The sequence below is a fragment of the Salmo salar genome, chromosome 04 (assembly GCF_965601325.2).
Source record: "Salmo salar chromosome 04, fSalSal1, whole genome shotgun sequence".
NCBI lineage: Eukaryota > Metazoa > Chordata > Actinopteri > Salmoniformes > Salmonidae > Salmo > Salmo salar.
In genome coordinates, this window is record NC_138294.1 from 72,052,346 (window position 1) to 72,124,434 (window position 72,089).

The 72,089-nt window shown below is 42.6% G+C and overlaps 2 protein-coding genes across 2 annotated transcripts; one reads left to right on the forward strand and one right to left on the reverse strand.

Moving 5' to 3' along the window:
- Positions 1–17,156: 17,156 nt before the first annotated feature.
- On the forward strand, positions 17,157–18,968 carry LOC106603680 (brain-specific homeobox protein homolog). The gene is made up of 3 exons (XM_014197646.3): positions 17,157–17,632; positions 18,160–18,350; positions 18,447–18,968. The coding sequence occupies exons 1-3, from the start codon at positions 17,380–17,382 to the stop codon at positions 18,684–18,686; spliced, it is 684 nt and encodes a 227-aa protein (XP_014053121.2). The 5' UTR covers positions 17,157–17,379; the 3' UTR covers positions 18,687–18,968.
- Positions 18,969–22,316: 3,348 nt separating this feature from the next.
- Positions 22,317–55,809, reverse strand: jhy (junctional cadherin complex regulator). Its single transcript, XM_082974689.1, has 7 exons — positions 55,457–55,809; positions 50,225–50,984; positions 37,267–37,377; positions 35,290–36,198; positions 25,287–25,373; positions 24,261–24,401; positions 22,317–23,455 (listed from the first exon to the last, which is right to left on the reverse strand). The coding sequence occupies exons 1-7, from the start codon at positions 55,798–55,800 to the stop codon at positions 23,234–23,236; spliced, it is 2,574 nt and encodes an 857-aa protein (XP_082830815.1). The 5' UTR covers positions 55,801–55,809; the 3' UTR covers positions 22,317–23,233.
- Between the last annotated feature and the right edge of the window lie 16,280 nt (positions 55,810–72,089).

The window sequence follows — 72,089 nt, forward strand, 5'->3', positions numbered from 1 at the left end:
GTGTGTGTGTGTGTGTGTGTGTGTGTGTGTGTGTGTGTGTGTGTGTGTGTGTGTGTGTGTGTGTGTGTGTGTGTGTGTGTGTGTGTGTGTGTGTGTGTGTGTAAGCTGTCATGATGGTGAATGATACAGAGGAAATGTGCTTTGATGGTTGTATATTTTCCATGCAGAGAGTTATAGGAAGATTTACTGATTCTCACTTTGGGATAGCTTTAGTAGTTGAGGAGAGTAATGTCGCATTCTGATGCTATTTCTCTTCTTTTAAGAGTACAATTTAAAAGAGAACTGCATTAAAGTAAGTCAAATTAAAACCGAATCGTGTTTTTTATTATACAGTCACAGATATTCATAACATTTGAGTGCTCAAATTTCTTCAAATGTGCATTTTTGTTTCTACGGGTAACATTATTTATTGGAAATACACTTTTATCTTTAATCTGCTGTAGACATTCTATAGAAGATAAATCGATGTTGGGTGCCAAATTATTGTTGAATTTCCAGAAAAGGGGACATAGTTCTCTGACATATTGGTCCACTTTGGACATATTCTGCACCATTTCAGTTAAGCATATCTTGACATTTTAGTGCTATATCTGGTTGTCAAAAGTATCAACCTGTCCTCAGGGCAATTCGTAGGATTTGGTACTTACATTTGTTCCCCTCCATTTAGTATGATATACGTTAGCTTACGTTATGAATGGAATAGTGGTTGGACAATATATGACTTACCCAATCTTACAATGTCATATGAGTTGGATGACATAACTTTATCGTAAGTCTTGGAGGACATATGCTACCGTTCAAAAGTTTGGAGTCACTTAAAAATGTCCTTGTTTTTGAAAGAAAAGCCAATTTTTTTGTCCATTAAAATAACATGAAATTGATCAGAAATACAGCTGGCAGCTTCATTAAATAGTACCCACAAAACACCAGTCTCAACGTCAACAGTGAAGAGGCGACTCCGGGATGCTGGCCTTCTAGGCAGAGTTGCAAAGAAAAAGCCATATCTCAAACTGGCCAATAAAAAGAAAAGATTAAGATGGGCAAAAGAACACAGACACTGGACAGAGGAACTCTGCCTAGAAGGCCAGCATCCCAGGGGTCGCCTCTTCACTGTTGACGTTGAGACTGTTTTTGCAGGTACTATTTAATGAAGCTGCCAGTTGAGGACTTGTGAGACATCTATTTCTATTTCTTATTCTGGTTAGAGACCGTTTGCGCTGTTCTGTGAAGGGAGTAGTACACAGAGTTGTATGAGAGTTTCAGTTTCTTGGCAATTTCTCGCATGGAATAGCCTTCATTTCTCAGAACAAGAATAGACTGACGAGTTTCAGAAGAAAGGTCTTTGTTTCTGGCCATTTTGAGCCTGTAATGGAACGCACAAATGCTCCAGATACTCAACTAGTCTAAAGAAGGACAGTTTTATTGCTTCTTTAATCAGAACAACAGTTTTCAGCTGTGTTAACATAATTGCAAAAGGGTTTTCTAATGATCAATTAGCCTTTTAAAATTATAAACTTGGATTAGCTAACACAATGTGCCATTGAAACACAGGAGTGATGTTTGCTGATAATGGGCCTCTGTATGCCTATGTAGATATTCCATTAGAAATCAGCTGTTTCCAGCTAAAATAGTCATTTACAACATTAACAATGCCTACACTGTATTTCTGATCAATTTGAAGTTATTTTAATGGACAAAAAATGTTGCTTTTCTTTCAAAAACAAGGACATTTCTAAGTGACCCCAAACTTTTGAATGATAGTGTACATTTAAAAACATGAACATGTACTGTGCGTGTGTGCGCATCTATCAGTTAAATGTCAGTACATACAAACAAGTAGGTCAGATGGGGGAGAGGCGTTGTGCCGTGAGGTGTTGCTTTGTTTTTTGAAACCAGGTATTCCATAAAAAAATATTTTTCCAGCTACAATAGTCATTTACAACATTAACAATGTCAACACTGTATTTCTGATCAATTTGATGTAATTTTAATGGATAAAAAAAATGAGCTTTTCTTTAAAAAACAAGGACATTTGTAAGTGACCCCAAACTTTAACGGTAGTGTATATTATACATCTTTCTCTGAGACCAGGCTGCTTGTTGCGTTGTTACAAAGGAGAATTAGAAGAAGAATTGACATTGCTGGTTAGGAGAACTAACTTACTAGGGTGGCAGGTAGCCTAGCGCTTAGATTGTTAAACCAGTAACCGAAAGATCACTGGCTCAAATAGCCAAGCCGACAAGGTGAAAAATCTGTCTGTGCCCCTTGAGAATGGCACTTAACCCTAATTTGCTCCAAGCGTGCCATACGAGGGCTGACCCTGTAAAACAACACATTTCATTGCACATAGAATCTATATTTTTTTTTATTAACACCAAATTCTATGACAATTTAGATTTTATTTATTTGTTATTTTATTTCACCTTTATTTAAAACCAGGTTGTAACGGTTGTCGTCTGGAATGGAGGACCAAAACGCAGCAGGAATGTGGATGCTCATCTTGTATTTATTTTAAACCAAGAAAACACCAAAATAAAAGAAGAACTCACGAACAACAAAACAGTCTTGTCAGGCTCACACACGCAAAACAAGAAACAATCTCCCACAAACACTAAACCAAACACATACCCATATATAGGACTCTCAATCAGAGGCAACGAGAAAACACCTGCCTCCAATTGAGAGTCCAACCCCAATAAACCAGACATAGAAATACAAAAGACCAGAGACCACAGAAATACAAACATAGAACATTACCCAAAAACAATAAATCAAACGCCCTACTAAATAAACCACCACCCCGAACCACAAAACAAACACATCCTGACCGAAATACAATAACAAATAACCCTTATACTGGTCAGGACGTGACAGTACCCCCCCCCAAAGGTGCAGACCCCGGATGCACCTCATAAATAAAAAAATACAAATAAAAAAAACAACAAAAAATCCCCCTAAACTAAAGGGAGGGAAGGGAGGGTGGCTGCCGTCACCGACGGCACTTGTGCTACACCCCCCCTCCCCAACCCACCTATACAGGAGGTGGTTCTGGCTCCGGCCTACTGTCCTCCAGAATGCAGACAGATTTGATTAGTTTCGGGCCGTAGGCAGACTCCCCTTGTTCCGGATCGTAGGCAGACCTCTTCCTTTCCACACTGTAGGCAGACTCATTAAATACATAGTTAATCATTTTTAGTTCCGGATCGTCAAATGACTTACTTAGTTCCGGGTTGCTGATAGACTCCCTTGGTTCCGGGTCATAGACAGACTCACCCGGTTCCGGGACGCAGGCAGACTCACCCGGTTCCGGGACGCAGGCAGACTCACCCGGTTCCGGGTCGCAGGCAGACTCACCCGGTTCCGGGTCGCAGGCAGTCTCCCTCGGTTCCAGACTAGACACCGTTGCCGGATACTCTGGACTGCACACCGTTGCCGGATACTCTGGACTGCACACTATTGCCGAACTCTCGAGGCTGGGCTGACGCACTGGAAGCCTGATGCGTGGTACTGGATGTGCCAGTCTGGGGACACGCACCTCAGGGCTAGTGCGGGGAGCGGGAACAGGTCGAGTCAGACTGGGTTGACGTACTGGAAGCCTGATGCGTGGTGCTGGTACTGGAGGTATCAGCCTGGGAACATACACCTCAGGGCTAGTGCGGAGAGCGGGAACAGGCCGAGTCGGACTGGGCTGATGCACTGGAAGCCTGATGCGTGGTGCTGGTACTGGAGGTATCAGCCTGGGGACACGCATCTCAGGGCTAGTGTGGGGAGCGGGAACAGGCCGAGTCAGACTGGGCTGACGCACTGGAAGCCTGATGCGTGGTGCTGGTACTGGAGGTATCAGCCTGGGGACACGCACCTCAGGGCTAGTGCGGGGAGCGGGAACAGGCCGAGTCGGACTGGGTTGACGCACTGGACCGTAGAGGCGTACTGGCGGTCTCGAGCGAAGAACTGGCATCGCTCTTACTGGCTGATGCCCACTTCCCCCTGGCAAATGCTGGTATTGCGCGTACCGGCCTAAAAATACTTGGCCTCGCCACAGTACCCATTACCCCGAAGCACGGGACCTGTCCATTCACTGGTTGCCCAGAAAAGGTATGGGGATTTGGCCTGGGGCTCACTCCTCGCCCAGCCAAACTACCCGTGTGCCCCCCCCAAAAAATTTTTTATTGGGGCTGCCTCTCGGGCTTCAACGCCAGTCGTGTTCCCCGGTAGCGTGCCCGGTCCTCACTAGACTTCCTCCATGGGCCCTCTCCGGCCAGAATCTTCTCCCACGTCCATTTCTCCCGCCAGTCCATATTAAATTCCCCTTGCTCCTTACTCTGCTGCTTGGTCCACTTGTGGTGGGAGATTCTGTAACGGTTGTCGTCTGGAATGGAGGACCAAAACGGAGCAGGAATGTGGATGCTCATCTTGTATTTATTTTAAACCAAGAAAACACCAAAATAACAAAAGAAGAACTCACGAACAACAAAACAGTCTTGTCATGCTCACACACGCAAAACAAGAAACAATCTCCCACAAACACTAAACCAAACACATACCCATATATAGGACTCCCAATCAGAGGCAACGAGAAAACACCTGCCTCCAATTGAGAGTCCAACCCCAATAAACCAGACATAGAAATACAAAAGACCAGAGACCACATAGAAATACAAACATTACCCAAAAACCCAGAAATAATAAATCATACGCCCTACTAAATAAACCACCACCCCGAACCACATAAAACAAATACCCTCTGCCACGTCCTGACCAAACTACAATAACAAATAACCCTTATACTGGTCAGGACGTGACACAGGTAGGCCAGTTGAGAACAAGTTCTCATTTACAACTGCGACCTGGCCAAGATAAAGCAAAGCAGTGCGACAAAAACAACAACACAGAGTTACACATAAACAAACGTACAGTCAATAACACAAAAGAAAAGAAAAACTGAAAAATCTATGTACACTGTGTGCAAATGTAGAACAGTAGGGAGGTAGGCAATAAATAGCCCATAGAGGCAAAAAGAATGACAATTTAGCATTAATACTGGAGTGATAGATGTGCAGATGATGATGTGCAAGTAGAGATGCTGGGGTGCAAAAGAGCAAGAGGGTAAGTAATAATATGGGGATGAGGTAGTTGGGCGTGCTATTTACAGATTGGCTGTGTACAGGTACAGTGATCGGTAAGCTGCTCTGACAGCTGATGCTTAAAGTTAGAGAGGGAGATATAAGCCTCCAGCTTCAGAGATTTTTGCAATTCGTTCCAGTCAGTGGCAGCAGAGAACTGGAAGGAAAGGCGGCCAAAGGAAGTGTTGGCTTTGGGGATGACCAGTGCAATATACCTGCTGGAGCGCATGCTACGGGTGGGTGTTGCTATGGTGACCAGTGAGCTGAGATAAGGCGGGGCTTTACCTATCAAAGACTCATAGATGACCTGGAGCCAGTGGGTTTGGCGACGGATATTTAGTGAGGGTCAGCCAACGAGAGCATGCAGGTCACAGTGGTGGGTAGTATTTTTTCTTCTTATTATTTTATTAAGCCTTTATTTAACCAGGAAGGGCTCATTGAGATTTAAAATCTCTTTTTCAAGAGCGTCCTGGCCAAGATAGGCAGCACCAAGTCAATACAAAAATTACAGATAAACAACATGAAAACTACAAGTAAGTAGTATATGGGGCTTTGGTGATAAAATGGATGTCACTGTGATAGACTACATCCAGTTTGCTGAGTAGAGTGTTGGGGGCTATTTTGTAAATGACATCGCCGAAGTCAAGGATCGGTAGGATAGTCAGTTTTATGAGGGTATGTTTGGCAGCATGAGTGAAGGAGGCTTTGTTGCGAAATAGGAAGCCGATTCTAGATTTAATTTTGGATTGGAGATGCTTAATGTCAGTCTGGAAGGAGAGTTTACAGTCTAACCAGACACCTAGGTATTTGTAGTTGTCCACATATTCTAGGTCAGAACCATCCAGAGTAGTAATGCTAGTCGGGAGGGAGGGTGTGGGCAGCAATCGGTTGAAGAGCATGCACTTAGTTTTACTAGCATTTGGAGGAGCAGTTGGAGGCCACAGAAGGAGTGTTGTATGGCGTTGAAGCTCGTTTGGAGGTTTGTTAGCACAGTGTCCAAAGAAGGGCCAGATGTATACAGAATGGTGTCATCTGCGTAGAGGTGGATCAGAGAATCACCAGCAGCAAGAGCGACATCATTGATATATACAGAGAAAAGAGTTGGCCAGAGAATTGAACCCTGTGGCACCCCCATAGAGACTGCCAGAGGTCCGGACAACAGGCCCTCCGATTTGACACACTGAACTCTATCTGAGAAGTAGTTGGTGAACCAGGCGAAGCAGTCATTTGAGAAGCCAAGGCTATTGAGTCTGCCGATAAGAATGCAGTGATTGACTGAGTCGAAAGCCTTAACCAGGTCGATGAATACGGCTGCACTGTACTGTCTTTTATCGATGGCGGTTATGATATCGTTTAGGACCTTGAGCGTGGCTGAGGTGCACCCATGATCAGCTCGGAAACCAGATTGCATAGTAGAGAAGGTACGGTGGGATTCGAAATGGTCGGTGATCTGTTTATTAACTTGGCTTTCGAAGATTTTAGAAAGGCAGGGCAGGATGGATATAGGTCAATAACAGTTTGGGGCTAGAGTGTCTCCCCCTATGAAGAGGGGGAGGGCCGCGGCAGCTTTCCAATCTTTGGGGATCTCAGACGATAGGAAAGAGAGGTTGAATAGGCTAGTAATAGGGGTTGCAACTAATTTTAGAAAGAGAGGGTCCAGATTGTCTAGCCCAGCTGATTTGTAGGGATCCAGATTTTGTTTTTTGGGGGGGCCCCCCAAAGCAAGTTGCTGCAGGGGGTGCTGAGATGTTGGCCGGGGTAGGGGTAGCCAGCCGTGGAAAAATGCTTATTGAAATGATCGATTATCGCAGATTTATTGGTGGTGACAGTGTTTCCTATCCTCAGTGCAGTGGGCAGCTGGGAGGAGGTGCTCTTATTCTCCATGGACTTTACAGTGTCCCAAAACGTTTTGGAATTAAATTTCTGTTTTAAAAAGCTAGCCTTAGCTTTCTTAACTGACTGAGTATATTGGTTCCTAACTTCCCTGGAAAGTTGCGTATCGTGGGGGATATTCAATGCTAATGCAGAACGCCACAGGATGTTTTTGTGCTGGTCAAGGGCAGTCAAGTCTGGGGTGAACCAAGGGCTATATCTGTTCTTAGTTCTACATTTTTTGAATGGGGCATGCTTATTTAAGATGGTGAGGAAGGCACTTTTGAAGATCAACCAGGCATCCTCTACTGACGGGATGAGGTCAATATCCTTCCAGGATACCTGGGCCAGGTCAATTAGAAAGGCCTGCTTGCTGAAGTGTTTTAGGGAGCGGTAAAAGATTAGAAGAACTAACAACAAAGGTTAGGAGAATTTACGTAGCATGTTAGGTGAATTAGGTTAAGGTTAGCAAAAGCGTTAGGATTAACAACATTTTTACAGTTGTCCCCGATGCGACTCGAACCCGCAACCTTTGGATTTCTAGACGGTCACAGTATACGCCTATCCATTCTCCCCGACCAACCTTGCTTTTGTTTCAGTTATTCAGCATTTGTAACATAACATAACATATCGTATTTAATGGATGTGCAAACATTTCAGTCCAGTCTTAAGGTATTAGGGGTGCAATTTTGTGGACTATGTAGGACCATCATGGGAAACTCTCATATAGAGTATGTCTGGAAATTGTGGGTATGCCTCACAAAAGGATTCCAGTAGTTCTTACAGCTTGCATTTACAGAATAAACATATACTATTGAATCGAAAGTGGGTCAAGGAAAATAATAATTAGGAGAATATTTGCTAAATGTACTTTTGTTTTGGAAATGTAAATAATCAGTACTGGTTGAGGCAGAGCCTCTGATTTAACGCCTGGCCTGCTCTCCACTATAGCTGCTTCAGCCCTTCACTTTCAGTCAAAACCATCCAGTCATCAGTATTACTTCAACCTGACAACTTTAGACAATTCAGTTTTTTCAGCAGATTCCCAAACGACAAAACTAGTAGTGCTGATTGGTTAGCTCTCTGCCTGTCCCTTTGTCTGCCCTCTCCGTTTATTCTATCCCCCATTTCCCTTTTCACCGATTCAAACGATAGCACTATTAGCCTGCTGGAAATCTGCTTGTCTTGGCATTATACGGGCCTTGTTGTATTTTGTCAGGAAACCCAACTTTAATACAGAGTCACTTAGTCTTCATAAAAGGGGTCTATTAAGGTAAGCTTGTCAGCGTGTGGTTGAATTTATGCAATAGTGTCATCCATCTTGAAAATAATGAATTATATTTTAGTGTGTTTGTGTGTGACAGTCAATCTCTGATTCTTTCCAGTATATGAAAAAAAAAGAGTCAGTCATTCAGGGTAAAAATGAGGGTCAGTCAATGCTGATGTTAAATATTGGTATAGTGCTCCAAAACATTTCATTTTTAAATGTAGACTTATATCCTAAATGTTTAAATGAATGACTATACTGCATATGGTCAAGTTTATGAGTATATATAAGTTTACAGGTTGATATCACCAACTTGCATTGATAAAATAGGCACATGCTATCTGCTGTATTAAGAAATAAACAATAAATAATTTGTGTTTGGGAATAATCTGGTTATTGAACCACTGAGAGAAATTTACCAAATGTGTAGCATATAGAATCAGTTTTCAATAAACTATTGTAAAATCTCTACCAAATTATAACCAACAATTTTGTTCGTATAAATAGAATATGGATGGAAATGTAAGGTATGGTGACATATAGGTGACACCGAAAACAACTAGGTTGCCCTCTTCTGGCCAGTGTAAAACTGATAGATAATTGATGGGAGTGTCTATGGCTAATTAGTTTCTGCTCTCACAGTAAGAAGAAAAGTACAGTTGTTTTTGAAAGGGATGACAGATTTAATGTGATTTCATTTTTTTTTAAATCTGATATATTGGCACTCAATGCTGGCAATGAAATACTAGCATTAGTACATCTTTCAGTATTTGGGACAGTTTTACAGTAGTTATTTCTGGAATAGCAACAGATGTGATCACAAATGAACATACTCTTGAGAAGAGTATTGAGAAGCTGCTATAAGAACAGTAATACATAGAGCCATATAAAAACCCACATAAAATGTGGATATACTATATTTGCAATGGTTATTAAAATGATGTTCTGGATTTTACCAGACATAACCTGCCATGTAAATATTTTGAAGTTCAAATAAATGTGAAATTGAAATGAGAACGACCAGGGTTTGGTCAGAAGATATTGTATCAAATATCAAAGTTATCCTGGGCAGATGCCCTGAGTGAAGCTCTATAATATAAGAGGTGCCTATGAGGGCCCATCCTTTCCCACTGATCTCCCAGAGAACAAAGTGGACCTCAGGGGAGACACATACCTGCAACCCCTTGGCTCAATCCAGTGGAAATTATGTGATAATTACAATGCAATTACCAACACTTAGGGCCTCTCTCCCTGAAGTGTGTGTGTGTGTGTGTTGACAGGGGGCCGCGGCTGACCCCTGTATTCTAAGTGACCTCACGCTCATCATTGTGTGTGCGTGTTTGTGTGTCAGTTTGCAGGTGCAGGATGTACAGCTTCATGGGCGGAGGGCTGTTCTGTGCAGACGTGGGGAACATCCTCCTGATTGTTTCTACGGCAACCGATTATTGGATGCAGTACCGGCACTCCAACAACTACATGCATCAGGGCCTGTGGCGGTACTGCATGCCGGGGAAATGCTTCACACACAATGACAGCATTGGTGAGGACTACAGCCAGTGCACACAATGCTGTCATAACACTGTCATAACACCCAAAACATGTCATAGCAAGCCATAAATGGTATATGAGTGGTGCTATTTCCATGTTATGTGCCATGTCAGTGGTACGGCTTATGAATCACAATATGATGTGATGGGAGCTATACCAATCACACCACAGCTTGTTGATTTTGGCACGAAATAGTCATTATCCTAGTCACAGCATGAGCATCAAGGCTTGCTTTCCATAGCAAGATTCATATTTGCCAAGCACAGTTCAAACATGTCATCAATATGGTTAGTTTCAGGTCAGAACAGGCCAGGGTCAGCCTCTCTTGTACCCTGACAATTCCTGTTAACCTTTGACCCCCTGCAGCCCACTTGGATGCCACCCGAGCATTATCAGCATCATGGCCTTCATCCACTCCTCGTTCTTCAACAGGTTTGACAAAACCTTTGCTGCAGGCATATTGTTCTTCATCTCATGTAAGTTGGGTTCATTTACTTCTTTTCACTTATTTTACACATTTTACATAGGGCGTTTTCACATATGAAATTATGTACCCTGGTTCGGTTTCATGGAGCGTTTGTGGGAATTCTACAGAACACATTTTGCTTTCACAATACCTGAAATAACCGTTTCAGGGTGCGATTAGAAAAACGCACATTCTACATGACATTAGCGAGCTAGCTTGTTTACAATGCGCAAAAAAGTTCCATGTGACCCCCTCCACAATACCTGGTGCTCTGGTCCTGGATCTTGGACCCACTAATCACGCAGGTCCAGGATTTGTGTCAGCCAGGGTTCGTTTGCGTTTCACACAAGCTTTATAGCGCGGATCAGGGTACCGAAAGCTCCGGGATCCTGATCATAAGCGGATATGTGAAAGCGCCCATACTGTGTGGTTTTCTTTCCATGTCAACTGTATGATAAGTGATATAAGGCTGATATCTATATTTGTTGGATGCTGAATACAACTTTTAGTTCAAATTCAAAGGTTCTGTCGGTCGAATGGTGTCTAATTGTTTTTATGAACCACGTGGTTTTTGAAGAATAAAACTTATATACACCATGCAAAATGTGGCATGGGATAGCATAATGATATAATTGCAGTGACAAACAGAGCTTTGGGACACAACATCAGGTGTCTGTGTATTAGTTTGTCTTTCTGAGTTGTGCATCGTCCTGGTGGTTGGCGACAGAACATATGTATAATCTCTTGGAACTCTATTTACCAGACGTAAAAAGAAATGTGTCCCTCACTATCAAATAAAAGTCCAAATTACATTTTTGTCGGAACCGCACCATAAGACTTCCGAGTTAGACAGCGGGTTGCCATTAGACCACGCACTTCGCGCGAGACGTCCTGCCACGGAATCTACCACTGTTTTACACAGCAGGAAGGAATATGGTGCGGTTTGGACAAAAGTAGGATTCTGACATTTAATTGATAGCAAGGAACAGCTTTCATTTTACGTTTGGTAAGTAGAGTTCCTACAGATTATACATATGCTTTTGTTGACAGGAAACGTTTTTTTGGTGAAGCCGGCTATATTGTGGTATGGTTATTTTCCGTCGCCAACCACCAGAACGATGCACAACTCAGGGAGTCCAACCAATACACAGACTCCCGATGTTGTGTCACAAAGCTATGGCGAATCGTGACTATGGGACCTACGCCTTCAGAGGGAACAAAAATCTTCCAATACATTGTATCAAACTCAAAAATCAAGAAAACATAGCATCACTTAATGCGCCCAACATTATATGTTCTGTAGTCGGAAATGTATAGTTCTCAGTACCACCAGTAGTTCTCAGTATCACCAGTACCGACAACAACAGTGTCACATCAAAAGTGACAGGCTCATTGTGCTAAAAGGACAGCGACCGTAATACCTGTGCACTCCATGGTGCTGAAGGAGTGACAGTTTTGGTCAAACTCATAGACACGGCTGATAGACAGGCGATAGCAGTCACACAGCATCAAATAATGTTAAAGAATAAGCATCACATTCAGTCCAGTAGGCCCCATGAAATCATAACAATACAAAAGCACAACCATTTAATTCCGAAAGGAAATTAACAAACCAGCTATTACTTCCCATTGCAAATATATTTTAGCACGTTCATCACACTAACTGGTGAGCTAACATTTAAATGCAACAATGTTTCACAGTCATTATTTTCAATGAGATAGCTAACAGCAAGCAAGCTGCAAAAAAATAGAACAGTGTAATTCACCAGATGATCATTTGAAAAAAAGGTTTGAAAGTTGTTCTTGAAAAGGGTGATACTAACAGTTTAGTAATAACATCCAAATTGAGGCCTTCTGTCCACCTTCTGAAGGCCTAGCCAATGGCTGACTGAGCTAGCTAGATTTCTCTACCCAGAGACCACCAAAGAAAAATTCTGATTGGATATTTTTTTCTCTTCAGTATTAACCCTTCTCTATCCAACACAAAATCAAGAGGTGAAAGCAGAAGACCACTACAATTATTGTAAAGATGAAAAAGAAATTAAAACAACATTTTAAATAAAATAAAAACATTTTAAATAAATCCTTAGGCCTTCCCTGAAGGCCCTCACAGTTCCCCACTGTATAATTGTCTGGATGAAATCTGGTTCTGGTTGAAGCAAGGTCAGATACTCAAATTATAACTATAACTAGCTAGGTTTCCATCCAATTGTTGACAGATTTTTATGCAAATTTCTAAAATATGTATAAAGACAATATGCTCATTTTCCCATCAGAGATGTGTTTCCATCAAATTGGCTTGTTGTGGATAAAAGGCTGTGCATGATGACATTGTAAACATAAAAATGACTTTTGCACTTAAATTCCCATGTACCAAATAAAAAATACAAGTTAAATGGGTTTCCATCACATTTTTCTACTGATGGTTTTGGCAACAGCTTACAGATACAGTGCGGGTATAGCCTATACATGATAAGATTATTATGGACAAAAGAGCAAGATCATTTTTATTTGTCAAATGGCAGCCAAGCATTATCATCATGTCACCAGAATAAGACCCTCATATTTATTGGATAGGAGCATCAAGCTCATCACCATGAAGTTTCACCGCCCTGTGAAGTTCATCATAACTTATTTCATATGTAGCCTAATAAACTGCATCCTTTCCCGAGTCATAGTGGGAGAACCACACAACATATCATCGCATGACTCCAAGTTTACTTCGACATATGTTGGTTATTAGGCCTATATCAATATTTGTGCATAAATCATTTCCACCACCATTTCTCACATAATTAATTTGACCAACAAAAAGATCCCACCCTGTGTAGCATATTTTGTTTGTCAACATTTTGGAAAGTTTACAGACAAATGTGCTTTTTCCATCAGGCCTGTCATGACATTTTTTATCCGACATGTAGTCTACTTTACTCGCATAAAAAGTTTGTATGTATAAAATGTAAAAAGATGTATAAAAAAAAAAATGTAATTCTGTGTTTGAATGTATTTGCAGGGACTTTAAATATTGCAATATTGTTTACATTTTTGCATGTGTCTGCCCTTGTGTTTGGCACTTTCAACATTAACCTGAAACAATACTAGAAAATAAGATCTTAGTTCCATCTTATTATTGACTAAATCTAGCCTATTGTTTACTAATTAGACATACAAAAGGAAATCAGACACTTCCCAACAGCAAACTGTTCACTAAATAAGTGTGCATAATTGTGTATCAGTGTTGAAATTGATCAGTATCCACTGATGTCACAATTTGACATATTTCCATGTTAAAACCTAAAGCATAAAACTCTTAAGACTTTTAAGAATCAAAGAAATGCAAAAACATGGATGCCATCGTTAAATAATGTGATGTTGCAGTAAGTAGTTTGCTCTCTTTTTCTCTCCAGGCTTTTTCGTGTTGCTAGCAATGGCAGTGTACACTGGCGTGACGATTAATTACTATGGTAAACGCTATGGCAACTGGAGGTTCTCCTGGTCCTTCATCATCGGCTGGGTGTCAGTGGTGCTAAACTTCTTTTATTTATTTAACCATTATTCAGCCAGGTAAGTCGTGAGAACAAATGTGTACCAATTCAATTATGAATATGTACAGCTCCTAACTACTTGAACAAGCAACAATCTCCTTACAGACAATCTCCTTTGTTGGAATATAGAATTTTGGATGGTAGCTGAATTGTGTTTTATATCGTTTTGGACTACATGCACTTCAGTGTGTGTGTGTGTGTGTGTGTGTGTGGTGTGTGTGTGTGTGTGTGTGTGTGTGTGTGTGTGTGTGTGTGTGTGTGTGTGTGTGTGTGTGTGTGTGTGTGTGTGTGTGCGTGTGTGCGTACGTGCATGATCCAAGTACTTCAAATAAAATGTGACAGATGTGACAGATGCATAAATATACTGTTTCCTGTATGTAGGTATAGCTATTAACAATCTAACTACGCTTTAGCAGAGTTGGGCAGGCTTCAAGAAATTATAGAACACAACTGCCCAGCGTCAGGCTACAGAAGAATAGCAGTTGTTTTCAAGTGTGTATCTTTTGGAAAATGTTAGTAATAGTTTTATAGCATGTATGGGGATGCACAATAAGCTGCTATGTTGAACACATATGCTATTATTATATAGGCTATCATAAAAAAATGTATATTTTTGGATCATACAACAATGTTTTGGTCCTGTGGCAGGCATTCTTGTACAACATGATGAATGATATGATTGTCCAGACTAACTGGATTGGTTAAGTGGAAGACCGCGATAAACCTATTGCATGCAAGATGATACACTGGTGCAGGGTAAACATATTTGCCAAACACATTGTGTGTGGAATTTGTGTCATGATTTCACTTCGATAGGTTAAACATTGACTGAAGTTAATTGATGGTAGTCAGAAATGTTTAGGCCACCATTTCCCAAACTCTGGGGACCACAAGGGGCGGACATTTTGTTTTTTGCCCTAGCACTACACAGCTGTATCAAATAATCAAATCTAGATGAGTTGAATAATTGAACCAGCTGTGCAGTGCTAGGGAAAAAAACGAAATGCGCACCCCTTGTGGTCCCCAGGACAGAGTTTGGGAAACTCTGGTTTAGGCCTATAGGACAATGTTTTGCGATAAAGGTGTTGGAAAAATGTATGCATATTTCAATTCAATCATGATGTTACATATCAATTGATGCCAAAAGGTCAGTGAAGACAAAGGATCTAATAAAACATGTTCTTCACGTGCCCGCGCAACTGGTACATGATGGGAAGCCCCGACGCAAAACAAAGACGAATGTCAAAACAATATAAAGCATTTTTCGACTTAATTTGATTTATCTTGTTACCAGATCAATAAATATAGTAACACTGCAAACCCCCAAAAAAGAATGACCAGACGACATCTCTGAAGCTAAACTATATATTACCAAATAGAATGCTGCAAACCTCTTATCGAAGGAAATGTGACACTTAAAGGCGCTGCATGGTCAATCCACTATCTGCATTGGCCGTGTAGCATTTACAGTGATACGGCCTCTGCAGAAGTCAGGTCATTCATACTTATTGGGCTTTGTGGAGCAGCGCATAGCTGTTGTGAAGGAAGTTGTCAAGGAAGTGAGTTTGTGTTTATACAGGACCTCCCGGCCCCACCTACCATCAACCAATCACACGGAGCCCTCCGCATTGTTACAGCATTTGGGAGGCGCACAGCAATGTGGTAGGGAGCTCAATTTGGCCTCTGCGTGGCTCCGGAGGCTCCGCAATTCCGTCACACATCCATACAGCGCCTCCATACAGCGCCTCCGACAACATTTTCAGATCAAGCGTAAATTGGCTTTTAGAATTGACGCTCTGGTGCCCAGGCATCACATTTTACTTGATGAAATGGCTGTTAAAAGCCGATTAACCCCACCTTAAGAACGGAACGGATCTTATTGACTATCCGTGCAAAGACGATTTCATCACCATTGTTTATTTACCCTACTTTCAAATTTTCCTCTAAAACCAACTAGTTACCCTGATGTTCTTTTAAGAAGGACTGGGGAGGCGCACGTGCATGTCAGAGGTCTTCTCAACTTAGTTCATGGTTTAGCTGGAAAGACTCAAAATACTACTATGCTTTGCAAGTGTTTGTTTTTTTCAGCAAGATAATTTGTTCTATAGGCCATTTATCTTCAACAAATGTTTATACAAGTAGCCTTCTACAAATATGTCAAAAGGGGCCTCAAGAGGATTACCAAAGTGAACTAAGACCTGCAAGTCATGTCATATCACTTCATTCGATCAACTGTCGAATTGTGCAGTTGCCATAAAAGCCTATGATTTTTGGACTCAGCTCAGAGAGAGAAACAAACGAAAACAGTGCCTCAAGCTGTCACATTTCCAAGTTCATTAAACTGGTGCTACATTCCATTTGGAGTCATTTGCAAGGTGCACATTCATTTTCCTTATACAAGCTCATGCATATGGAGGACATGTTTAAGATTTGGCGCAGTAATGCAATTTCGTGAGTAATTGAATCCAGTAATTAATTTGTTCTGCCTACCTGATCAAATGGAAATACTGTCCTCGCGCCCAAGGATTACTACTTCCGCTCTAACATCTCCCCTAATTGCCTAATAGCATTGCAGCGAAAATTCTGCCTGCATTAAGACACTTTCACATTAGCCAGCGTGATTGGAAATGTGATGACAACACGATATCAACAAATTAAGGCTTCAGTCGCCTAAATGTCGCAGGAGCACCACTTGTACTCTCACAGATTTTAATACCAACAATTACAGCCAATTTAGGGCGGAATTAGCAGCTCAAAATGACTAACTAAGAAAAGATAGTATAGGAAACTGACTAGCCTAGGGATTACTACAACAGGCTACTGTTGCACAAAACAATAAGTAATGCCATTTAGAGTTGTAAATGTTAGTGTTCTGTCGTCTATTTGGGAATGCCACCAGCAGTCCCACAGATCTTAGGAGTAATTCAACAAGTCTAAGATAGGCTATATGTAGAAAGTGAAACGTTATCATTTGTTAATCATTGGTGTTGCCTAGTAATGGCGTATACCTTGTTATAAACAGTTTATGTTTATAAATAGGCTATAAATTGCACCACAGGTTATGTGACATATATAGTAGTCTAATGGTTTAAAATAGTAGGATATATGTTTATACTCAAATTTGACTGTAAAAGGGGCGAATGGAAGCAATTTTGACTGAGGCGCGGGAACAACTGCAGGACTTCCGTGGGAAGGCTTTTTCAGCACCATGGCGAGCGACCCTCCCTCTTCGTCATCATCATGCTTAATCCATACAAAACTAATTCCATGCTCCGCCCCACTGGCGTCCTATTGGCTGATTACAAATCAATTTCACAATTTACCACAGTCGCTCCCCTTGGATAAATAGTAGGCTAATTTACCTCCCACTGGCACTGAATAAATAGTAGGCTAATCTGCCTGGCACCACTCACTGGCTGCCACACAGACGACAATTCTAGCGTTTGAGACTGACGAGACGGGCAAGAAGTTTAGTGCTACCCTTCCCTGGTTTGTTAGGGTGCGCTTGGCATCAACACCACACTGACTCAATTTTGAAAGTGTTTTCAGAGATTTAAGATGAATCTGAACTACACATCCCCCATGCCTCAGATGCCAGCCCAAAGGTCAACGTCGTTCTTCATCGAAGATATTTTATTACACAAACCCAAGCCTCTGAGAGAGGTCTTCCACTCGCCGTTCTCAAGCTCTCTGGCTTCCCGAATGCCTCTCCTAGAATATGGATACCCACTGATGCCCACTCCGATACTAGCGCATCACCCGCACCATCCTCTACACAAGCTGGACCATCACCAGTATTTCTTTACGTCTGGTAAGTCAACGAAGGCACTGGACTGGTAAATGCATTCACGATGCTAAGGCAGTCAGAGAGCGCAATGACAGTTAAGACGTTAACGTTGACATTCCGTTAGGCCGATAAAGATTTAATTCCAAATGGGTCTTTTATAATGTTGGCGCATGCATCATTTCAATTTTAGTATCCCATTAAACCCAATAGCCTGACAAAACGATGGAATTGTCTCCGGCGTTTTACAACAGGTGCATCGGCCTTTTCGCGCTTAAACATTGGTGCAAAAAATAAATAAAATCAACTCAATCAGAACAAAAACAATTTATACTCAATTATATAATGATTGGCTAACTATAACGAGGCCTAAAGTAATAGTGTGAAGAAATTGCATGGAGTAAAACGCTTTAAAGCCTGATTTAAATAGGCCTTTTGATTTTCCCACATGCCTAGAGTTTGACATCTCATTTAACTTAACAAATGTATATGTTAACATAATTTTATTAAATATTGTGTTGTATTAAATTTTGAATGCAATATTTATTTCACAGGGATGCAAATGCCGGCTTTATTTCAGCATCATCCAGAGTTACCGGGCAAGCATTGCAGACGCAGGAAGGCGAGAACGGTTTTCTCGGATTCTCAACTATCTGGTCTGGAAAAGAGATTTGAGATACAACGGTACCTATCCACGCCAGAACGAGTGGAGTTGGCAACAGCGTTAAGTCTCTCGGAAACCCAGGTAAGAAAACTAACATCACACAATCAACATAGCCTTCGGGATGGTCGCACTGTGCTGAGAAGCAAGTTTATTAAATATTCCACCTTTGTCACACAGGTGAAAACATGGTTTCAAAACAGAAGGATGAAGCATAAAAAGCAGCTGAGGAAAACACAAGATGACCAGAAAAATCTGAATGACTTAGATAGATCCATGGATAACGCAAGTGAGAGTGAACTCAACGGAAAAAATACAGATGATGTTAACAGTGGAATCGAGCCGAACTCGTACATTTTGGAAAATGAGGACGATGTTGATATCGAGGATGACATTTGCTCGCCAGAACCTTCACTATAGAGCAAGTGGCAAGTTGTTTTAAAAACATAATAACCATGACCCATTGTAAATGTAAATATTGAATTGTGTCTTTTCCATATGAAATTATATATAGCTTTTTTAAACAAATCAATGATAATGCAAAGTAGTATTTATTCAAGGGTATGCGTAATATGTCACTACACATTCATTGTAGGCTCTGTCTATATTTATGTTTTCCGTGGCTGTAAAAAGCATCATATCAAACAACTGTACATACAAAATATAATTTGAAGCAATGTTCATTATTAGGATGTTATTAATAATATTATTATTAGTATGACTATTATCTTTGAATCAAAAGTCAAACAAAAACCAGACATCTTAATTCTAAGATTTTTGGGGGGGAATGTTTAAAACCACAAGTTGATTATTTTGCGAGAAAATCTTTGAAAAACATTTGTATATAACTACTTTGATAAACAAAATCGACATCTCAATTGCAGCATGTCACATTTTTAACCTATCTTTTTGCACTTTCGTTCAGCCTAATGAAAGATGTTGCAGCATATGCCCTTTGAAGTGTTATTGCTTTACTATTAAAACGTGCATGATAACCAGAGCTAATTGTTTATTTAGCCTGTACCATTTATCGTTTACATTAGTTGGTTTTATTATTAGGCTAAGGGATTAAAGTTTCATTTTCCTCTAAACTTGGATGAATTGACCAATGTTTCAATTCAATGCCAGTTAATACTTTATTCGTTCGTTATTAATAAATAATTATATCTTTATAGGACACTGGAGATTTAACTAGAACATATATTTTTAATTTAAATAGTTTTATAGTAATACTCATACTTCTGAAAAGCAATTTTAGCCAATGATTATGTCAGTCCGGTTCTACGACCTCTTTTGTACTTCAATAATAATAGCATCTTCATTATAATTAATTATGGTTATAATAATATTTTTAAGTAGCCTATTATTTTGCATAGGCCTATCCACATGAATATCTTTAGAAAATGCACCGTCCGTATCTATAGAAGAGATCAGTTGTAATAGCTTTTTACTAACGTAACCCACCTATTAAAGAACCAGGAGCCATTTAGCTGTGGAGGTAATGTGAATCCGAGGCTGCCTGTTTAAGTTGCTCATGCGGTTGTAAACCTTGGTAGGTGGGACCCCGCTGAGTGAGGAATACAATAAAGACTTCCTCACACCAGAACAAATAGTTGTTACATGCAACTTGGAGGAAGCTATTCATAAACATTCTCATGACTTTTATTCAACTTGAGTTATTCTGCCACTGGATCACCAAATGTCTTAGGAAGAGCAGAAAGAGAAGACGTGCACCACTGACTCAAGCAGTCGACTCAAAACAACATGGGCCCCTCACAAATTGCGTTCAATGCTAAGCTAAATGGGGATATTTGGACAGATATTTAAGTCAAATAATGTGTGCATAATGTTGTTGACATTAAAAGTAAACCAACCCATCGTTGGTCTTTGCCTCTCCGTGGTAGAATATTACTCGAAAGTTGTTCCCAAAAGGAATGAATCGCTGGCGTAGTAAAATAGGCTACCAGCTCCAACCAAACTAAATTTAACACTCAAGTCAACTGATTTGTTCAGAGAATTTAAAAATGTAACGAATGTTGTAAAACTGAAAAATATTCTGGAAGTATGGAAAGAATGCAGGATAAAGTAATTCAGTATAGCCTAGAAATTCAGTCACCTCTTGCAACACAACTGCCACACCTGAAAATAATATGCATTGATTATTTCAATATTCTCCACCTGTATCAATCAGCCATCACTTAATTGCTTGGCCAATCAACAGAGACACTAACAGAAAACGATTTGGACAAATAACAGCAAAGGGAATTGAGAGCCCTTCATTGTATAGTGAATGATACATGGAGATGTTAGTAATAATAGCATGCTTTAATTTAAACACAACAGTAAATGTTGGGGGTTTAAATTACAACATTGAAAACAGCATCCATGACTTGGTGAAAGTAACTCCATAACATACCCATTTTTAATTTTCTCTGAATATGATCAAAATCAGTTAGTACACATTGTTAAAATATACTCACGTTAGATAATACTCATCAGTAGCATGCTAACACACAAATTTGACATTTGAGAAACATTGATGAATGTCTAATTCTGATGTGAGACTGAGAGCTGGAAGCAGCACTACCCTTTAGGCCTACAGGTGAGCAAGTAGCTAATTTCTTCTGCAATGGCAATGAGTGCAAAAACAAGGGCAGATTTTTATTTAAGTATCATCTCTAGTAGAAAAATACTTTCTTATTTTCCTTTCAGATAATGAGAATTCACTATTTGCTTTTAGCTCAACCCCCCGAGAAACAAACACCCACCCACCAAGGAGTTGGAAGCCAGGGTCTGCCATGGTGCACCCCTGGAGTAGATTATAGGTTAAGTCCCTTACTCAAGGGTACAATGGCAGGAGCTGGTACGCCACTTGCCACCAGATTTTCCTATCAGAATTGGGATTCGATCCGGCAACCCTCTGGTTCCTGGCCCACCTCTCTAACCTCTAGGCGATCTGACACTTTCCATGTGGGCCACTTCATCTGGAATGCCCTTTAAAAGCATGCACGCATGCACTGACACACACATGCACACACCGTACGCACGCACGCACACACGCACAGGCCAAAATCATCAATACCAGCTATTGTTGAACTTATTGAGTCATTTAAATGTGCACCACAAGGCAGCTCTCCATTCATTTGGAAGGTTTAAATTAACAGGCACATCCAAACAGGATATGCAGCACTCTCCCACCCTTTGAAAAGCAATTCATGTCGTTTTCAAAACATAATGCGGATTGACTGAGAAAATAAAAAGCGTTGAAGAGAATAGGCCGTGCGGAAGGTGATCAATTAAAAGATTAAGCGTTTTGCAACACATGGATGCATCTGCATTTGGACCTAATAGTGGGGCCATCAGCTCATTTTCAGGAGCCTGCCGCCTACTCACATCAAAGCATGCACGTCTGCCCCGGTTATTCCAATCGGCAGAAAGGGATGCTAATTTAGCCCCCTTCATGTGTGGTGGTGAGAGACTCCTTCAATTAACTAGATTTCTATGGCAAAAGAGGGGTGGGGGGAAAGATGCAAAGAGAGTTGGTCTGGATAGGCAGTGTTTCTCATTAGGTCTGGTATTTATTATTACCCCCACACATCTGAGGCTTTAACACTAAAAACACAGTGCATCAAAGACGCCATGATGGGTTAAATGGAGACTATAATCTAATTAAAATATTACATAGGAGTAAATAGCTCTTTGATAATGATCTGACGGTTCTATTAAATAAATGGGGGGCGCTTGAGATTTTGTTTTATTGGGGGGGAATTATCACTTTAAAGTACAGAGAACAAGTTTACAGACCCTAATCAGGTGTCCTTCAAAGGGTCATCTTTGTTTGACCCATTTGTATCTGTGAAGTAGAGACTGGGGGATACAGGGAGAAACTAATCAGGCATGGAACAAAAAGAGCAGATTATTTCAGATTAACAGCAGCAACCAGGTGCGTGAGAGGGTGAAAGGGGACAAATTGGAAATGTGGATAAAATGCCAAAGAGTGAATTACCAACTCGTTCCCCCAAAAATGAGACAATATAGCAGAGTACCGGAAGCTTTTTGATTTAATGACGTATTGTTGAATTTACAGAGGATGTTTCAATGTCAAGTGCTATAAAAACAACAGAGAAAAACAGATGGAGTACACAGTACTATTTACAAAAGAATTGACCATTAGGTCTTTACCAATGGTCTACCGACAGTATTTTTACTCAGTTGCCTACTCCTTGTCATCAAACAACCTACACAAAGCTTTAGGTGTACATGTTCTCTCAGATTGTAATATTGCACTATTATGTGTGGTATTGTACTAATATGTGTAATATTGTACTACAACAACAAACCATATGTGTTATGCCTGAATTGACTTGAGCAGCTGTACTGTATTAGACATTTTCAGGTCATGTGCACTCAGGTCATGACTCATGAGCAATTGTAAGGTTAAGAATTTTAGCAGAGAGATATTCAAGTAATTGAGGAATCATCAATAGCCAGAGCATGATTTATCTGAAATGTGTACAAACCATTTGCATATTATTCAAACATCAATATATTACCTTATTATCAACTGCAAGCTAAAAAATCCACTTGGTTTGGGATTACAGTACTATGTTTGCCTATAGTGTAAGTCACGGTATGGTACTGAATAAGTACCATGTTTACCTATGGTTTAAGTGCATCAAATCATATGAAGAAACACGCAAGCTATGTTTAACAGCATCACTAGTTGTAAAAAAACGTTCATATAGTAAATGCTTATGTCATCAACCACAAACAGACAGGCTACGCTGTAACACCTCAAACTGCAGTTATAGACACAAGCATTAATGAATGATTGCTGCACTAATCACCTGCTTATTCCTGCATATTGTCTATATAGTCCATATGCTGAGTTTCTTCAAAAGTCGAACGGCCATGTCAGCTTTAAGGGTGACTCCAGTGTGCTGTAAAGTGAATGGGCCGGTGCTGTGTCAGATGGAATGCACCACATTGAAGCGGGCCACAGTCTGTTTCTCCTGCTCGTGCCGTTTCCTCAGGGCCTCCACTGTGGCCAGCTGGGATAGGTCGAGGCCCTCCCGGAGGCGAGTGTTGCCCCTAAGGGCCCCCTGGGCTCTCTCTGGCTCTCTGGTCTTGGGCTGCTGGGCTTGGGGCACTACCTTGGGCCTCAGGATGCTCCTGGCGTACTCCAGGGCCTTAAATCCAATGGAAATAAAAGGTAACATTTTATTTAACACTGACAGGTATAATGAGATTAATATAATACCGTAAGGCTTTCTATGAACATGTATGATGTTCTTATAATTCCCCATATCATCCCTCCTAACTAAATCACTGCCACCTTGAGTCAATAAAACATTTGCTATAAACATATAAGATGACATAAAGACTCACGCTTACAAGTAATAAACAAGTAATAAAGCATTAGGCTTTAAGTAAAGTTTTACAGAAATATAGTTTGGAGATGGAGGGTCAGGTACAACTGCAAGAACTGGGAAAAAAAACTATGCTTTCAAATGGCCGATTGAACTTGGGGATCCAACTTTGTGACAGAATGTTGATGTGTCTTTAATTGATCTCAGTCTCGCAATCAAGTGACATTTCAGTGCACGGGGATTCATTTGTTTTCTGTAAATAACAAAATGGCAACTGGAAGTGCAATACAGACAATTTTCCTAAATGAGCCTATTGTTTCCCAGAGGATGCAGTAAGCTCATACATTGTTTCGAATTGTCTCCTATTATCTGAGACAAAGATACCACATTGTGTGATGGAGCTGACAGATAATGATGATGGACAAATTGACTGAGGAAACCGGGGGAAATGGATGCACTTGAAGCGATGTACTCTCTCTGGCTTTTTTTTTCTCTCTTTCCTTCTTTCTCTCTCTCTTGTCACCGTCTTTCCACCTCTGACTCTCCCTCCCCCTCCCCCTCTCTCTCTCCCTCTGATTTTCTCTCTGATTTGCTTTCTGTTTCTCTCTGTCTCTTTCTCTGTTACCTTCCTCCTAGGAACCATGTTGTCCTTGTTGTTGCTGCCCACTGGGTTCCTGGCGGCTGGCAGAAAGGGAATCCTACTTATCTTCTTGTTCTGCTCGCGGATCACATTTGAATACAGCTTCTGTCGTCTCATTTTCTCGGCCTGAGCCACGTTGTGAATGAACAGAGAAAGAAAGAGAGGGAGTAGAGGGGGAGATTACAAAAGAGTGGGTTTAATTAACTGAGCCATTTCTCCCTTAAGGCCCTATTCTCTTTGTGTATACCTCGGCGGAGCCTCTCCACACCGCCCGACAAAACCAAATACAACAAACCATTCAGCAGGCCTATCAACATTTACACATATCATTCACTAATAGGGCCGACCCTAGAGACAGAGACGGCCTCAATCTAGTGCAAATTGGCCATACATGCTCACTTTTTACTCTCAGGGATTAACAAAAGATACATCAGACCCCAAATACCATTCAACCTTCCATGGCTACTCTCATTTGCTTTGTGAATCCAATTGAATCTGTTCAGAACGAGACAAGTCTTTAATGAGAAACAGGGACAGAGGGGCGGGATATAATGGAAGCACAAAGAGGCCATTGAAGATCATCAGCTGAATAAAATGAACCGGGTAAATGGATTTATGAAGCATCTAATCATTACTGTTGTCTGTTTGAGACCTACATTCCTTTTTTTTAACAAACACTTTAAAAAAAAGTTACAATTTAAGATTGCTGAATAAAAAATGCTCCCGAGTGGCGCAGCGGTCTAAGGCACTGCATCTCAGTACAAGAGGTGTCATTAAAGTCCCTGGTTCGAATCCAGGCTGTATCACATCTGGCCGTGATTGGGAGTCCCATAGGGCGGTGCACAATTGGCCCAGCGTCGTCCATGTTGGGTCATTGTAAATAAGAATTTGGTCTTAACTGACTTGCCTAGTTAAATAAAGTAAAGCATAGGGTACAGAATTGCTGGAAGCCATAGGAACATATTATAATTTGGTATGACAATTGGTTTTAAGGTAGGCAGAGGCACTTACTGTAATTTCTGTGATGGTGTAATCAGGCCCAAGGCCTCCAAGATAAACGTCCTGCTTCAGCTGCTTATAGTCCTTCAGGGTGTAGGCCTAGGACAATACACACACAAACATTCTACATATTACTAGATAATACTTATTATTAAGGCATGGAATGACATACACACACATTAAACTTTATACGGAAATGATGCCTAAGTACAGAAATATCTATATTTTGCCTTTAAACAGGTTGTTGATAAGTGCCTGTATGTTTGGGTCTTTTGGTATTAAGGGGTGTTTGTATTGCACCCTGGGGAGTGGAGTCCCAGGGACAGGTTGACAGAGAGATTCTCTCTTCTAGGCAGAGAGACGAGGAAGCACCTTAATCCGCAATGTATTTCTGAGGTGCACTCGAGCAGCAATCCACAAACTGCCCCGGACAATAGGGGACTAATCATTCCAGATCAGACTGGCTCCTTTTAGGGGCTCAGGCCACTTTGGAATTAGCCATTGGTCATGGAGATGGCTTCCTGTTGAGTTTTTTTCCATTCTATTCAACCCCCTCCCATCTGCTTTCACAATTTTTGATACCCTCCACATTGGGGTGTTTACAAATCTACCCTGTAATCTTGTCAGACATGATGGCAAACATGGCAAAGTGGGGATATAGGAGAGGAAAGGGACAGGGGGAGAGACTAGTGAGGATACAGAGAGAGGAAAAGGGCAGGGGAAAGGCTAGTGGGGATACAGGGGAAGGAAAGGGCAGGGGAGAGGCTAGTGGGGATACAGAGAGAGGAAAGGGGCAGAGTATTTGGTATTTTGGGTATTTCATCCCCTTGGAATGAGCGCAACCAAAACAAAACTCATCTCCAAAATGGAAAAATGTGCAGTCAAAATAAATTGTGAGCCAGGGCAACACATTGGCTAAAGGCAAAACACAAAACTCACTGACCGCCCACCCTTGAGAGACAATCAGCAACCAAGTTGTCCTTCCCACGGACATGTCTGGTTTCCAGGTGAAATGCCTGCAATATCCGTAGTAACTTTCCTTTCATTAGGAAAGTTACCACCTCACTGCGGAGCTTCTCTCTCTTTTAAGGGTTCACTCGGTAGGCATGTTGTTAGATTTTTTTCACTATGGGGTAAGGGCCTGAAAAGCGAGCCTGCAACGGTGACCCCAGAACGGGCAACAAAACCAGAACTTAGTCCCCCACATCGAAAGTGCAGTTTTGGGCATTCCGATTGTACCAAACTTTCATTTTTGTTTGTACCCTCTCCAGATTCTCACTGGCAAACTCACAGGCGAGATGCAATCTGTATCAAAAAGCGCTAACGTGCTCAAACAGATTTGTTTTTGTTTTTAACGTGTCGCCCTGCAACAACCTCTCTTTCAGCAAACTCAAAAGACCTCTGACATGATGTCCAAACAGCACAAGAGGGACCCCTTCATCCCAGTCTTCCTCAAACTCAAAGCAGTAAGCTCTCAACATAGACTTCAAGGACTGATGAATTCTCTCAAGAGCACCTTGAGACTCTGGGTGGTAGGCACTAGAGGGGCAATGGGTTACACCCAACTGTTGTAGCATTTGCTGGAATACCTTTGACATGAAATTCGAACCTTGGTTCGACTTCACTGCGGAAGTCCAAACGTTGAATTTTTTTTGCCAGGTCCTTAACAATACTGGGAACTGTGATTTTCCTCAATGGAATGGCCTCAGGGAAATGAGCGGCAGCACACATTATGGTTAAGAGAAACTGGTTACCACTCTTGGCTTTGGGCAAAGGACCAACACAGAGTACCAGAATCCTGCTGAAAGGTTTGTCAAAAGCAGGAAGAGGCTGCAAAGGTGCAACCGGTACAGCATGGTTCCGTTTACCCGTCCCCTGGCAAACACGACAGGATTTACAGTAAGCCAGATGGCCTGCCATACTACCATCGTGAGCCAGCCTCAGTATCTCTTGTCGAAGCGTAACTGGAACGACAATTTGAGATACACTGGACCAATCGTTTTGCCCGAAGTGGCGCAAGAACACCATTTCCTCATTAAAACACCATCTCTGACAAAGCAACCCTCACAAACTTAATCAAACTCCTCCATTGGATGTATCTCAGCAAAAAGATGGGAGAGGGAAACATCTTTAATCTGTTCTGCAATCTGCTGTTTCCTAGACAACCCTCTCTTCCTTCAGCGATCCTACAAACTCACTTACCTTTGGGGTTTTCAAAGGAGAGGTCAATTCAGGAGGTTTAGCTAAATCAACCATGGTAGGATCGCTGACATCCTCCTCCACACTAGACTTGCTCCCGGTGACTTTCTTAGACATATCACATGTAACAGCAGGGATCACTCTAGGGTAAGTCCATGGATTTTTTTATTAGCCTGTGTGTTTATGCATCTTTCAAAAATGATTCCACCAATCTTATAACCCCTCTAGGTGGATGTCAGTGACAGAAACGCTACCACAAAAGTGTATTTTGAACACTCAAATATTTGGGCACAGCAGAGCTTCAGAGAGGTGACTAGAGCGACCACCATACTAATGGGAAACAAAAGTCCATTACGTTCCACTGCAAAAATGTGTCACAATGTCCACAGGTGGCGCCTCTCCCCGTTCAGGCGGCACTCGGCGGTTGTCGTCGCCGGCCTACTAGCTGCCACCGATTTCCTTTTCTGTTTCGTTTGGTAATGTCTGGTTAGGGTAGAACCTGTTTTGTGTTAGTAATTAGTGGGGTATTTAGTCTGTCTGTTTTGTGTTTGGGGTTGTGCGGGATTGTTTCGTGTCTGTTATCGTAGGTTGGGGGGGGATTTCTTTTCTGGTCCTTTTATATTTAGCGTTTTGGCTTTAGGGTTGCTGGGCTCCATCCCGTTATATTCCCAAGACTGTGTTAGTCTTCCTTTGTTGGAATATTTTTTCCCTTGCCTTGTAGGCTTGATATTTTGGACTTGTTTTTCTTCATTAAAGTAACTACGTGTTTCACGTACCTGAGTCTCCTGCGCCTGACTTCACCCCTCCTGCAGAACTATTATTTGACAGAATCCCGCACCACAATGGAGTCAGCAGGAGCTGAAGCACCAGCCCCGTCCGTGGAGGAACAGGTTAGCCAACACGCCAACGTCCTTCATCGCTTGGGGGCTGCGATGGATCAGATGTTAGCACGCCTGGAGAATTGGGAGAGACGTGCTCTTCCACCTGACCCAGCTACTGTCCACCACCCTGTTCCCCCCTCAGCAGCGACGGAGTCCAGCCCGAGTGGGATTAAGCTCGCGCTCCCGAGGGAGTTTGATGGGACGGCCGCTGGGTGTAAGGGGTTCCTACTCCAACTGGAGCTGTACCTGGCGATTGTTCGCCCCACTTCCTCGGGAGAGGAGAGGGTGAGTGACCTCGTCTCTTGTCTCACGGGTAGAGCCCTGGTCCAACGCCGTCTGGGAGGGCCCAGATTCAGCCAGGGACGACTACCCGGAGTTCACCCGGGTAGTCGGGCTGTATTCGATCATCCCCCTGTGGTCGCAGAGGGCACACTGCCGACCGGTGCTGGAGAGGCTCACCCGGGAGTTCAGAGGGCAGGAAGAGTACCACGTCGACACCCCAGGTGAGTCAGCACCATTCTCACCCAGAGCCCCCTGTGGCCACATGCATGTCTTAGTGTCTTTTCCTGAGTTTTCCCCGCACTCCCAGTATAAGGTGCTAGTCGATTCAGGCGCGGCTGGGATTTTTGTGGACCGTGGGGTCACCCATAAGTTAGGGATTCCCCTTATCCAGTTGGACCAACCCTTCCCCGTGCACACCCTAGACAGTCGGCCACTTGGGTCGGGCCTGGTTAGGGAGGTTACTGCGCCACTGGTTATGGTGATGCGGGGGGGGGGGGGGTCATGAGGAGCGTATCAGCCTCTTCCTCATTGACTCCCCAGCATTTCCGGTGGTACTGGGTATTCCCTGGCTAGCCACTCACAATCCCAAAATTTCGTGGAGACAGAGGGCTCTTAAAACCTGTTGAAGCACCCGTCCCGCATGTGGGATCAACATCCAGCGTAAAATCATTTCGCCATATTCATAACCGAACAATAGAAACATTATATATATATTATTTTTCAAATATAGGACTATTTTATATCGTTTTATAGATACACCTCTCCTGAATCGAACCACGTTGTCCGATTTCAAAAAGGCTTTACAGCAAAAGCAAAACATTAGATAATGTTAGAGAAGTATATCGTCAAAGTATTCACATAGCCATTTTCCGACCAACCACATGCATCACAAATAACCAAAAAACAGCTAAATGCAGCACTAACCTTTGACAATCTTCATCAGATGACACTCCTAGGACATCATGTTACACAATACATGCATTATTTTGTTCGAAAAAGTTCATATTTATATATAAAAACAGCATTTTACATCGGCGCGTGACGTTGACTAACTATTTTCCCTCAAATGCATCTGGTGAATCAGCGCTACAATTTACTAAATTACTATTCGAAAATGTTTTAAAATGTAATATTGTCATTCAAAGAATTATAGATTTACATCTCGTGAAAGCACCTGCATTGCCAGATTTAAAAATAACTTTACTGGGAAATCACACTTTGCAATAAACGACGTGGTATGCTCAGAAAAATAGGCTAGCAATACAGGTCTGCGCCATCTTGGAACAATCGAATATCAAATCTACTCTTGTATACTATTGTAATTATTCCCTTAACTTTGATTATCTTCATCAGAAGGCACTTCCAGGAATCCCAGGTCCCCAACAAATGTAGTTTTGTTCGAAAAAGTTCATAATTTATGTCCCAATAGCTTCTTCTTGTTAGCGCGTTCCGAAGGCACCTCAAAATGTTCCGTCGTGCGCGGGACTTCTCCTCATGAAAGCCCCCCCCAAAAATATTTAAGTTCGTTCAAACATCTCAAACGTTGTATAACATAAATCTTTAGGGCCTTTTTCAACCAGAGCTTCAATAATATTCCATGGGGACGGTTGCATTGTCTTTCAAAACGTTTCGAAAGGGGAGGGTAGCCAGGGGCGCCCGCATCATAATGGTGATGGCCCTCCCCATGTGACCAAGATCAACAGCCTCTCTTTCAGTCAGTTTTCACAGTAGAAGACTCAAACCACTTTGTAAAGACTGGGGACATCTAGTGGAAGCCATAGGAAGTGCTCAATGAACCATAGCTCACGGTGTGATTTATAGGCAAAGTGCTGAAGTTGAGTCCGCAATTCAGAATTCCACATCCTGTTAGAAACTGTCTCGGGGTTTTGACTGCTATATGAGTTCTGTTATACTCACAGACACCATTCAAACAGTTTTAGAAACTTTAGGGTGTTTTCTATCCACATCTATTAATTATATGCATATCCTAGCTTCTGAGTTTGAGTAGGAGGCCGTTTAAAATGGGCACGTATTTTTATTTTTTTTATCGCTGTAGCGCCCCCTATCCTGGGCGTGCGTCAAGAGGTTTTAAGGGGTGGTCGAGGGAGTGCTCGGGCAGCTGTATAGGGGTTTCCATCGGTGCTACTACGGTGGAGAGTCCAGACCAAGTCTCTACCGTGCACATTCCCTCAGAGTATGCCGATTTGGCTATCGCCTTCAGTAAAACGAAGGCGACTCAATTACCACCTCATCGACAAGGAGATTGTGCGATAAACCTCCAGGTTAACGCTGCATATCCCAGGAGTCACGTGTATCCTCTGTCTCAGGAGGAGACAGTGGCTATGGAGACATACGTCACTGAGTCCTTGAGGCAGGGATACATTCGGCCATCCAAATCACCTGTCTCCTCGAGCTTCTTTTTTGTGAAGAAGAAGGATGGAGGTTTGCGTCCGTGCATTGATTATAGAGGTCTAAATGCCATCACGGTGGGTTTCAGTTACCCATTACCTCTCATGGCTACGGCGGTGGAGTCATTTCACGGGGCGCGCTTCTTCACAAAGTTGGATCTCAGGAGCACGTACAATTTGGTGTGTATCCGAGATGGGGACGAGTGGAAAACCGCATTTAGTACTACATCTGGCCATTATGAGTACCTCGTCATGCCATATGGGTTAAAGAATGCTCCAGCCGTCTTCCAATCCTTTGTGGATGAGATTCTCCGGGATCTGCTCGGTCAGGGTGTGGTGGTGTACATCAACGACATTCTGATTTACTCCGCCACACGCGCCGAACATGTGTCCCTGGTGCGTAAAGTGCTTGGGCGACTGGTGGAGCATGACTTGTATGTCAAGGCTGAGAAGAGTTCTCCAAACGAGCTGTCTCATTTCTGGGGTATCGCATTTCCAGATCCGGGGTGGTGATGGAATGTGATCGCATTTCGGCCGTGCGTAATTGGCCGACTCCGACCACGGTTAAGGAGGTGCAGCAGTTCTTAGGGTTTGCCAATTACTACCGGAGGTTTATCCGGGGTTTTGGTCAGGTGGCGGCTCCCATTACCTCACTGATGAAGGGGGGCCCGGTGCAGCTGCAGTGGTAGGCGGAGGCGAACAGAGCTTTTTGTCGGCTTAAGGCCCTGTTTACCGACGCTCTGGTGCTGGCTCACCCGGACCCCTCTTTACCATTCATAGTGGTGGACGCGTCCGAGGCAGGGGTTGGAGCTGTCTTGTTGCAGCGTTCGGGCTCGCCCCCCAAGCTTCGCCCCTGTGCTTTCTTTTCTAAGAAGCTGAGTCCGGCGGAGCGTAACTATGATGTGGGGGACAGGGAGTTGCTAGCTGTGGTTAGAGCCCTGAAGGTGTGGCGACATTGGTTAGAGGGGGCGCAACACCCTTTCCTCATCTGGACTGATCACCGTAATCTGGAGTACATCCGGGCGGCGAGGAGACTGAACCCACGCCAAGCCAGGTGGGCTATGTTTTTTACGAAATTCCAGTTTACTATCTCGTACATCCCAGGTTCCCGGAACACCAAGGCTGACGCACTGTCTTGCCTCTATGACGCCGAGGACCGGTCCATCAACCCCACTCCCATACTTCCAGCCTCCTGTCTGGTGGCACCGGTAGTCTGGGAGGTGGATGCGGACATCGAGCGGGCATTGCGGTCGAAACCCCTCCCCCTCAATGTCCTGCAGGGCGGAAGTACGTCCCGCTCGGTGTTCGCGATCGCCTGATTCGGTGGGCACATACGCTACCCTCCTCGGGTCATCCTGGGGTTGAACGGACAGTGTGAGGTCTTAGAGGGAAGTACTGGTGGCCCACTTTGGTGAAGGACATGAGGCTCTGTCTCCTCCTGTTCAGTGTGCGCCCAGTGTAAGGCGCCTAGACACCTGCCTAGGGGGAAATTACAGCCCCTCCCCGTTCCACAGCGGCCATGGTCCCACCTGTCCGTGGATTTCCTCACGGATCTCCCGCCGTCTCAGGGGAACACCACGATCCTGGTCGTTGTGGATCGGTTCTCTAAGTCCTGCCGTCTACTCCCATTGCCCGGTCTTCCTACGGCCCTACAGACCGCGGAGGCCCTGTTTACGCATGTCTTCCGGCACTACGGGGTGCCTGAGGACATCGTCTCTGATCGAGGTCCCCAGTTCACGTCCCGAGTGTGGAGGGCGTTTATGGAGTGACTGGGGGTTTCGGTTAGTTTGACCTTGGGTTTTCACCCCGAAAGTAATGGGCAGGTGGAGAGAATTAACCAGGATGTGGGCAGGTTTCTACGGTCCTATTGCCAGGACCGGCCGGGAGAGTGGGCGAGGTTTGTACCATGGGCCGAGTTGGCGCAGAACTTTTTTCGCCACTCCTCCACTAACCTGTCGCCCTTTCAGGTGGTGTTGGGTTACCAGCCGGTCCAGGTTGCCCTTGCATCAGAGCCAGACTGAAGCTCCTGCGGTTGAGGACTGGGTACAGCGCTCTAAGGAGACCTGTAGTGCCATCCAGGAATCCCTTAAGCGGGCTGGGGGGCGGCACAAGGAGAGTGCTGACCGCCGCCGCAGTGAGGCCCCCATGTTTACTCCGGGGGACAGGGTCTGGCTCTCGACTCGGAACCGGCCCCTCCGCCTGCCCAGCCGGAAGTTGGGTCCGCGATTTGTGGGGCCGTTCGAAGTCCTGAGGAGAATAAACAAGGTGTGTTACAGGTTGCAGCTTCCTTTGTATTACCGTATTAACTCCTCGTTTCATGTGTCTCTCCTCAGGCCGGTGGTAGCTGGTCCAATGCAGGACGCTGAGGTGCGGGAGGTCCCTCCGCCCCCCCCCCCCCCTGGACATCGGAGGGGCCCCGGCGTACACAGTCCGGTCCATCTTGGACTCCAGGCGTCGGGTAGGTGGTCTGCAGTACCTCGTGGACTGGGAGGGGTACGGTCCGGAGGAGAGGTGCTGGGTACCGGTGGAGGACATCTTGGATCCTGCAATGTTGCAGGAGTTCCACAGCCTCCATCCGGATCGCCCTGCGCCTCGCCCTCTGGGTTGTCCTCGAGGCCGGCGTCGGTGCACTGCGGGAGCCGCGCGTCAGGGGGGGGGGGGGGTACTGTCACAACATCCACAGGTGGCGCCTCTCCCCGTTCGGGCGGCACTCGTCGTCGCCGGCCTACTAGCTGCCACCGATTTCCTTTTCTGTTTCGTTTGGTAATGTCTGGTTAGGGTAGCACCTGTTTTGTGTTTAGTAATTAGTGGGGTATTTAGTCTGTCTGTTTTGTGTTTGGGGTTGTGCGGGATTGTTTCGTGTCTGTTATCGTAGGTTGGGGGGGATTTCTTTTCTGGTCCTTTTATATTTAGCGTTTTGGCTTTAGGGTTGCTGGGCTGCGTCCCGTTATATTCCCAAGACTGTGTTAGTCTTCCTTTGTTGGAATATTTTTTCCCTTGCCTTGTAGACTTGATATTTTGGACTTGTTTTTCTTCATTAAAGTAACTATGTGTTTCACGTACCTGAGTCTCCTGCGCCTGACTTCACTCCTCCTGCAGAACTATTATTTGACAAAATGTCTCTCAAACAGAAGGTGGAACTAACAAAGAGTCACTGACCAACAAACAAAACGAAACCGGTGGGGTTTTAGGAAGGGTTCTGAAAGACACTCATGGAGGTGTCCACTGAAAGTTGACTAGCAACAACAACTGGAACTTAAAAGACACCCACCATGGGGCCCACTAAATTTGCCCAAAAAGAGGCAAACAAAAGAAAAACTTACACCAAACGTAAAGACAGGAAGCAAACCAAAAAATGGCATAAAACGAAATCAGGGAAATCAGATAAAGAATTGTTCGTCTAGAAATCGAAATTGGGAAATCCATTTAAAGATGTCAACCCTCCGTATCTATCAAGAGAACTGGAGCTCTGGGCCAGCCACTCTTAAATAGCACCAGGGCCAGCACAGGTGCAACACCTTCCCACCTTTCCACTAAAGTCCAACCTCAAAACATAAATGGAAAAGCCAAAGCCTGTAACAGTAATAACGTGATAAAAGTCATTTTCTCAGATTAATTGGTACCTTAACAATAATCAGTAGAATATCTATTTAAGTTACCTACTAACATTAACTGAGTGTTTTGTCTTAGAAAGCGAATGTCTACTACTGTATGTGGATGTCTCTAGTCTGTGCTATACTACCTTATGGGAGCAGGGCTGACTTTCTTTGGACACACCTGCAGGGCTCAAGATGGCCAACGACAGAGGCCGTCATTGCATGTAAATGGATATCTTTAGCCGCCCCTTGCCTCCCTCTCTCTTTTATTCACCTTATTCTCTTACATGTCTCAAAATGGTTGTTTTACCTCATCATCTCATTGCTATTAAGTGCATCTTACAGGCATTAGACAATTAACCTGATGTTTTGCGTTCGTTGCCACTAAGGGGCACCTCCTTTAATCGTTCCGTTTGTAAAGGAGAACGTGAGAATGTTATCTCTGCTGTCAAAGAACATTGTTTGTGCGACTTGTGCGATGCTGATTATGCCCTTTGAGATTAGGTAAATGGTTGTAATGTAATTAGCCCGTTAACTGTATTGAGAAAGGTAACCATGCCCTGGCTTGTTAGTGTGGCAATTAAAGATTAACACACACACATAGTGTGCTAAAGTTAACACACACAGGTGCACACACACACACACACACCTTGTAAATGACTCTCTCTTTCAGTTGTTTCTCTCTCCTCATCTGTGCCAGGTAGGCCTCAGAGCTGCTTCTCTGCATGAAGGTGAATCTCTGTGCAGCTATGTCACGGCCTAGCTCAGGGTCTCCCGTCGTTGTTTTACCTATAGGGGGCAGCACTGTGTAGGAGCTGGAGGAGTATTTTGTCTCGGCGGTGTAAGTAGACCTGTGACTATCCTCATCATCATACTGCAGGACAACGTGGTTTTCACGCTGCAATGGGGCGTTCTCCTGGTGCCAGAGATGCGGTGGTTCTCTGCTGCCCTGGCAGAGAGGGGGCATCCCTGGGAAGCCCTGACTGCTGCGAGAGCCCCGACCTGGGCTCAGTGGAGACACATCAGCCTGTGGAACCAAAGCCAGCTGTAATGAACCGTGGTCTTGGGGACAGGGGTGAGGACCTGGGTGGGAGTAAGGGTTTACCAGGATGGTGTTCCTAAGCGGTACATTGGCGTTAGGGCTGTACCCGTCTATAGACTGTGGCTTCCTTTGGGGGCTGGGGCCGCTACAGGGCTTGGGTATGGTGAGAACGGTGTCCTGGTGACTGCAGTGCATAAAAGCGAGGAGCTTGGATGAGGTGTTGATGTTGAGGTGGACGGTGGGGGACTGTGTTAAGGGGATGTGTTGGGGCTGCTGTGGCTGGGTGTCCAGTATGCTAGACTGGGAATCTGTGTCACTGAGTGCCTGGAGGTGGGGTGAGTGGTGGGGGTGGGAGTGAGCCTGGGTCCTGGCTGCAGGTCTGGTGGTGTCAGTGGGGGGGCTCAGGTAGCAGTCTCTTGGCCTGGCTTTGACCCCCTGAGCCAGGAGTCTCTTCTCACTGGGGGGTTTGGGATTCACTCTCTGCTGAGCTTGCTTTTCTTTGGAGATCTGAGTTACCTGTGAGTAGGGGTTGGAAATAACACAACTCACATTTGGAATAACAGCAACCAATAGGCTAACAGCAATATGATCAACTCAACACTGACAATAAGGAAAGCAAAAGATACAAGTTCAATATCAATGATGTAGGTAATGGAGGTCAAACAAGTTGTGAAAATCAGGACTTCCTGCATTGGTTAAAATATATGAACACTTGATTGAGTCCCATGTAATACATCTAACAAGGACCCTATTTAACAAAGGAAAATAGGGTAATAACCAAATATTTAAGAGCAGGAGGATGCCAATGTACTGGAAATGTTCTTTCATTGACAAGATATCACATGAAATACGCTTTGGAAAAAGACATCAGAATGTATTTCCCATGATTGAGAAACACCAAAAAAATACACTTAAAATGTTTATTATAAAACATAAAATTCTCAATTTGTGAACAACCTAAGTGTGATCTGTTCCTTAACTCAACGTATCAGTGGGACGATGGCTGGAAGATTTTACCCACAATGTGGAAAAAATACCCTTCTTTCCTTATGTAACTGATGCTTTGTGGCTATTGTCATGGCCAGAGAGGGCCTTTCATGTTCTGTTGGAGATTCTCGTAGCATGGCCCTCCCAAATTATTCTGCCGGGCTCTGAGGCAATGTGCCTCAGCATTTATTGCCTCTGATTTAGCAAACACCAACTTTCCCTCATTCTAATGGGAAAATATTTACACTCCTCTCCTCTACCAAGGCAACAACATTAGGGTGACCGCTCAAGTGCTCAAAATAATGATGTCTCTCCATTGCACTCACTTTTTCCTGTCTGTAGAGGCTCCGTTTCAGGACAGTTTTTGGGCGAAGGCCCCATTATGCCTCGACAACTCTATCAGACATAGATTGGGTCCGTTGCGGGGGTAAAATTAAAATCCCAGGTGACAGTAGTGAACCCAATGTGCAGGCATTTTCATCTTGAGCAGAAAGCCCCTCGCTAGCAGTTATGCGTTATAAGGCAAAAACACACAGGAGAAAGCACAGGAGAAAGTGAATGAGATCATAACATGAAAAGGAGTGGAGAGGGTCCCACCTTGAGTTGCTGGGTTTTCTGGAGCCACCTCAACTCCGGGTCTGAATTGTCCCCTTGGCTTTCCTCCTCCTGGTTCCCACCAATGGTAATCTCCTCTGTAGTATCGCAAACCTTTGGATAGAAAAAGAGAAAACAAATAAAAGGAGAGTGGAGCAAAAAGTGTCATTCAAAATGAAAGAGCTGCTCATCGAACAGATTGAAAGACTTCAGGAAAATGTTGCTAAAAGCTGAGTCTGCTGTCTAACACTTGTATGAAAGCCTACATCATTTGTATAAGAGGAAAGCAAATTGGAGGTAAATATTTCACAGCACAATTAACTGAGTTAAACAATGACAGTCCAGTCAGGTGCACAATACTCAAAACTGCCCAATATATACAGTGCCTTCAGAAAGTATTCAGACCCCTTGAGTTTTTCCACATTTTGTTATTCTAAAATTGATTAAATTGTTTTTTCCCCCCCACTCATCAATCTACACACAATACCCCATAATGACAAAGCAAAAAACGTTTTTTTTTGTTGCTAATTTATTAAAAATAAAAAACGTAAATATTACATTTACATAAGTATTCAGACCCTTTACTCAGTACTTTGTTGAAGCACTTTTGACAGCGATTACAGCACCGAGTCTTCTTGCGTATGATGCTACAAGCTTGGCACACCTGTATTTGGGGAGTTTCTCCCATTCTTCTCTGCAGATCCTCTCCAGCTGTCAAGTTGGATGGGGAGCATTGCTGCACAGCAATTTTCAGGTTTCTCCAGAGATGTTCGATCAGGTTTAAGTACGGGCTCTGACTGGGCCACTCAAGGACATTCAAAGACTTGTCCCGAAGCCACTCCTGCGTTGTCTTGGCTGTGAGCTTAGGGTCGTTCTCCTGTTGGAAGGTGAACCTTCGCCCCAGTCTGAGGTCCTGAGCGCTCTGGAGCAGGTTTTCATCAAGGATCTCTATGTACTTTGCTCCGTTCATCTTTGCCTTGATCCTGACTTTATATAGACAGGTGTGTGCCTTTACAAATCATGTCCAATTAATTGAATTTACAATCAAGTTGTAGAAACATCTCAAGGATGATCAATGGAAACAGGATGCACCTGAGCTCAATTTCGAGTCTCATAACAAAGGGTCTGAAAACGTATGTAACTAAGATATTTATGCTTTTATTTGTAATACATTTGCAAATATTTCAAAAAACCTGTTTTCAATTTGTCATTATAGGGTATTGTGTGTAGATTGCTTTATTTAATCAATTTTAGAATAAGGCTGTAACGTAACAAAATGTGGACAAAGTCAAGGAGTCTGAATACTTTCCAAAGGCACTGTACCTTATTTTCCCCAAATAATGACAACAGTCAAAATAAAAAATATTATTTTGAGAGGAGGCATTTTGAGGACACTAAACTGCAGGCTTAAAAAAAGATAGTACTGATGTTTCCCCTAACCACCAAAACTACTCTGCTCTGTCAAATCTGTAGCATAGGTGTAACCTATATTTTTTTCAAGTAGCCTGCCTAACAATCAATTCCCTCACGTTTTGGCCTAAGCTCCACAAACCCTCACATCCATTCTCTTTCATTTTGTACTGTAATGTACCATTTTCGAGAGAGAAATGTATTCAGCTAATGTCGTAATGAAAATCATTTAGTTAACTTGGGTCCCTCACTCTGCGTCCTGAGGACAATCTGAGAGGATCGATGGTATTGACAGGCTGAGGAGTTCCTCGTTAAATGCCACTAATTCTGGGAGAGTGAATAGGCGAAGGTCAGAGAGAGTGAGTGGATGGAGTTGTAATATATCCATCAATAAGTGTGGCGTCAAACTGTTCTGTCTATCTGCTGAAAGGCCAGGTATGCGGGGAGCTGGGCTGATAACCCGATGCAGTGTCCTCCCTATCTGGGCAAGAAGGCACACAGATGATAGCTAAGCGGCGGCAAAAGCAGAGCCGGTGTTGCAGTAAAAAGCTAATGAAAGAAGTAACTGAATGATATACTATTTTGGTAAGAAGACTGACATTTTAGAATTACTATCATGGTGGGATTTGGTGCATGTGATGTTATGGCATATTCAGCAAAAAAAATGGCTGCCAGAAAATTGAAATACGTTTTATGAGTAGTAGCCTAACTTCTCAATGTGAAACTAGGGAAAACTAGGCCTATATCGTATCATTACCATTTCAATGTCAAATGTCAGAAAAACTCTTCCGCTTAAATGCTGACATTTGAGGGGTGGTTTTGTAACTAAGTTAGGTGTTGATTATTTGGCACATAGAACTCAAGGTGATCCTGACAGTGTCCAGATCATATAACTGGGAATTAGAATACTAGAATGGACATGAACCTTCTTATGATGGGATAAAGGTTAGCCATTTTGGTCAGGGAGTTGGTCAATCATGGTTTGCCAGTGCTGTGATAAGTTATTGTGTAAAATAAGGAATTTCAAGAATTTATCTGCACTGTATGTTTGTTAGCTAGCCGTCTAGCCAGCCAGTTTTAGAGGAATCATCCCATAGATTTTTCAAATTAACTGCCAATATGCCAACATTCCATTCAAATAATGCAGTCAATCCACAGCCGTACACTGTCTGAAATCAGTTGATGATAGGACTTAGACAAGTTGTAAATGCAACAAGCACTTACATATTTCCAAGAAAACAAAAATGTAGACATGTATGGCCTGTTAACATATATTTTAGAGGCTATTTATACAGAAAATTGGTGAAAAACCTGTACAAACTATTTACAATTATATGGCAATATTTTAGGTTGACAATAAATCGATTACACAATTTCTGATATATCACATGCCTTACTTTTATTTTCCTGCATAAGTAAAATCACGACGATGCCTCCACTGCCATTAATTCCATTAATTCCAATTAGACTGGTTTGGATTTCTCCCTGACCAATATGGCTGCCATTTTCACACCATTCTGGAACTTTAAGGATTTATGACATAGCCCCTCTAGTAATTTAATAGGCTGTCTAATGGTCCAGGTGTTGTCCTGTGTGTCCCCAAGCCTGACACTGGTGGAGCAGCAGCTGTTTTGTGTGTAGATCAGTAACAGGTGTCAATGACTCCACCAATGACAGTATCCACCCACCCACCCACCTCTCAATCCCCAGCTTTCCCATGGCAAGACAGGACCACAACCTCTGCCCGTGGCCCCTGACACTGCCTTTTGTCACCCATTATAAAAATCCCAATCAATTGGAGCCAAATGATCTAAGCCAAATTGCATTTTGAGCATTGTAAGCTGTGTAATATCTATTCTGCTAAATTGGGGCCCGTAATTGCCCTCCTCTTGGCGAGACGAGCCACAACAAAGTCCAGGCAATTGGGCATGCCATTTTACTTTGAGCCGCCCAGGAAACATCAGTTTTTGCAATGAAGACTTCAAAGGGCCGCGGATCTTGGATTGCTATTTGGTTGCTATTGTGGCCAGGCCCAGGCAATCTTGATTAGGTGTTTACACTGAGGTAGGCTATACAGTGGCCGAGAGCCCCCGGGAAGCTTTGGTCTAAAACTATTAAGAGATTGTACATTATGTCCCATGGCTTTGAAGTGAGGGCCTGAGAGACAGGCGAGGGACTCAGCGGGCTGAGTGCAATAGCTGAAGATTGCTGCTGCTACTTCTGTCTTTATCAAAGGGGACCACTGCTGGAGCCCATCGTTGCTCCTGACACTCGCCGGCTACAAAGTTGCCGCATTACAAGATTGTGTACATTTTAATAACACTGCTAATTATGCAAGTTGATTTCAGACAGTCTTGTCTGTCAAAAATCAAATGGGGCCTTTTAAAAAGAGCATAAAGAGCATGGTTAGCTGGGCTTGGATAATGATGGCGGTGAAACTGATGCGATTTGTCTAGGAAATTGGCCTCTTTTGAAGGACACTGTGGAGAAAGAGAAGGAAACGCACAATATGCAGCAGAAAAATCATATCAGAAAAGAATGAGTTGGCCTGGTAATCATTATATAATGACTTGTGCTTGTTCTGCTGTTTGAAGATTGAGCCTCCATCTGCGCCAATAGGTTATCCTTATACAAATTATACAACAACTAAACCTTATACAAATGTTCTCAGAATATTGGACTGCTTAATTTCATGGTGCTGGATTACATCAAGGAGGCGGTAACACAAACTAGCCTGATCATTCTCAAACGAATGCACTAAAATACAATTTAGCCTACACTGCATGCAAATTGGTGACTGGAATCTTTATCCACAATGTCACCCGTCGAGTAAAATATGTTGTGTGGTTAGTAGTAGTAGCAATGAGAAAATAACACGCTAAGTCAAAGGAGACTGGCAAAACAGACGGTTTAGGGGAGGGAGAAGGCCTGGCTCTGTTTACATGCCACAATGCTAACAGCTCTTGACTATGCTAATCTGGATGATACAAGACATTGTGACAGGCCTAGGGGCTCAGATGAGTAGATGGTAGATGGGGGAAAAGGGTTTAGTGATATAGCTACACGGGGAAGCATACAGTGTACCCCAGCACAGAGGGAGCAGGCTACCGTCCTCAGCCAATTATGCGCCTGTGCCAGGTGCAGGGGGATATCTAAAAGACTATTGGTAACCATGCCTCTCTGATGTTCTTAATAGCTACTGTTGTACAGATCAACTCATAATAGGCACTAGATAGGCAGACATGGCTCCCTTTCCCTTCTCAGAGTGGATAGCAATTGAAAACGGCATTGCTCCTGCCAAATTAATTTTCCAGACTAGGTCAGAGTTCGCTGCTGCATATTCTGTAGTTTCCATGTGAGTCGACAAAGAAATGAGATATTCATATCTTGGATGATAAAAATGGATGGGCATCAGTCTGGTTCGACTGAAAAATGTAGCCTATTACTTTCTTTTATTTAAAAAGATATAAGGAGAAACTAGGAAGATATGTTAAAATATTATGATTAAGGAAAGGAAGCCTATAATCTGACTCATACTTGCCATTGAGAGGATTCAAAAGATAACATCAATGTGAAGCAGACCATTTAGCCTGGCAACATGTTTAATATATAGGAACACAATTGATACGTTTAGAGAAGGCTTTTGCCCACCCCCAAAAATCGGACAATCCTCACATCAGAAGAGTGTGAATACTAAGGCATCTGTGTTGGATCATGTAATGTTAAGACACTGTCTAGCTCTAGCCTTTATTTCAACAGCCAATTGCTGTTGTCGCCTGAACGAAAGTCTGTTTTCTCATATACAGTGCCTTGCAAAAGTTTTCATACCCCTTGGATTTCTTCACATTTTGTGTTACAAAGTGGGATTAAATGGATTTAATTGTATTTTTTTGTCAACAATCTACTCAAAATACTGTAATGTCAAAGGGTAAGAAAAATACTAACATTTTTTTAAAGATTAGTTGAATCTGTGCTTGAAATTCAATACTTGACTGAGGGACCTTACAGATATTGTATGTATCTGGGACAGAGGAATCATGCCAACCTCTATTATTTCACACAGAGTAAGTCTATGTAAGTTATTATGTGATTTGTTAGACCAAATTTTACTCCTGAACTAATGTAGGCTTGCCTGAACAAACGGGCTGAGTACTTATTGGATAACTAAAGTATAGTCGTTGCATATGCATTAATCTAAAAACAATCTTATTTTTCTTCCCCTTTGACATTACACTATTTTGAGTAGATTTTGACAAAAAAATGACAATTAAATCAGTTTTAATCCCACTTTGTAACAATAAAATGTGAAGAAATCCAAGGGGTATGAATACTTTTGCCTGTAAATGTTTTATGCATTTGAAAACCAGCTACAAAAATTATTTCACATATAATTATTTATTTCAGTGAGGTGCTATAGAAGTACTCTGTAATACTTCTAACGGAATATCAGTGGTCAATGCAAAGCCTTCGTCTGCATCGTAAATGCCAATCTCACCTTAATATTGCGATTTAAAAAAAGGAAATGCATGGACGTTAACAAGACTGAATATTGACCCAGCACATGTAAATCACCTCTCTCCAGAGACGCTGGGCAGAATTTAAAGTCAGTATTATGGCATTACAAAACACATCACAGGCAGCATCATAGGTATTAAATACCAGCAACTCAATAAATAAAACCCCAAGACAGCCCTCTCCCATACCATATACAGTACACCTAACCCCAAGAATAAAAAACAACTAAAAAGTGTCCAGCCCATATGTACAATTCCATAGTAAAAAGGCCTTATACTCACTGCATGAGTAGCGTAGATGTGTTAGCTGACAACATCACAAAAACGACGTGCACGCTTCAATGGGGCAGAAGTCAGCATGTTGTGATTCTGGATGGCGGGATTGCTAGCAAGAATGACAAGAAACTACCATGTGGGGAATAGTAAGTGGCTCGTTTCATCTTATTATTGACACCATGTCTTCTTTTGAGGTGTTTTTACTGATTTCATGTCAATGCTAATATAGTGTGATGAAACAGCAGGGAGCAGGCCTCGAACTCTCGACGTTCTAGCCCGAAGTCCAGCGCGCTATCGACTGTGCCGCAAAAGCAGCCTCGAGCGGCAGAGTCGATATCCGCGCTTTTAAACCCAGGGTCGTTACACTACTCCTTCCTTTCAAAGAGCGCGTCCTCGCGCTAGCTTGCAACTCAACGTCTTATAGGAACGCGCTCACCAGCCAAGCACACGCACTGTCGTGGATGCAAGGTCCGATCACTTCTGACACCAATGTAATGAAACAGCAGGGAGCAGGTCTCGAACCCTCAACCTTCTAGCCCGAAGTCCAGCTCGCTATCAACTGTGCCGCAAAATCATGCGCCAGCGGCAGAGTCGATATCCGCGCTTATAAACCCAGGGACATTACAATAGCTACAAATTACTAGCTAGCTAACCAACAACTATAACGATGTATTTGAGCGACAATAAGGGCTCATTGTGAAAAAGTATTTATGTTGTCAATAAACATTGGAGACGAAATATAGTTCACATGTTGTCAATCTAAGCCAAACCGTCTGTCTTGACCCATAGTTGCGCAAGCCTCGGTTTTGTTGCTAAACAACCAACCAGTCTATAGGACATTGCCTTGGCTAACTCATTGTGAGTGTGAATTAGCCTAACCTTTTAAAATTATTATCTATACTGAAAAAAATATGAATGCAACATGCAACAATTTCAATGATTTTACTGAGTTACAGTTCATAGTTTCATCAACTGTCTGAGTGGCTGGTCTCAGACGATCCTGCAGGTGAAGAAGCAGGATGTGGAGGTCCTGGGCTCTGCATGGTTACACGTGGTCTGCGGTTGTGAGGCCGATTGGACATACTGCCAAATTCTCCAAAACGAAGTTGATGGTAGAAAAATTCACATTCAATTCTCTGGCAACAGCTCTGGTCGACATTCCTGCAATTGCACGCTCCCTCAAAACTTGAGACATCCGTTTCATTGTGTTGTGTGACAAAACTGCACATTTTATAGTGGCCTTTTATTGTCCCCAGCACAAGGTGCACCTGTGTAATGATCATGCTGTTTAATCAGCTTCTTGATATGCCACACCTGTCAGAAGGATGGATTATCTTGGCAAAGTAGAAATGCTCACTAGCATGGATGTAAACAATTTTGTGCACAACTTTTTAGAAAAATATGTTTTAGTGCATATTTTTTTTCTTCTGGGATCTTTTATTTCAGCTCATGAAACATGGGACCAACACTTTACACGTTGCATTTATATTTTTGTTTGGTATAATAGCAAATAGGTGCCAAATGGCACATAACACTGTAGTTTACAGTGGGGTGTTCTAGCAAACAATATCTTTATGTACAGTGTCTACAGAAAGTATTCATACCCCTTGGCTTATTCCACATTTTGATGTGTTACAGCGCTGTCAAATTGGTTGTTGATCATTGCTGGACAACCCTTTTCAGGTCTTGCCATAGATTTTCAAGTAGATTTAAGTCAAAACTGTAACCCAGCAACTCCAGTGTAGATTTGGCCTTGTGTTGTATGTTATTGTCCTGCTGAAAGGTGAAATAATCTCTCAGTGTCTGGTGGAAAGCAGCCTGAACCAAGTTTTCCTCTAGGATTTTGTCTGTGCTTAGCTCCATTCCTTTATTTTTTTTTTTTCTTCTTTTTTTTTCTCCCCATAATATGATGCAGCCACCACTATGCTTGAACATTTTGAGAGTGGTACTCGGTAATGTGTTGTATTGGATTTGCCCCTAACATAACAAATGTTTTGCAGTATTACTTTAGTGCCTTGTTGCAAAAAGGATGCAAGTTTTGGAAAATGTTTATTCTGTACAAGCGTCGTCCTTTTCACTCGGTCAATTAGGTTAGTATTGTGGAGTAACTACAATGTTGTTGATCCATCCTCAGTTTCTCCTATCACAACCATTAAACTGTAACTGTTTTAAAGTCACCATTGGCCTCATGGTGAAATCCCTGGGTGGTTTCCTTCCTCTACGGCAACTGAGTTAGGAAGGACGCCTGCATTTTTGTAGTAACTGGGTGTATTGATACAGCATCCAAAATCCAAAATAACTTCACCATGCTCAAAGGGATATTCAGTGTCTCGTTTTTTTCTTTACCCATCTACCACTAGGTGCCCTTCTTTGCAAGGCATTGGAATATCTCCCTGTTCTTTGTGGTTGACTCTGTGTTTGAAGTTTAATGCTCAACTGAGGGACCTTACAGATAATTGTATGTGTGTGGTACAGAGATGAGGTAGTCATTCAAAAATCATGTTAAACACTATTATTGCACACAGAGTCCATGCAACTTATTATGTGACTTGTTAAGCACATTTTTACTCCTAAACTTATTCGACTAAAGACATTTCAGCTTTTCAGCTTTTCATTTTTAGTTCATTTGTAAACATTTCAAAAAACATTATTCCACTTTGACATTATGGGGTATTGTATGTAGGCCAGTGACCAAAAAATCTAAATGTAACCCATTTTAAATTCAGGCTGTAACACAACAACATTTGGAAAAGTCAAGGGGTATGAATGCTTTCTGAAGGCACTGTATATAGTTTTCAACAGTAAAATTGCTTATTTATGTAGGCCTTTGAGTAGAATAGGACAAGTTCTTCACTATACCGGTGAGATTATTAGATTAAAGAAATGTAATAAACAATTAAACGCCCTGTTGATATACACAACACACACTTCAGGTAGTGCGTTTAGTAGAGATTAGGGTAAAGGAGAAGTTACTCAAATCCAGAAACTCCTAAGTGATGTCATACATTGGAGCTAGTTCAGTGTAGTTTGCCCTCTCCCTCTCTCTCTCCCTGGAGTGCAGAACTGAGACAGCTGCAAAAACAGGTCATGTGACTTGTGAAGTTGCTGGATGCAGACCTCACTCTGCTCTGTTGTCAGTGAATGCATCAGGGCCTAACATTAACACCCACCACCAGCCAAATGAGGGTAGATTTTGGCATTGGCAGTTAAGATGTCCATTTCACCAGCTATGTTGGCGGGTGGTCAGAGCTCCACAGTGCGAGTATTTCACTCGCATTTGTGAATAAAAATGGTCAAGTATGATCACATTTAAAGTAAAATAAAAATGTCAAAGTATTTCTGACGTTTTGTTTCATAGCTAGTAAATGAATCGCACAAAGTCAAAGAACTACGAATCCAAAATAGCCTATTCCACCTCGCACTGCAACACTGCCTGGCTGGGGGCTGTGCGCATGTGAAGAGCTCAGTGAAAGATTCATTTTTAGAAGCGCTGTGCACAGGCATAAAAGTTGGTCTAATTTACTTGAAACAATAGTCTACTGAAGTGAGATGTTTGTCCTTGTGTTTCTTGGCTATTTACATTGTTTTATTCACAAGCTAGGTTGTTTTTCTATGTTTGAATTTCAACTGCTAGGGAAGAAATGACACTTCTACTAGTTAGACTCAACCTAAAGGGGCAGGTGGAAATGTTTGTCTCATCTGTGATATTTTGGTTAAAAGACTCAGGTCACTAAAAATGTCATTCAACAATATACCACATTACTTCTTACTAGTAATAATTGTATTGTTTTAGAAACAATACATCAGTGGAGGCTTCTCAGAGGAAGAAGGGGAGGCCATCCTCCTTAGTTAATGTCATTTATACCATAACTCTTTTTTAGATAAAACTATAATAAATATATTAACGTTACCAAATAATTGATAATTGACACACTGTTTTGCAATGAATATCTACAGTAGCCTCAGCAGCACTCTGTAGGGTAACACCGTAACTGTAGCCGGAGGACAGATAACTTCTGTCCTCCTCTGGGTACATTGACTTCAATACAAAACCTAGGAGTTTCATGGTTCTCATGCCCTTTTTTTTAACCATTATTTAACTAGGCAAGTCAGTTAAGAACAAATTCTTATTTTCAATGACGGCCTAGGAACAGTGGGTTAACTGCCTTGTTCAGGGGCAGAACAACAGATTTTTACATTGCCAGCTCGGGGATTCGATCTTGCAACCTTTCGGTTACTAGTCCAACACTCTAACCACTAGGCTACCTGCCGCCCCTTCCATAGACTTACACAGTAATTATGATAACTTCCAGAGGAGTACTCCAACCTATCAGAGCTCTTGCAGGATGAACTGACATGTTGTCCACCCAATCAAAAGATCAGAGAATGAATCTAGTACTGAAAGCGTAAGCTACAACTAGTTAGCACTACAGTGCATAAAATGTGGTGAGTAGTTGACTCAAAGAGAGAGAAATACAATCGTTGAACAGTTTTGAACAAATTAATTTCTTCCAAAATGAAGGAGAAGCAAGATAGCGAGAGAGAGCTATATTTGGTTGTATTTCTTTTTAAACGTTGACCTTCACTTAGCTAGCAATGCAGATAGCTAGTTTAGCCTACTCAAACACCCGGCTCAAACAGAGAGGGATGCTATGTTAGCTAGCTGGCTATGGCTCTGGAACGCTCCCAAGTCAAGGTAAGCTTCTGGTTTTGTTAATTTATTGCCACCGGGGCCCGCCGGTGTAACTGCTAAACTGCTTTCTGACTGTACTGCATGAATGTAGAGGGTTTACTAACGTGTTAGTTCTAGTATCTATGTTGACTATGATTTGACAACGATGTAGACTGTGTGTAGCATTAGTGCATTAGTGGTCATGATATGAAGGTTTGGCTTGGATTGCTGATGTGATGCACTGAAGTCCACAAGCGAAGGGAAAAGGTGAGAGGAGAACAGAGTGTAGATAGTAGCGAGAAGGAATTATATATACAAGGAGCATAGTGGTCATGCTGTTTTCATGTGGCTGCTATGAAAGTGAACTGTGTTTGCGTGTGATCAGAGGTGTATTCATTCCACCGATTCTGTTGAAAAACATTTTTTAAAGCGGAAGCAAACGGAACGAAACAGGGATAAAAAGAACTAGATCAGCTAGATGCAGCCAAGAGTGTGCAAGGCGATATTGAATGTGTCACTGTCTGTCACTTTGATTACTCAAAATTCTCTCGACCTGTACACCTACGTCGTAAACTTTCATTCATAGACTAGGTTGTAGCAACCTCATGATGGGTATAGGGAAAATTTGAGCATCATGTAGTAGCCTAAACCTATCGATGTTACATTGAACTGGGTGAATGGAATATGAATGACAGTCATCCAATATGCTGTAATAGAAATAAGGCCATGATCCTCCCTCATCTTAAACAGCATCGACCACCACTGGTCTAATAACACAATAAGAACACCTCAAACTTCAAGGATGAGGCTAGACTACATACCTCTGCACGCTTGCTTTGTCGCTTTCCCTTCTCAAACACGCCTTGTATTTTGGCACTGCGCCAGATCCAGTCCATAGAAATACAGTAGCAACAGCTGTATCTTTAAGTATCCTTCGGTTTTCTGTCCCCATCATTTCAGATTGCATATCTTGTTCCTATGCTTCGTCGCTGAAGTGCTTGCTACACACACACACACAGCGATGTAAGGTTGGCTGCAGGAGTATGTAGCCTACATTGTATTTACTATTTCTAACTGCTACTAACCATCTTTTGCTTATCTTTTACCAGATAACTGTGAAACTTCTTCCCTTGATTTCCTGTATAAAGTGCAGCCAGGGACCGAACACCAGCTTTCTCTTGCTGCCATCTCTTTTTCCACTTTGCATAATTAACCTTACCTGCGATAGGCCTAACTTGATCAACTTTCGCACCAGCTCCAAAATAAAAACTGTGACATCAATCTCTAGATAAGGGCATATCGTGACGTTTCTACATAGCAGGGTCTCCCCCATGAGGGTGCCCACAAGTGCAGTTGTTACCTATTTTCGCTGCTGTGACAGTACGCTATATAAAATAATTGCATGTTTTAGGTAGAAAATTACATATTTCCAGACTCCAAACCGATAGTACTATTGACAAAAACAGCTAATTCGACCGTACACTTTCAAAGAAACTATGAATTTGTCCACAGTCCACAGATTTGTTAATCATGCATTCACTGACAACGAAACAAAGCGAGGCCTGCATAGTCACATGACCCGTTTTTGCAGCAGTCTCAGTTCTGCACTCCAGGGACAGAGTATGGAATCACTTGGGAGTTTCTGGATTTGGTATAAACTATTCCTTTAAAGGAGATAAAGAGTTATCGGTATGTTTGTGCAGCTCCTAGTGGCTGGTTTTTATACTACAACCTAGGGAAAGGGGACACTTAGTTGCATAACTGAATGCATTCAACCGAAACATGTCTTTCGCATTTAACCCAACCCCTCTGAATCAGAGGTGCGGATGGCTGCCTTAATCGACATCCACATCATCGGCGCTCGGGGAGCAAAAGGGTAGATTTCTCCACCTTGCAGGCTCTGGAATTTGGACAAGCAACCTTTCGGTTACTGTCCCTACGCTCTAACTGCTAGGCTACCTGCCTATTCAACAAGAGGGCAAAAATTATTGGAATAAACAGGAGAGGCCACCTGTGGTTGCCTTCATACACAACCACAAATTCAGAAACCTTTTATGAAAAAACACAGCTTATCAACACATAAGCCTACCTGATTTGGGCTGTCTGATTTCATCTCCTTCTGTTGTACATGTGCCCTCAGGTACGAGCCCTGTTTGGCTGTGTTGATCCCCAGTGTCACTCTGTTGCGTTCAATGATGTCCTCCCTTGGTATGTCTGGCTTTCTGCTGGACAAGTGCCGTGAACCATTTGATTTAGAGGACATCGAATTCTGTAACTGAAACGCTCTATCGTATCTGTCATGTGTCTCCCTGTAACGGTCTTCTAGGTCAGGAGAGCTAGCTTGGATTTCACCACCAGTGGCATTGGTTGGGTTCCTCACACCTCGGTTGGCCTTGACTCTCTGGTGTGGGTTTCTTTCCATGGCTTTTTCAGATGGCACACCAGGACTTGCGTGGGTGGACTCTGGCAAGCTATCCCCTATAACTTGGTTCTGATGAAGGTGGTAGGAAAATGCAGGTGAAACCTCTCTGGTAACTTCATTCTGCAGTGGATGGAGGTGGTAAGACGTTAGGGGGTGTTTAGATTGAAGTTCGTTACTTGTGATTTCTGGAGTCATACTCTCTGCAAGAGCTGGACTGCGGGAAAAGATGTATGTGTGTCCTCCACTCCCTGAAAGCTCCTGTCCTCTCTCGCTATGGCTCTCCTCAGATTGTTCATCCGAGTTGTAGGATTCTTCCTCGAGGGGAAGTTGTGGGGTCATCCTGTCGAACTGTCGAGCTCCCTCAAGATTAGTCCTCCAGTTGGGATTGTAGCGCAATTCTGCATAGGTGTCATCGAAGTGGATCTGTCTGCAAGTTTGAGAATAGAAGCATTAGTAGATAATTTACATGACTAGTGGAATTTGCATTTTCTTTAGTGACCGACCTAAATCAGAACACTATAATGGGAAAGACCAATGTGAATGATTAAAACATCATAAAAGGTATAATAGGCTGGCCTATGATGAAATAAAATATCTTCCCAAGAAATGGAAGATCCTATTATTGTCTTTGAATACAAAAGTACTAGGACCATAGGCCTCCATTCCTGAAAATAAAGATTTTACGAAGAACACAACAAGCTTTGAGAGGTCAGCAGTACAATAGGTGTTACTGTACACCTCAACAATACTGATGGTGTCCTTAAACAATGAGAGTGAGTCCTTCTTTGAACAGACAAGCCGCTGTTCCAAATTGAATTTGACATCAGCACATTATTTGCCTGTATTTATACGTAATCTTCATATTTTCATCTCCTTATCCAATAATGAGGGAGTGTCTGAAGACTACTACTGGCGAATGGTTCACAAATGGCAATTTTCAGCTTAGAAAATGGACTGAAATTGCTACCTAATGTGCCCCTTCTAACGGGGATGAAAAGATCTCATTAAAATAATTAGCAGAGTGCCTCTTTGTTGTGCTGCTTGGCGGACGAGGGGAAGCGTACTCCTCATCTCATGATGCCCCTGCCCGGGGCTGCCTAGGTGTAGGGCACTTCACTCAATGAGGCCAAAAGGGTAAGGGATGGCTCAGTAATGACTGGAGAAGCTGGAGAATTTATTATGGATACAACACAGCTGGACGACGTCTTCTTTACCGTGCACAAAACAACACCCATAGGCTATTATATGGTAGTCGAGATAATGACCAAACACGCAACAAAATGTACTCGGTTGATTTCAAGAAACAGTGTAAGAATAAAAACTGAACTGTGGGGGAAGTAAAAAGAGATTATGGAAAATGTTCAAATGTGTTACTTTATCAGCATTCAAAAGAAATCACGAGGTAAACAGAAAAATATTGCACTGGATGAATAGAGGTGCTTGAATGGGGACATTCATTGATTGAATGACAAGTAGGCTATACATGGGTGTGAAATGCCCACTGTTGTGAATGTGGACGCCCGGCTTTGAGGACAGAGCCGGTCAATGGCGAGGCTATGAGACTATGACGCTGGGAAATTGGGACTGTTCTCAGGGCAGACCATCTGAAATTGACCCTTTTGTGAGTATTTGCCATGGTCATTTTCACTGAAACAATGTGGGCCTACGTGGTGAAGTGGATCTTCATTTGGCGGGCATCAATCTGCCCGGGACCAACAATGAGAGAATAGCCCCTCTTTGTTTAGGGTGAAATTATTATTGCGAGGTCAGTGAGGAAACAGTTCCAGTAGATGGGGAGAGTGAAAAACAGATGTGGGGGTCCTATCTTCAGATTCCTGCATCAGAGAGGTCTCTGGCATGTTGACAATGAAGAGCCGGCCAGTTAATGGACAGCAGAGTGACCACTTATTGTGATAACCTCCAACAAAATTTAAATCTAATTTGCCTTAAATGAAGGCAGTTACTTGGAAAGTACCTAAATTAGCCTGACGCGTCTGCTGACAGCTCAATTAATTTGCCAATGCGTGCATCAGGCTCAATTATTGGCCTTGTTCCATTGTTGAGTGAAGAATGAACGCTATTCATCTTTTATCTTCCATGTGCTGTTTAGTGAGAAAAATGCTTTATTGTTGCTGGAGTTTTCCATATAACATTTTACATAAGCACTGTATTATAATCTTCATTTTGAATAATTTGTGTACTTGAAAACAGTATTTTCAAATTCAATAAACAGATTAGACCTAATTAAAAGTGAAGCACTAATTTGCCTAAAGTAAATAGCGCAATAATGGCATAATTCACTTGAATTGTTCTAATGTTCAGAAAAGCAAAATAAAAAGTGGAATGCCTTGGCTCATTTTAAAACAATCACAGTTGGTTGAAACATAATTATCAATAAATAATGCCCTGTAGGCCTACTTCCCCTGTAGCCTATTTGTATTTTGGACACTTCTGATTATGATTTAGTGTACAACATAACATGTTCCAGAAAATATTTTAATAAATAGCACATCTAGTTTAACTGAAATCTGATCAGCTTGTTCAAACATTACAACGGGAAAAAATACATTAAAAAATAAATGTTTACACTAATGTTATAGGCTACACTACCCTTTGAGATGCACAACCATAGTGAAGAAGACAAATAAGTTTGAGGTGCCACTTATGATCTACTACTGCCACCTACTGACCAAACTGAAAATGTCTTAAAAGTCTACTTTGGGAAAATATACTGAACAAAAATATCAACACAAGCAACATGATAAGTGTTGGTCCAATGTTTCATGAACTGAAATAAATTATCCCTGAAAATGTCCATACGCACAAAAAGCGTATTTCTCTTAAATATTGTGCACAAATTTGTTTACATCCATGTTAGTGAGCATTTCTCCTTTGCCAAGATAATCCATCCACATGACAGGTGGAATATCAAGAAGCTGATTAAACAACATGATCATTACACAGGTGCACCTTGTACTGGGGGCAATAAAAGGCCACTCTAAAATGTGCAGTTTTGTCACACAACACAATGCCACAGATGTCTCAAGTTGAGGGAGCATGCAATTGGCATGCTGACTGCAGGAATGTCCACCAGAGCTGTTGCCAGAGAATTGAATGTTAATTTCTCCACCATAAGCTGCCTCCAACGTTGTTTTAGAGAATTTGGCCGTACGTCCAATTGGCCTCACAACCGCAGACCACGTGTAACCACGCCAGCCCAGAATCTCCACATCCGGCTTCTTCACCTGCGGGATTGTCTGAGACCAGCCACCCAGACAGCTGATGAAACTGTGGGATGGCACAACCAAAGAATTTCTGCACAAACTGTCACAAACCATCTCAGGGAAGTTAACCTGCATGCTTGTCGTTCTCCCCAGGGTCATGACCTGACTGCAGAGCGGCGTCGTAACCGACTTCAGTGGGCAAATGCTCACCTTCAATGGCCACTACCACGCTGGAGAAGTGTGCTCTTCACAGATGAATCCCAGTTTCAACTATACCAGGCAGATGGCGTGTATTCCGTCGTGTGGGCGAGCGGTTTGGGGATGTCACTGTTGTGAACAGAGTGCCCCATGGTGGCGGTGCGGTTATGGTATGGGCAGGCATAAGCTACGAACAACAAACACAATTGCATTTTATCGATGGCAATTTTAATGCAGAGATACAGTGACAAGATCCTGTCGTGCCATTCATCCACCGCCATCCCCTCATGTTTCAGCATGATAATGCTCGCAAGGTTTTGTACACAATTATTGGAAGCTGAAAATGTCCCAGTTCTTCCATGGCCTGCATACTCAACAGACATGTCACCCATTGAGCATGTTTGTGATGCTCTGGATCGACATGTACACCAGTGTGTTCCAGTTCCTGCCAATATCCAGAAACTTTACACAGCCATGGAAGAGTAGTGGGACACATTCCACAGGCCACAATCAACAGCCTGATCAACTCTATGCGAAGGAGATGTGTTGCGCTGCATGAGGAAAATGGTGGTCACACCAGATACTGACTGGTTTTCTGATCCACGGCCCAAACTTTTTTAAAGGAATCTGTGACCAACAGATGTATATGTGTATTCCCAGTCATGTGAAATCCATAGATTAGGGCCTAAGGAATTCATGTGAAATCCATAGATTAGGGCCTAAGGAATTCATTTCAATTGACTGATTTCCTTATATGAACTGTAACTCAGTTAAATCTTTGAAATTGTTGCATGCTGCAATTATATTTCTGTTCAGTGTATAAGATAATGTTTAGGCCTATTACCAGTGATATGAATACCTACTTGACATTATGCATCTACACCGGTCACATTATCTGAAGGACTATTTCAAATGGCTGAGAATCTGTCAGGATCCATCCCATGCATAATAGAATTTGGATGAACTTGGCAGATTGACTGAATCTCTATGGCAGACCATTTATGAATGGTGTTTTTGCCTCGTATCTGCATCATGAGACAAATATAATATTTATGTCCTGCTTTGCAAATACATTTTGAACATTAGACACATTTGTTGAAGAGTCACATTGATATTCAGCACAATGTCTTATGAGAAATCTATTATTTTACCCCTTCTGGATCGCAAACCTATTTACTTTTCATTCTCCTACACAGACGGTTATCCTAACAGTATTAAGTATAGGCTGAGTCATGCAAAAAATGTGAACAACATGGTTCAAGACTTGATTTCTACACTATTGTTTGATGTGGCAGATGAAAATGGTCCTTACATGAGTTGCAAGTGTATTGTGTAGGCCTACTTTGGTTGTTGTTATATGTAGGTCTACTTCCATGCAGTAGTACAGGGCACTCTAGTTTTCAGTTTGCTTAGGTTACGATGACAGTATAACCATCACCATATAGCAGTGGTGATAAAGCAAAGGTTTAGGGCCTACCTGGACACCTCTTTGTCTCTGCTCTGCTGCTGGACGTTGTTTTTGTTCTGCCTGAGTGCTGATACCTCGAGACTATCATAGACATGAAGTTCCCCCTCATCCAGACATGAGCCATCTGTGTCTTCCTCTTGGGGTTGTGTCATGTTTTGGTCACCAGACTCGACACCAATTCGCCTCTGAAGCTCAAACTGGTAGTCCCTCTCCTGGACCAAGCTCTCTGTGTCCGATTCAGCGGCGTCCCACAGGCTTAAACCAACCTCTGGTTTTAGTGGACAGGGTTTTCTGTGTTCATCCTTTAACCTGACATAGGTCTTTCCGTGCTCAGGTCCCTTTTTACCTTCCATTTTGTACTGCTGTGCTGAGGAAAAAGTTGAGAGCTTGGTTGTAGTTGAACTGTCACTGTCAGTATGCTGCTTTCATTACAGTACAGTAGGTGTGCACAGATGTTTACTTTACCTGCTGCTTGTTCACTTGCAAAACCTCTATCAAAAAGCTAAATGACATATTCAGAATAGAATATTCTCGATATTTTCACACATTTCTTAGGCTTAGCTGCTAACGTTAGCTGTCAGAAGCTGACATGGCCTTCAACTTTACTTGTTGTGGAGAATTAGTTAGCTAACTCAACACTTTGTTCAGAACCTTGAAAATAATAGAGGACTACTATCTAACCTTACCTCTGTAGCACATTTTTCGCACGTGTTGACAAATTGTAACGTTTGAAGTTTTGCCAGCCATGTTAATAGGTAATTTAGGGAAGAAAGAAAGAGCGATAACACACAGCAAGCTCCCATTGCTGCAATGCTTTCGCACAACACTTGGACATCAAAAAAATCACAATGAGACATCATCACACGAAGTGTGCCCGACGGCCCAATTTGCGGTGTCTGGCTCATGAACTAACGTTAGCCTATACTATAATTTGATTCTCACTTTATGTTGACTACTGAACTAGCCTAGCAAGAACTGGGTTTGCTTTGCTATGCTTCTTGCTCCCCTAGGAAACAACCACCAACAACTATGGTTTGCTTGTCTATCTAAAACGGTTTAGACAGTTTATTAGTGTGGGAGAAAATGTTAAAAGCTGAGAGACGCTGTTATTATGGATTGGTTTATACAATGTCAAAAGACACTCACCAATGTTATTCTCCAGTTGTAAAGAATGGCAACCATGGAAACGAACGGACGCGTACAGACAGTGATTTGCGCCTGCGCAGGGATGTTGGGGGCGTTGCAGGGCGTCCAATTATGCTTATATTAAAATGACTGGACCAATTGACCCTTCACTAAGACGTGTCCTCTAAGACATGCAGCCCAGAGGGAAACAGTTGTAAAGATAGAAGAGAAGCATGGAGAAAACGCAAAGGATGATTTGGGCCCAGTGGGAGTGACATTTTTGGACATTTTTTTCCCTTTCGTTTGGCTGATCCATATGTAGTCTCAGACTGGGTAGAAAATAAATTGGGTACTATTAAAATCGGTGAAAGTAGCTCAAAGTGGACTTCAAATCACATTTTATTTGTCAGGTGCGCTGAATACAACAGGTGTAGACCTTACCGTTAAATGCTACTTACAAGCCCTTAACCAACAATGCAGTTCAAGAAATAGAGTTAAGAAAATATTTACTAAATAACGTCAATTTTTTTAATGGAAAAGTAACACAAGAAAATTACATAACAATGACAAGGCTGTGCACAGGTGGTACCTGTACCGAGTCAATGTGTGGGGGTGCAGGTTAGTAGAGGTAATTTGACTATGCATAGATAATAAACAGCGAGTAGCAGAGTGTAAAAACAGCGGGGGGGTCAATGTAAATAGTCTGGTTATGGCTTGGGGGTAGAAGCTTTTAAAAAGCCTTTTGGTGCTAGACTTGGCGCTCTGGTACCGCTTGCCGTGCGGTAGCAGAGAGAACAGTCTATGGCTTGGGTGACTGGAGGTTTTAACAATTTTTTGGGCCTTCCTCTGACACCGCCAAGTATATAGGTCCTGGATGTCAGGAAGGTTGGCCCCAGTGATGTACTGGGCCATATGCACTACCCTCTATAGAGCCTTCCGGTCAGATGCCGAGCAGTTGCCAAACCAGGTGATGATGCAACCGGTCAGGATGCTGTCGATGGTGCAGCTGGATAACTTTTTGATGATCTGTGGACCAATGACAAATCTTATCAGTCTCCTGAGGGGGAGAAAGTGTTGTTGTGCCTTCTTCACAACTGTCTTGTGTGTTTGGACCAGTTGGTAATGAGGACACCAAGGAACTTGAAACTCTCGACCCACTCCACTTCATCCCGTTAATGGGGGCCTGTTCGGCCCTCCTTTTCCTATAGTCCACGATCTGCTCCTGTGATGATTTTCTGTGTTTCTTCTGTCCAGAGGGAGGGGGCACTTAGTGTAACGCGACTAAGGACAAGACCTGTAACTTGCTTTGCTCTCCGGAGCAAGGTGCCTTTGAAAGGAGTGATTAATGGGGTGGCGTTAATTGTTGAGGTGGAGCAACTGAAATGGAAATTCCCTCTGTCTGTGATGGCTGCCGTTTGGTGCGACGCAGACCCGGTGGCGAGTGTGGTGAAACCAAGAAGACTTTGTCTGTCCTTTTGAGTTTTGAATATTTACCTGATAAAGTCACTTTAGGATATATCAGTTATCCAGTGAGAGCCATTGTGCCGAACCCACTAAGGTGTTTCATATGACAATTCCGAGATGGCAGAAGTGTGCAGGAGGGCATGGGACAAAGGAATTTGTAGTATTGGTGGAAAATGCGGTGTGTGTCAATTGTGGGGGCAGCTCCAGAGAAGCACTTGGGTGTATGAGGTTTTACTGCAGAAGCAGTGGCGTGTATTCATAGATGACAAGGGAAGACAGGCCTCCCAAAATATTTGATCAATAAAATGTTTTTAATTATAAAATAATGTATATTTTGTCTCTAATTTTCCATAAATTCACAAGTGGCTGAACCTCACCGGAGAAATCATCCAGGTGAGGGAAACAGCACCCCTCTGTCTCTGTATGTGTAGCTCATGTATCTGAAGCTTTCGGGACCAAGTATGGCATTTTATTGATTGATGCCAGCAAGCATTTGGCCTCCCTTGATATTTTTGGGGGAATAATAATTAGCCAATCAGCGTTGAGCTCAACTGTGCCTGGTGTAGCAATCCAACCCCCCCTCAAATGTTTTGGTTTTACGCACACACGCACGCACGCACACACACACACAAATCAGAACCATAGACAGCCACATGCTATTTAGCAACATTGATTGGGCTACGTTGTTTTTGGTATGTTTAAGTTTGTTTTCAATGTATTAAACTAAGCATACAGTCTTGTTGTTTGGATGATGTTTAATTGTTTAAGTTGAAACGGTGCTGGAATAGCAGAGGCAGTGCTCCTGTTGTCTATGTGCTGACTTGAGGTAACTCTGTGGTTCAGTAGTTATTAGTAAACGGTCAAAAACATTAACTTGCTTGACCATGCTGCAGGTCATGAATCTACACCTAATACCCCATAATGACAAAGCAAAAACAGGTTTTAAGATGTTTTTGCAATTGTATTGAAAATAAAGAAACTGAAATATCACATTTGCATAAATATTCAGACCCGTTACTCAGTACTTTGTTGAAGCACCTTTGGCAGTGATTACAGCCTCTAGTCTTCTTGGGTATGACGCTACAAGCTTGGCACACCTGTATTTGGGGAGTTTATCCCATTCTTCGCTGTAGATCCTCTCAAACTCTGTCAGGTTTGATGGGGAGTGTTGCTGCACAGCTATTTTCAGGTCTCTCCAAAGATGTTCAATCGGGTTCAAGTCCAGGCTCTGTCTGGGTGTAACCGATGTGAAATGGCTAGCTAGTTAGCGGTGGTGCGCGCTAATAGAGTTTCAATCGGTGACGTCACTCGCTCTGAGACCTTAAAGTAGTTGTTCCCCTTGCTCTGCAAGGGCTGTGGCTTTTGTGGCGCGATGGGTAACGATGATTCGAGGGTGGCTGTTGTCGATGTGTGCAGAGGGTCCCTGGTTCGATCCCAGGTATGGGTGAGGAGAGGGACGGAAGCTATACTGTTAAATGGGCCACTCAAGGACATTCAGAGACTTGTCCCGAAGCGACTCCTGCATTGTCTTGGCAGTGTGCTTACGGTTGTTGTCCTGTTGGAAGGTGAACCTTCACCCCAGTCTGAGGTCCTGAACACTCTGGAGCAGGTTTTCATCAAGGATCTCTCTGTACATTGCTCCATTCATCTTTCCCTTGATCCTGACTAGTCTCCCAGTCCCTGCCGCTGAAAAACATCCCCATAGCATGATGCTGCCACCACCTTAAGCATACTGCCAGGTTTCCTTCAGACGTGACGCTTGGCATTCAGGCTAAAGAGTTAAATCTTGGTTTCATCAGACCAGAGAATCTTGTTTCTAATGGTCTGAGTCATTTGGGTGCCTTTTCAAAAACTCCAAGCAGACTGTCATGTGTCTTTTACTGAAGAGTGGCTTCCGTCTGGCCACTCTACCATAAAGGCCTGATTGGTGGAGTGTTACAGAGATGGTTGTCCTTTTGAAAGGTTCTCACAGCTCCACAGAGGAACTTTGGAGCTCTCTCAGAGTGATCATCGGGTTCTTGGTCACCTCCCTGACCAAGCCTCTTCTCCCCCGATCGGTCAGTTTGTCCGGGCGGCCAGCTCTAGGAAGTCTTGGTGGTTACAGACTTCTTCGATTTAAGAATGATGAAGGCAACTGTGTTCTTGGGGACCTTCAATGCTGAAGAAATTTGTTGGTATCCTTCCCCAGATCTGTGCCTCGACACAATCCTGTCTCAGAGCTCTACTGACAATTCTTTCGACCTCATGGCTTGATTTTAACTCTGACATGCACGGTCAACTGTGGGACCTTATATAGACAGGTGTGTGCCTTTCCAAATCTCCAATCAATTGAATTTACCACAGGTGGACTCCAAGTTGTATAAACGGCTCAAGGATGATCAATGGAAACAGGATGCACCTGAGCTCAATTTCGAATCTCATAGCAAAGGGTCTGAAAACTTGTATTACAAATAAAAAGCAGAAATACCTTATTTATTTGTAATACATTTGCAGAAATGTCTTAACCTGTTTTCGCTTTGTCATTATGGGGTATTATGTGTAGATTGATGAGGAAAATGTAGGCCTGGTGTAGGATCAGTTATTGTCAAAGTAGTGGAATGGGGTGGTGATTTTTTTGAGTTGCCTCCTCTGTAATTCCACTGCCCCCTAAAAAATAAAATTGTTGCCGAATGTGAAAATGTAGATTTTCAGCTCGATCCTGATATTCTAAGAATTGATTGGGGTTGGGCCAGCCCGGGTTTATGATTTGCCCAATATTGTAGCCTAGAGACCAACTCGTGGCAGTTGCTGTGGTGCGAGAGAGAAGCATGTCTGTATCTCTTACAGAACCAGTGGCGTCCCGTCATTTTTGTTGTTGCCTGTTTTGCCTGTTATTTTGGCATTAATACGTGTCACATATCAGTTTGCAAACAATGTAAAAATTAAAAATATATAATTGACTTAATAAAGCCACCTACAAACATGGTCTCTTTTTTGCTTTCTTGAGTAAGGCAGCTGCAAAATGCAGGTGTTTCAGCCTAGGTCAGTGCTTTCTGTGGTGGTGGGACAGCCAGCGGAAAATATGGAGCGTAGGGGTTGGTAATGTTCTCTAGTTGGGCCATGATTGGCTCAGTGTTCTGTCACTCATGGGGACTCATCGCCGCAAAATCTACAGGGAGAGCTCAAAAATTCAAGCCCCTTGGGAGCTGCCATTGAGTTACATTGGAAGTGCACATCCAAGAAGGCTCAAGCTCATTGGCTACAGATACAATTACGTCAAATCACGTTATATCTACTATACCTTTGATTGGACTGATCATGTCAACATCATACAAAGCAATCACTAGCCTACTATTCAGTGGAGTGGGTGTGTGGTCCAAGTCTAGGCTTAAGGGTCTATTTTCCAAGCTTAAAAGGATAAACATTCAATATTGGCCATGCAGTCAATCCAATATGACTTATGCCGCGTCAAAACACCTGGAAACTCGAAACTGGGAAATCTCAGACTTTAGTGAGTTCAAGACAACTGGGAACTCGGGAAAACATGAGCTTCGACTGGGTAAATACGTTTTGAACGGTCATCCAACTCGGAATTGCAAGTCGGGAACTTGGACCTATTTCCAGAGCTCCGACCTGAAGATCAGTGACGTCATGATTCAACCTTCTTTTTTCCGAGTTCCCAGTTGTCTTGAAAGCAACATAAATCCAGAGATTGCCAGACTTTGATGACGAAATTTGATGACAAAATTTGCCCACAAAAGACCGCCGCGACACCTTCCTGTTCAAGTGAGCACAGCGAGGGGAGTCCAGAAATGTCTTGTATGCTGCTGAATAAATTATGTAATATGCCAGGGATATACACTACTGTTCAAAAGTTTGTGTTCACTTAGAAATGTCCTTGTTTTTGAAAGAAAAGCACATTTTTGTCCATTAAAATAGCATCAAAATGATCCGAAATACAGTGTAGACATTGTTAATGACTATTGTAGCTGGAAACGGCTGATTTTGTAGCCTATAGCCTGTTTTATTGAAATGTCATCAGCGAATATTGTAAGAGTTTTCATTGTCTGCTTATATGCCCCGTTTATTTATCCTATGATTCTGACTTGGTGTTGTGGTGGTTATTTCTGTATTATCAAATGAGGAGAGAAACGTATTTTTTATATGTAACCTTTATTTAACTAGACAAGTCAGTTAAGAACAAATTCTTATTTACAATGACGGCCTACACCGGCCAAACCCAGACGACAATTGTGCGCCGCCCTATGGGACTCCCAATCACGACCGGTTGTGATACAGCCTGGATTCGAACCAGGGTGTCTGTAGTGACGCTTCTAGCACTGAGATGCAGTGCGTTAGACCGCTGCACCACTCGGGAGCCCCAAAACTTATCACACAAGTCAGAGTTATACTTAAACTAAATCTTTATGAACTTATTAATAAGGGAGCAAGTTCACTACATGCAAACAGAGTCAATAGTGTGAGAGCTCAAATAATACAGAGACACAAGGGGTTTATATAGAAACACAAAACTGCTTAGTCATGGCTGGTTCCACCCCTGCCTGGCAGAGCTGGGCATCATAAGCTACATTGTTTTCTTATTGTGGCCAGGTGTATCGGGAGTGTGAGGTCATAGCGGACAAACAAGTGATAACGGCAGTTACCTTTACTCCCTTCTCTACCAAGCTAGCCTCCGGTCTCTTCTATCTCCCCACAGCTGTGCCCTTGGAAGAGAGTAAAAGAACAGAATGGGCTGAAGAACTGTGGTCACTTCTCAGATGCTCTTTGTCTTATGCCGTGTGACCAGGTTACTCAGAAGCAAAGAGAAATTTAAACAATACAGGTCTATCTGTTCCTCAAGCTTATCTCTATCCTATGTACTTGACTACACACCTAGAACAGTTGCTGGGAGTGAGTGTGGAAGAGATGAACCATCCTTTCTCAGAAGCACATCATTGGCACTGAAGAAATGTCTCTAGTATTGTTAAGCATTTTAATTAACTATTAATATTAAACAAAGCAGGTAAAAACATTATTTTTCTCTCACAGTGTACATGGAGAATACTGTAAGAACGGCCCATGTTCTGAATTCTGTCGCTGTACATTTTAAAAGTGCTGAACTAATAGTTATATTGACTATGTCCGTCTTATCTCACTTATTATCTTAATCAAAATCACGGAATGCCTCTTATCCACTCGTCGTCCCCTTATGTCATAGTTTGTACATCTCAATTGTCAGTAGAAACCACATTTGTTTAATCTGTTATGCTAGGGGGCAGTATTTTCACGGCCGGATAAAAAACATACCCGATTTAATCTGATTATTACTCCTGCCCAGAAACTAGAATATGCATATAATTGTTAGCTTTGGATAGAAAACACTCCAAAGTTTCTAAAACTGTTTGAATGGTGTCTGTGAGTATAACAGAACTCATTTGGCAGGCCAAAACCTGAGAAGATTCCTTACAGGAAGTGCCCTGTCTGACCATTTCTTGCCCTTCTTGATTATCTCTATCCATTACAGGGGATCTCTGCTGTTACGTGACACTTCCTACGGCTCCCATGGGCTCTCAGAAAGCGGTAAAAAGCTGAATCGTGGCTTTGCAGGCTCTGGCTGAAAAAAAGTAGCGCGTTTGGATAGTGGCTGGTCACAGTACTGTGAGACTCAGGCTCGTGCACAAGGGGATCCCATGCTTTTATTTTCTCTCTCTTTGTACGTATACACGCTTTCCCGGTCGGTATATTATCGCTTTTTTCCGAGAAAAATGGCATAAAAATTGATTTTAAACAGTGGTTGACATGCTTCGAAGTACGGTAATGGAATATTTAGAAATCTTTTGTCACGAAATGCGTCGTGCTCGTGACCCTTATTTACACTTCGGATAGTGTCTTGAACGCACGAACAAAACGCCGCTATTTGGATATAACAATGGATTATTTTGAACCAAACCAACATTTGTTATTGAAGTAGCAGTCCTGGGAGTGCATTCTGACGAAGAACACCAAAGGTAATCAAACTTTTCTAATAGTAAATCGGAGTTTGGTCAGGGCTAAACTTGGTGGGTGTCTAAATAGCTAGCCGTGATGGCTGGGCTATCTACTCAGAATATTGCAAAATGTTCTTTCACCGAAAATCTATTTTAAAATCGGACACCTCGATTGCACAAAGGAGTTCTGTATCTATAATTCTTAAAATAATTGTTATGTTTTTTGTGAACGTTTATCGTGAGTAATTTAGTAAATTCACCGGAGGTTTGCGGGGGGTATGCTAGTTCTGAACGTCACATGCTAATGTAAAAAGCTGGTTTTTGATATAAATATGAACTTGATTGAACAAAACATGCATGTATTGTATAACATAATGTCCTAGGTGTGTCATCTGATGAAGATCATCAAAGGTTAGTGCTGCATTTAGCTGTGGTTTTGTTTTTTGTGACATTATATGCTAGCTTGAAAAATGGGTGTCTGATTATTTCTGGCTGTGTACTCTGCTGACATAATCTAATGTTTTGCTTTCGCTGTAAAGCCTTTTTGAAATCGGACAGTGTGGTTAGATAAAGGAGAGTCTTGTCTTTAAAATGCTGTAAAATAGTCATATGTTTGAAAAATTGAAGTTTTTGTATTTTTGAGGAATTTGTCATTCGCGCCACGCCTATCATTCGATATTGGAGCAGGTGTTCCGCTAGCGGAACGTCTAGATGTAAGAGGTTTTAAGCATATCAGCCATATCAGTTATGTTTTTTTAAAATGCAGTAACTGAGGCTGAATGAACTGTTTTGCTGCCAGACAAGGCTCCGCTGATAGCCAGTTGTAACAGTGGTAAGGATTTATTCCATGGTGCTGAAAGGAAAACTCTGCTGTTAGGACACTTTATGGAGGTCCTAACAGTTTGTGGGCACCGTTTGTCACCGTTATAGTGCAGTTAATGTATTGTTTACTGTTGTGTTGTGGCTTTTATTTTTTGCCCCACCAAGATTTACATGCTAAAATCGCCACTGCACAGAACCAGACTGAGATCCACTTTCTCTGATATCTTTCCCTTTCTCTGCTCTGATAGACATGAGCCTGCAACTACCATCTCTCCAGAGTTGTACTTCATCATTTATTTCCTGATAGAATCATAGCCATGGGAGGGTGCAGCACCATTGAAAAATTGAAATACATTTGCCAAAGTTATAGAATTACTACCCTCTGTTCAGAAATAAATACAATTATTCAGAATACTACACCAGGAGTAGGCTTATAATTTAACCGCAGAAGATCAATAGCTTAAAAAAAAATACATGTATAGCCTAGCTGTGGATTGAGTGTAGCGCAATCACAAGGCATTGCCTACAGTCAGGAACGTGTGGCAAATCTGTCAGTGAACAGCATGCAGCCAAAACAGGCCTTTTTTCAATATTTCAAATACAATCATGGGATAGCACAACACAAAAATACTTATCTGTCTGAAGGCTACGAAAATATTTGATCAACTTCCAGATAGGCCTATTGAGTGAACAGTACTGTTTTTACAAACTAAAACGAGAGAGAATATGCTTTTGGACGAGCGCATTGACCATCGCTGGTGAGTGAGCTGCACATCCTTTGGTAAGTAATTGAAACTGGAAATATTTTTTAGGACTATATTTTCCTCATATTGTACAATTTGTGTGTCTCCTCCACACACCTAGGTCTAGGCTATTGATGGATTGAATACCTAAGCATGGCCTTTATCCAATACCTTTTTTTCTCCAAACATTGCTTTTTTTGTGTCAGCAATTAGACATTGTTCTTAGGTGGGGCTAGTTACCTCCTAGTACCCTAAGTGTCAAAGTAGCCTGACATTTCAATAATTTGCGTGGTATTAAAAAAGATTCTGCTAAAGTCTCCAGTCATGTAAAATGACACACATGAAATGTGTTTATAAAAAGGCCCAATTTTTTCCGGACCCTAGGCTACAAAAAAAGATTCCGCGAGCACCTTTACCCTACTGCTCTAGTCTAGAAGACAACGCAAATGCGATGATATGTATGCAGTGCTTTATTATAAAGGTGATTTTCCGGTACCTCAGAGCTCCCCAGGTCACCTCCTACTATGCATAGATAATAAACAGTGAGTAGCAGCAGTGTACAATACAAATGGAGGGGGGTGTCAAAGTAAATAGTCCGGTGGCCATTTGATTAATTGTTCAGCAGTCTTATGGCTTGGGGGTAGAAGCTGTTAATGAGCCTTTTGGCCCTAGACTTGGTGCTCCGATACCCGCTTGCTGTACGCTAGCAGAGAAAACAGTCTATGACTTGGGTGACTGGAGTCTCTGACAATGTTATGGGCTTTCCTCTGACACCACCTATTATATAGGTCCTCGATGGCAGGAAGCTTGGCCCCGGTGATGTACTGGGCCTTACGCACTACCCTCTGTAGCACCTTATGGTCAGATGCCGAGCAGTTGCCATACCAGGCGGTGATGCAACAGGTCAAGATGCTATGGTGGTCTGCTTGAAATATGTAGGTATTACAGACTCAGTCAGGGAGAGGTTGAAAATATCAGTGAAGACACTTGCCAGTTTGTCCGTGCATGCTTTGAGTACACGTCCTGGTAATCCGTCTGGCCCCGCGGCTTTGTGAATGTTGAACTGTTTAAAGGTCTTGCTCACATTGGCTACCGAGAGCGTTATCACACAGTCGTCCAGAACAGCTGGTGCTCTCGTGCATGCTTCAGTTTTACTTGCCTCGAAGCGAGCACAAAAGGCATTTAGCTCATCTGGTAGGCCCGCGTCACTGGGCAGCTCGCGTCTGGGTTTCCCATTGTAGTCCGTAATAGTTTTCAAGCCCTGCCACATCCGACGAGCGTGAGAGCCAGTGTAGTAGGATTCAATCTTAATCCTGTGCTGACGCTTTGCTTGTTTGATGGTTCGTCTGAGGGATTTCTTATAAGCGTCCGGATCAGTGTCCCGCTCCTTGAAAGCGGTAGCTCTAGCCTTTAGCTCGATGCGGATGTTGCCTGTAATCCATGGCTTCTGGTTGGGATATTTAAGTACGGTCACTGTGGGGATGACGTCGTCGTCGATGCATTTATTGATGAAGCCGATGACTGAGGTATACTCCTCAATGCCACTGGATAAATCCCGGAACATATTCCAGTCTGTGATAGCAAAACAGTCCTGTAGCGTAGCATCCGAGTCATCTGACCATTTCTGTATTGAGTGAGTCACTGGTACTTCCTGAATTGGTTTTTGCTTGTAAGCAGGAATCAGGAGGATAGAATTATGGTCAGATTTGCCAAATGGAGGCGGGGGAAAGCTTTGTATGCATCTCTGTGTGTGGAGTAAAGGTGGTCTAGTTTTTTTCCCTCTGGTGGCACATGTGACATGCTGGTAAAAATGTGGTAAAACTGATTTAAGTTTGCCTGCATTAAAGTCCCCGGCCACTAGGAGCGCTGCTTCAAGATTAGCATTTTCTTGTTTGCTTATGGCCTTATAGATTTGGTTGAGTCCGGTCTTAGTGCCAGCATCGGTCTGTGGTGGTAAATAGACGGCTACGAATAATATAGATTTGAACTCTCTTGGTAGATAGTGTGTTCTACAGCTTATCATAAAGTACGAGCAATACCCCGAGACTTAATATTAGACATCGCGCACCAGCTGTTATTGACAAATAGACACACTTCATTTTACCAGACGTAGCTTCTCTGTTCTGCCGGTGCATGGAAAATCCCGCCAGCTCTGTATTTTCTGTGTCGTCGTTCAGCCACAATTCAGTGAAACATAAGATATTACAGTTTTTAATTAACGTGGCAGGTTAGGTGAGTTAACGTAGAAGGTTAGGAGAACTAACAGCAGGTTAGGTGAAATAACGTAGCCGGTTAGGAGATTGAGGTTAAGGTTAGAAAAAGAGATAGGGCTTTGCTACAATGCTACAGTTGTCAACTGTTGTCCCCGATGCAACCACTAGATGGAGGTGTAGTCCTACTCCAAGTCCTACGCCTGACATACCATCATTATCATAACGCCGGTAAAATATTGTGAGGTTGCAATAATAACCAAAGGGGCTGGGTTTAACGACTATGTTTGTTGTTCTGTTCGGTGATGTTACACAGAAAACAGCTGAATTGCAGTGTACGGTGCATAGCTGAGCTGGCTGATTTCACCTCAGTTTTTTTTTTATTTAACTAGGCAAGTCAGTTATGAACAAATTCTTATTTATAATGATGGCCTACCTCGGCCAAACCCGGACGACGCTGGGCCAATTTTGCACCACCCTATGGGACTCCCAATCACGGCTAGTTGTGAGAAAGCCTGGAATCGAACCAGGGTTTGTAGTGAGACCTCTAGCACTTAGATGCAGTGCCTTATACTGCTGCGCCACTTGGGAGTTTTCCTCAAGAAATGCAACTGTAAATACTTGTGTCTTGAAGGCTTTCTATGCTGAGGGTGTTTCTTGTGTGTGTCTTACATATTTTATAGATCAATAAAAACGAACTCCTCCTTTAACGATACTGTATTCCCCTCCATATATTCCCAAAGTTCCTTCATCTTCTACTTGGCAGACTACAAACCAATCAGGTTTATCCATTCTGGGCATAGGCACTCCTGACAGCCTGTAGCATATCACAAATGCTTCACAGTGTATTTCTTAAAATTTCAGGCTATAGACTTGAAATAATAATATTGCCTAAATAATTAATTTAGTTCCTTTAGGCTACCTGGCTTGCTCCTGACTTGTTATTTAATAGCCTGTTGAAATGTCGAACGTCATTTGATAGTGACAGAATCACACATTACTTCCCAAGCAAAATCAATTATTTGTCTCGTTCGCTATAGGTTGTAGTGCAGCCTCAATGTTATAGAAACAAACCAAAGATATCTCCTATGCATCGGAGTCACGTCTTTCCCGGCATTTTACAGCTTGTTTCTAGTATAAAGCTTTGTGGAATAAAGCGTTGTTATATATCGCTTTATATAATCAGATCCATTCAAATCTGTTCTAAATCTTAAAGGGGTAGGCCTATGCGTTTAGCCATTTGCTTTAACCAAAGCCACAAATCCCTCACATACCCCCTCAATTCGATCCCTGGTTTTAATTGAACACACCAAACAGTTCACTGACACTGAGATATTTAAGGAGTGCATGGTGACTGAAGGAATTGGCTGACAAAATCTATGGATACTAGACTATCATTTCATCTGTCAAACAGGTAGGCCTACCTCTTATTTCTTGAATAGGAAGAAATAGGCTCCAACACAAAACCCTTGTTGTTAGTAGCCTGAAGTCAAATTCAAATGAAGACTGTTTAAATGAATTAGGCCATCTCGAATTAGACTACTTTAAGCACCCATGCGCTGTCCATCACCGCGGCTGCCGCTTCATAGTAATATAAGTTATGTCAATTACTATAAAATGGCTTATTGTGAGGTCAATAACTCTGATAAATAGCTTCATTACTGGCAACAATACAAGCGTACCTCCGGTCCTCCTTATCTTCCCGCCCTCCCTCTCAAACTGAACAGGACATCAGTAGGCCTAGTCCGCACGCAGATATTTAATTGTAAAATATATATATATATATATATATATATATATATATATATATATATATATATATATATATATATATATTCGAAGAAACATTTAACTCGCTTCAAGAAGTGCCACCGCACACGGCACATTTATTGGTTAGGCAGAACAAAAGGCAGGACAAGCTGAAAGACCAGGCAGGCTGGGGCTCATGATTGGGAATGCCTATCCATTGCAGTATGTAATGCAGTGTAGCCTAGTTTTATATACACCATCCCAGCAGCGCAAAAACTTGGGAAGGAAGAACATTTTCTTAGAAAAATAATTTTGCCCTGTGCTTCTCTAAGCATGCTCTTCGTATAGCTTCTTCACTTCACTTCTACCCAAGATGGCGTAGCAGTTCAGACGTTCTTTGTTCTCCTCCTGTCGTGTCCCGTGTGTATATATATATATATATATATATATATATATATTTACATATTTTCTTCGCATATCTTTTTACACACTTTTTTCTAAAAACTCAACCTCAAAACACTCTCCTGCAACCCTCCTCACCAATTTAAAAAATATATATTATTTACCTCAAATCTGAAATCCACAACAGAAGCTAGCCAGAGGTTAGCCATTTCACTGGCTAACGTTGGAGTTCAGCTAGCCACGGTTAGTGGTCCTCAGCTATCCATTAGCTCGAAAAGCTATCGCCAGTTTTTGTACAGCGCGACTCAGACCAGAGCATACCAGACCTATTCTCTCTCCATATCCCCGGATTTCTACCGCAGGCTCTGGACATTTACACCTGGCGAGCTAGCAGCGAGCTAGCTGTTACCTGAGTGACTACAGACGGAAACGCACGAGGTGGCTAAAAACAGACCTCCCTCCATCTTCTACCAGCTTGCTACCTATGGCTTGGCTAGCTATCTAATTCTCACTGGACCCTTTGATCACTCGGCTAAGCATGCCTCTCCTTAATGTCAATATGCCTTGTCCATTCCTGTTCTGGTTAGTGTTTATTGGCTTATTTCACTGTAAAGCCTCTAGCCCTGCTCATTATACTTTATCCAACCTATCAGTTCCTCCACCCACACATGCTATGACATCTTCTGGTTTCAACGATGTTTCTAGAGACAATATCTCTCTGATCATCACTAAATGCCTAGGTTTACCTCCACTGTATTCACATCCTACCATACCTTTGTATGTACATTATACCTTGAAGCTATTTTATCGCCCCCAGAAACCTGCTCCTTTTTCTCTCTATTCCGGACGTCACAGACGACCAATTCTTATAGCTTTTAGCCGTACCCTTATCCTCATCCTTCTCTGTTCCTCTGGTGATGTTGAGGTGAATCCAGGCCCTGCAGTGCCTAGCTCCACTCCTACTCCCCAGGTGCTCTCTTTTGATTACTTCAGTAACCGTAATAGCCTTGGTTTTATGCATGTTAACATTAGAAGCCTCCTCCCTAAGTTTGTTTTATTCACTGCTTTAGCACACTCTGCCAACCCGGATGTCCTAGCCGTGTCTGAATCCTGGCTTAGGAAGTCCACCAAAAACTCTGAAATCTTCATCCCTAACTACAACGTTTTCAGACAAGATAGAACGGCCAAAGGGGCCGGTGTTGCAATCTATTGCAGAGATAGCCTGCAGAGTTCTGTCCAACTATCCAAGTCTGTTCCCAAACAATTTGAACTTCTACTTTTAAAAATCCATCTCTCTAAAAACAAGTCTCTTACCGTTGCCGCCTGCTATAGACCACCCTCGGCCCCCAGCTGTGCTCTGGACACCATATGTGAACTGATTGCCCCCCATCTATCTTCAGAGCTCGTGCTACTAGGTGACCTAAACTGGGACATGCTTAACACCCCAGCCATCCTACAATCTAAGCTTGATGTCCTCAATCTCACACAAATTATTAATGAACCCACCAGGTACCACCCCAAAGCCGTAAACACTGGCACCCTCATAGATATCATCCTAACCAACTTACCCTCTAAATACACCTCTGCTGTTTTCAACCAAGATCTCAGCGATCACTGCCTCATTGCCTGCATCCGTAATGGGTCAGCGGTCAAACGACCTCCACTCATCACTGTCAAACGCTCCCTGAAACATTTCAGCGAGCAAGCCTTTCTAATCGACCTGGCCCTGGTATCCTGGAAGGATATTGACCTCATCCCGTCAGTAGAGGATGCCTGGTTATTTTTTTTAAATGCCTTCCTCACCATCTTAAATAAGCATGCCCCATTCAAAAAATTTTGAACCAGGAACAGATATAGCCCTTGGTTCTCCCCAGACCTGACTGCCCTTAACCAACACAAAACCATCCTGTGGCGTTCTACATTAGCATCGAACAGCCCCCGTGATATGCAACTTTTCAGGGAAGTTAGAAACCAATATACACAGGCAGTTAGAACAGCCAAGGCTAGCTTTTGCAAGCAGAAATTTGCTTCCTGCAACACAAATTCAAAAAAGTTCTGGGACATTGTAAAGTCCTTGGAGAATAAGAACACCTCCTCCCAACTGCCCACTGCACTGAGGATAGGAAACTCTGTCACCACCAATAAACCCACTATAATTGAG

What these genes read in the sequence shown, in the direction of transcription:
- LOC106603680 (XM_014197646.3), top strand. Translation starts at nt 17,380, where the DNA reads ATGAATCTGAACTACACATCCCCCATGCCTCAGATGCCAGCCCAAAGG. An exon ending in CCAGTATTTCTTTACGTCTG is followed by an intron (nt 17,633 to 18,159) that starts GTAAGTCAACGA and finishes TTTATTTCACAG; the next exon opens with GGATGCAAATGCCGGCTTTA. An exon ending in TAAGTCTCTCGGAAACCCAG is followed by an intron (nt 18,351 to 18,446) that starts GTAAGAAAACTA and finishes TTTGTCACACAG; the next exon opens with GTGAAAACATGGTTTCAAAA.
- jhy (XM_082974689.1), bottom strand. Translation starts at nt 55,800, where the DNA reads ATGGAAGGTAAAAAGGGACCTGAGCACGGAAAGACCTATGTCAGGTTA. An exon ending in ACACCATCACAGAAATTACA is followed by an intron (nt 24,402 to 25,286) that starts GTAAGTGCCTCT and finishes AACGTGGCTCAG; the next exon opens with GCCGAGAAAATGAGACGACA. An exon ending in ACATGGTTCCTAGGAGGAAG is followed by an intron (nt 23,456 to 24,260) that starts GTAACAGAGAAA and finishes ATTGGATTTAAG; the next exon opens with GCCCTGGAGTACGCCAGGAG.